The sequence below is a fragment of the Humulus lupulus genome, chromosome 5 (genome assembly GCF_963169125.1).
Source record: "Humulus lupulus chromosome 5, drHumLupu1.1, whole genome shotgun sequence".
Lineage (NCBI taxonomy): Eukaryota > Viridiplantae > Streptophyta > Magnoliopsida > Rosales > Cannabaceae > Humulus > Humulus lupulus.
The window spans coordinates 12,382,666-12,454,754 of record NC_084797.1 but is presented as its reverse complement, the minus strand read 5'-3'; the positions used below and the strand labels follow the sequence as shown (position 1 = coordinate 12,454,754).

Genomic DNA, 72,089 nt, shown 5'->3' with positions numbered 1-72,089 from the left:
AATAAGAAAAACCAGTGAAAAGTAAAAACTTAAAAAACTAAACAAGAAAAGATAAGAGGGAAGGAATAAATTAATGTAAAGTTTACTTAGATTTATATTTGTATATTTAATATTGATATAAACTGTTCAAGGATAGAAAATTTAAGGAAAAGACAAAATAAAATAAGACAACTGAAGGATGAGCGATTATATTGGGATTAAACTTAGCTATGTTATATATATTTACATAGCACTACTTTATTATTTTATCTAATGAAGTCAAATATATTAATACTACTTTATTAGAACGAGCTTTTATAATAAAATTAATCCTATAAGTCAAAAACATGATCAAATTATGGACTTCGGCTACGTACTTTATTTTTATGTTTTTAAGATGAATGAATTCTTTTAATGATAATTCAAATAAAGGCCTTAGATTTAATAAATGAATTTATTATAAATTAAACCAATTTTTGTTTATGCTTAGTTTGCCACATGGCATAAGAACGCTGCCACATAGACCCACTTTAATGGAGGATGCTACCCCTTAATGGCAAGTAGTTAAATAAAGTGGCTCCTAATAATAATAATAAGTAATGAATGAAATATATATATATAGATATATATACGAAAAAAAAAATTAGCATCAGCTTATCCATTGATATATATAGTAGATATAGTAGAGATATATCTCTTCTATACAATAAGTGCGTAGATAAAGATTTTTTTTAGTTTTAATAATTATTTATTTTTTAATGTTAATTTTAACGAAATATTCTTATATATATCATAATATTTTTATATTTAACAATAGTTTGTAAATACTTAAACTTAAATAAAATAAAAAAATTAAAATAGAATATTTTAAAGATATTTTACAATGATAATTATTTAAAAATAATAAATAATTAAACAAATTAAAATATAATATTTTGAGATATTTTAAAATAATAATTATTTAAAAATAATAAATAATTAAACAAATTAAAATAGGACATTTTTGAGGTATTTTAAAATGATAATTATTTAAAAATAATAAAATCATACGTTTTATAACTTAAATAAAATTTAATTAAATTAAAAATCACTTATTATAATAATATCATATTAAACATATAATATAATCTACTGTCAATTAGTAACAAATTATTTATACAAAAAATAGCAAGAAACTTAAATTTAAAATCCATGTATAATATTTAATATTACATTAAACATATAATATATAATCTATTGTTGTCACTCTCAAATTTAAAAACTAGAACAAACATAAACTTAAACAAAAATAAATAAATTATTTAATTAAAATAGGATAATTATTTTAAATTTATATGACATTAATATAAATTTAATAAAAGTAATTAATAAATTTTATAAATAAAACTAAGAAAACGTGCATATTGCATGTTGCTTGTATCTAGTATATATATCTGTGTGCACGCGTATCATTTACTCTTTGTTATTTCTTTCTATTGTCATATATATATATATATATTAGGTAGAAGCAACGTACAATGCACGTTTGCTTAGTTTTAAAGTTATAAACATGTATTTATTTTTATTATTTTTTTAAATATAATATAAATTTTAAATAAATAAACAATATCATAAAAATAAATAAAATATGTTTAATATAATGTATGACATAAATGTATTAAAAAATTAGGGCAAAACATTGTCTATAATTTTAATAAAAACCGATTCACTTTTTTTTCTTCAATATATAATAGAATGAATTAGAGTTCTATAGTTTATATAAATATTCATGTCAATAATCTACACATACATGACATTTAAACACAACATTGACATAGATATATATTTACATGACATATATATAAATTACAATAATATTTTAAAAAAAAATAATAGAATAAAATAAGAATTAAAAAAAGTCATAGTGTAAAGTAATATACATGCATCAACTATTTTTGGTTTCTAATGTAATTCGCAATGTCCTTTGGTGAATTTGATGAAGAAAAAGAGCTTCAATCACTTGATAAAAAATAAACTATCAGACAAATTTATAAGATAAAAAAATATTATGTATGACTTTATTATTTTTACATAAATATGATTTAATTATTTAAATTATTATAAAATATATTATTCTAATTAATTAATTAATTCATTTTTGTTTAAGTTTATGTTTGTTCTAACTTTTGAATTTGACAGTGATAACAAAAGATTATATATTATATGTTTAATATAATATTAATATTATACATAGATTTTAAATATAAGTTTGTTGCTAGAAGTTTGTTTCTAGTTGATAATAGATTATATTATGTTATTAATATGATATCATTTTATTACGTGAAGATTAAGTTTAACTAAAGTTTATTTAAATTATAAAATGTATGATTTTATTATTTTTAAATAATTATTATTGTAAAATATCTCAAAAATATCATATTTTAATTTGTTTATTTATTTAATTAGATTTAAATTTAAATTATGTTTACAATCTACTATTAAAAATAAAAATATTCTGTTATATAAAAGAATATTCCGTTAAAATTATCAAAAAGCGATCAACACACTTATTATACAGAAGAGATATATATTAATGATGTTATTTCTCATGAAAGTAGGCTCCATTTCTCTTTTTTATTTATTTATCTTTTAAGCTTTCTTTTATTTTGTTTGTATATACTATTAAGTTGACATTGATAGTCTATACCCCATTTCCTTTTTTTTTTTTTATCTTTTTAATTTTCTTTTTTGCAGGACAAACCAAAATTAATAATAACAAATTCATCAAGTATAATTGTTTACAATTACAAGTTATGCCATTTTATTTTATTTCTTGTTCTTATTACATTGATTATTTTACTGCTGTTATATAGCCATATATACACATATTTCTAAATTCAACTATATTTTTATTGTTTCATAATTATATATATTTTGGATTCCCTTTTTAGGTTGCAATGATTTTAGACAAGAATGTAGATATAAATTTGAGTGGAGACCTGCTCATATACTCTTCTTTAGTGTATAATCCGCTAGCTTTGAGCAAATTCATCTATATATTGACTTCTTATTTGGCAGATATAATACAGTATATATATAAATTGCAATGAATGTTTATTCTATTGAATACTATACTCACTAGTGTGGTGTGAGATGTTTTTTTGGTGACTCCAATAATTCTGCTCTGGAAGAGGAGTTATGAAAATGCACGAGACATGCTTTATTATGTGTATTATCTTATTAACATGTGTGTATTATATGTATTCTGTTTTGAAGCATCGAACAATGAACATCATTAGACATCTTTAGTATGCCTAACACAGAACAAACATGAGACAATCATTACCCAATAACTAGCAGCACCTATATTCACTTTATTATAGTTGATTTTGGTTGATTTTGATATTAGAATTGTGGATTATTTCATGCATTGATTTTTAAAATTGAGTCTCTATATTATGCCCATAAGACAAATAAATTTTCTTCTGTATGTAACTGTAATGCCCCAAAATCCCTAATGAGGTTTAATGGATGAATTAGGAGGCCGGGAGGGCCATAATTGATTTATTATGCAATTAAATGATTATATGCATGATTATGTGAATTATATTATTATATGATTGTTGACGCGGGTGGACACACAGCATAAACGTGCGTGTTCAGGCACCCACAACTGGGTTGGGTCATGCGGCCAATTATCCCCCTTACCTATTGATTAGACCACACTTCATTTGTCAGGTTTTAGGAATTAATCATGAACGTCACAGAAGTGACATGATGGGTAAGAAGGTCACGGGATGACCCCCCTTACCAACCCCCAGGTGCCCTCTCCTATAAATATGGAGACCCTGAGAGTTGCAAAGGGTTGAATTCTATTGTGTAAAGAAATACCCTGTAAAGAATACCAGAAATGTAGCAATAATATTGGCTGGTGGAGTAGAAGGATTTTAACCTTTGAACCACCTAAAAAAGTATTCGTATCATCAGTTCATCTTAAGATCATTCATCTGTTTCGATTCATTACATAGCACTAATCCCATTCTCTTATTTTCTTAATTACCTGTTGGCGAAGAACCGCGTCAACAGTAATGGGCGGAATATGAAGAGTCCATGAGGAAGCCTAAACGCCCCCACTGTGGCCCCAGATGACGTCATGTGCCACGAGCAGAGGCTTGGCGGGCAAATGTACGCCCTAATTCTCCACGAGCTATTAGCGAGCTGAGATGTGGCATAATTATATCAGCCACGTGGATGCCAAGCGCTCGGAGATGCTGTTATCAGGTCCTACCTCTTTAGCTCGAGGTAACCAAAAGTTTATTAAGATTATTAAGGAGCCGAGTTAGAGGTATGAAGACCGCGGGTTAAGAAGGCATGCGAGCTTGAGTTGGAAGCTGTGACCCTTTATAAAGTCAACCACACAATGTAAACGTGCATATATCAGACATCACGTGTCTGATATATCCTTGAATTCTCGGACACGCAGCATAAACATGCGTGTTCAGGCACCCACGACTGGGTTGGGCCGTGCGGCCCATTATCCCCCTTACCTATTGATTAGACCACACTTTATTTGTCAGGTTTTAGGAATTAATCATGAATGTCACAGAAGTGACATGATAGGTAAGAAGGTCACGGGATGACCCCCCTTACCAACCCCCAGGTGCCCTCTCCTATAAATATGGAGACCCTGGGAGTTGCAAAGGGTTGGATTCTATTGTGTAAAGAAATACCCTGTAAAGAATACCAGAAATATAGCAATAATATTGGCTGGTGGAGTAGAAGGATTTTAACCTTTGAACCACTTAAAAAAGTATTCGTATCATCAGTTCATCTTAAGATCATTCATCTGTTTCGGTTCATTACTTAGCACTACTCCCATTCTCTTATTTTCTTAATTACCTGTTGGCGAAGAACCGCGTCAACAATCCAGAAATATAGCAATAATATAGCAATGGTTATGCAAATGAACGGGTGGCCCATGCGTAAGGTGGCCACCCCTTTTATATACGTAAGATGCCAAGTGAGGAGGGCCGTTGGATTGCCATGATGTGGGATACGAGGCTCTCTACTCGAAAGGCGAAACGACGGCCGAGTATAGGCTAGGCCATTTAATGCGGTTCTCGGAAGACGTACCGTCACCAACCACGATGCTCCACGTAGTCGACGCCTGCGTAATGGGAAGAATATGAAGAGTCCATGAGGAAGCCTAAAAGCCCCCATTGTGGCCCCAGATGACGTCATGTGCCACGAGCAGAGGCTTGGGGGGAAAATGTACGCCCTAATTCTCCACAGGCTATTAGCGAGCTGAGATATGACATAATTATATCAGCCACGTGGATGCCACGTGCCCGGAGCTGCTGTTATCAGGTCCTACCTCTTTAGCTCGAGGTAACCAAAAGTTTATTAAGATTACTAAGGAGCCGAGTCAGAGGTATGAAGACCACGGGTTAAGAAGGCATCCAGCTCGAGGCACGAGCTTGAGTTGGAAGCTGTGACCCTTTATAAAGTCAACCACGCAATGTAAACGTGCATATGTCAGACATCACGTGTCTGATATATCCTTGAATTCTCAGACACGCAGCATAGACGTGTGTGTTCAGGCACCCACGACTGGGTTGGGCCGTGCGGCCCATTATCCCCTTACCTATTGATTAGACCACACTTCATTTGTCACGTTTTAGGAATTAATCATGAATGTCACAAAAGTGACATGATGGGTAAGAAGGTCACGGGATGACGCCCCTTACCAACCCCCAGGTGCCATCTCCTATAAATATGGAGACCCTGGGAGTTGCAAAGGGTTGGATTCTATTGTGTAAAGAAATACCCTGTAAAGAATACCAGAAATATAGCAATAATATTGGCTGGTGGAGTAGAAGGATTTTAACCTTTGAACCACCTAAAAAAGTATTCGTATCATCAGTTCATCTTAAGATCATTCATCTGTTTCGGTTCATTACTTAGCACTAATCCCATTCTCTTATTTTCTTAATTACCTGTTGGCGAAGAACCGCGTCAACAGTCCAGAAATATAGCAATAATATAGCAATGGTTATGTCAAATGAACGGGTGGCCCATGCGTAAGGTGGCCACCCCTTTTATATGCGTAAGAGGCCAAGTGAGGAGGGCCGTTGGATTACCCTGATGTGGGATACGAGGCTCTCTACTCAAAAGGTGAAACGACGGCTGAGTATAGGCTAGGCCATTTAATGCGGTTCTCGGAAGACGTACTGTCACCAACCACGATGCTCCACGTAGTCGACGCCTGCGTAATGGGCGGAATATGAAGAGTCCATGAGGAAGCCTAAAAGCCCCCACTGCGGCCCCAGATGACGTCATGTGCCACGAGCAGAGGCTTGGGGGGCAAATGTACGCCCTCATTCTCCACAGGCTATTAGCGAGCTGAGATATGGCATAATTATATCAGCCACGTGGATGCCACGTGCCCGGAGCTGCTGTTATTAGATCCTACCTCTTTTGCTCGAGGTAACCAAAAGTTTATTAAGATTACTAGGAGCCGAGTCAGAGGTATGAAGACCGCGGGTTAAGAAGGCATCCAACTCGAGGCACGAGCTTGAGTTGGAAGCTGTGACCCTTTATAAAGTCAACCACGCAATGTAAACGTGCATATATCATACATCACGTGTCTGATATATCCCTGAATTCTCGGACACACAGCATAAACGTGCGTGTTCAGGGACCCACGACTGGGTTGGGCCGTGCGGCCCATTATCCCCCTTACCTATTGATTAGACCACACTTCATTTGTCAGGTTTTAGGAATTAATCATGAATGTCACAGAAGTGACATGATGGGTAAGAAGGTCACGGGATGACCCCCCTTACCAACCCCCAGGTGCCCTCTCCTATAAATATGGAGACCCTAGAAGTTGCAAAGGGTTGGATTCTATTGTGTAAAGAAATACCCTGTAAAAAATACCAGAAATATAGCAATAATATTGGCTGGTGGAGTAGAAGGATTTTAACCTTTAAACCACCTAAAAAAGTATTCGTATCATCAGTTCATCTTAAGATCATTCATCTGTTTCAGTTCATTACTTAGCACTAATCCCATTCTCTTATTTTCTTAATTACCTGTTGGCGAAGAACCGCGTCAACAATGATGATAAATGGATACATGTGAGTCCACTTTTCATTATAAGGGCATTTTGGTAAGTTGGCCCGTTGATGGCATATTTGTATATTTTCATGCATGTTGGTGAATTATTGATGAGGCCACATTATAATGTGTATTTTTTTCGAGTTATTCGGCATGAGACGATCTTTGAATGCAAGTTAGCGGTTTGGTCATAAGGGGGTTAATTTCGGGGCTCGGGGTGTATATCGGGGTAATTTGAGGATTAGTACATTACCGGGTATAAAAGGGTAATGGGATATTATTTATTACCATTTGAGAATATTAGGAATAACGGAAATTGGAGGACGCTAATTATGATTAACGGGATTAGATGAGAAATGACGATTTTTCCCTTGGTGGCTGTTAAGGAAATTATTAGGCTTGGGGGTATTTTGGTCATTTGACCTTAGGGATATATGTTAGGTTGGCTGGTTGTAGAAGCTTTAGAAAGCCAAAAACAGAGCCTTCCTTCCTTTCTCCCACGATCAACCATTTCCTTCTCCTTCCCTTTGAAATTTTGAAGCTCAATTTGAGGATTCAAGTAGGAGATCAAAGCTTGAGGTTCTAGGTTTATGTTCAGTCATTGAAGAGGATTCAAACCTGAGTTTCAGCTAAGAATTTAGCCATGTTTTTCTGGTTTTTGCTATGTTTTAAAGTCAGCTTTTGAGCTTAAGATTTTGATTATAGAAGTGGGAATTTGATGAGGTTTCAAATGGTTTCAAGCTTTGGTTTTGTGGTTAAACTAGTGGACATGATGTGTGGATGCTTGGTTTTGATTTTGGGTTGGTTTAATGGAGGTTTGGTGAAGGTTTTTGGCTGGTTTTAATGGAGAAAATGGCAGGGGATGCTGGTTCGTGGGGTCAAGTCGCGACTCGCTAGGCCAAGTTGCGACTTGGACCCAGATCATAGGCTCCCTGGGCTTAGTAGGGGAGGCGCGCCGCGATCCAGCATGGGCCAAGTCGCGGTCCGCCCCTAGCTCTTCTTGGTGGTGCTCTCTGTTTGAGGGCAAGTCGCGACCCACTAAGCCAAGTTGCGACCCGCCCTTTCTATTTAAACTAAGAAAGGTTTTTCTAGGGTTTTAGGCTCGGGGTTTCAATTCCTAAGGCTTGGGATCGAATTTACTAACCGTGTTAGTAGGATTCGAGGTCCCGGGAGCGAGGTTTTAGATTTTAAATATTTTATTATTGATTTTTATTGATGGAATCCCATATTTGGTTATGACTAGGTAGCTGCTAAGGAACTCAAAGGCTGATCGTTCTCAAAAGTCATTCCTTTAGTATTTCTCGCTCGAACCAGAGGTAAGAAAACTGCACCTAGTATGTGACATACATAGTTATTGATGAGGCATGTTGAGTGCTCTATATATGGACATTGATTGCATATCAAATGCTTAGCAATCTTGCTTACTTGTGAGTGATACTGACTTATTAGTCAGAATCACTCACAAGTAAGCAAGCTTATTAGTCAGAATCGGCAATGGTGTCAGTATTGACTGTGAAGCTATGAGTCATTAGTCAGGTTCAGCAGTAGTAGTGAGCACTAGTCGTATGGTATTGGCTTATGAGTTAAGAACAGTATTAGCGCGTTTAAAGCAAGCCAAAAAAGATTAGATCTAATCGACATAAGCATTATCAACATAAGCATGAAATGCTTGACCGACCTTAAGTTCGATGAAAACTAAAAGCGCTTGTCTAGTATAAAGGCTAGTTACATAGAGCTTGGGCTATCAGCTCAGATAACTGAAACGTCACATGGATAGAAGGGCTAAGGACATTAGAGATAGACTTATCTGTTATCTACATAGAGATAAACTTATTAGTCATCTATCTAGAGATAGACTTATTAGTCATCTATCCATGGTGTGACTTATTAGTCACCTATACAGAGTGTGACTCATTAGTCACCTGTCTAGGAAGTGACTCATTAGTCACCTATCTGATTAGGGCTACAAGCCCCAACATGGTTACTAGAATCTTGAAGTGATATTCACTTATCTGATTAGGGCTACAAGCTCAGTATGATTATCATAATCATCAATTGATATTGTATACATGCAATAATAAGTTTTCTTGCTGAGTCTTGGCTCATAGGTGCTATGTGGTGCAGATAAAGGGAAAGAAAAGCTCACCCAGCCTTGAGTTGAGAGATTAGGTGGTGATGTGTACATATGCGGCCGCTTGACCACCACGGCCAAGGTGTTTCTCAGAGGAACTAGGGGTTAACCCTATTTTCGTCGCTTAGGTCGGCAGGTTTTAACTTTTACACTATAATGACCATTTTGGATTGTAAATATCTTTGTAAACGCTTTTAAGGGCCCATGTACAGTTTTATGTTTTAAACAAAATATATCCATTCCTTTTAATAAAAAAATTTCACCTTAACCTATTAATGACACCTAGATGCACGTTTATAACCAAATGACTCATTTAGCGAGTTAAGCACTGTTTAAAGTCAATAGTAATGGTCTTGGTGTAACCAGGGCATTATAGCTTGGTATCAGAGCGTGCCAAGGTTTAGGGTTCTTGTAGGCTGGCTGGGTGTGTACACTCACCACTGAAGACAAGCTCGACTCATGGTTTGGTAACTATTTATGTGGTTATATGTTTAACTGCTTAAATAGAATATAAATGCACTACATGTCTACATGTGATATATTAATAAGGTTGGGCCTTGACTACTACATCATAAGCAAGAACGTGCTTATTAGTACTGATATTGCTAGAACATGCTTATTAGTATTGTTCATTGTTGAATTATTAAATGATAAATGTTAAATGCTAAATGCTATGATCATGTATCCATTTTCATATTTGTATAATTGTGGAATATTGGTGATTATCTGCTTGTTCTTGGACCGTGAGGCGACAAGAAGTTTAGTTATCAATGCCTAATTGGTCGCATTGACTAGTGCAGCAAGGTTTAAGTTATAAGATTGATTCCAAGACAGACAAATTCATCAGCTGGCCAGGAAGATCAAGGCTAGAATAACAGATAGGGTCAAGAGAATGACCAGAATCAGATTTCATAGTCAGTTCCTGATAACTGGCAGCAGTTGTTTAATGACTTACAGGCTAGGGTATTGAGGCAGGAAGAAGAAATCTGCCTCTTGAGACAACAACAAGCACCTGCAGGGAACAATTTACCTGAGGCACCACCTGTATCAGTGCCAACAATTGAGCAGCTGCCTGAGGCTGGAAGCAAATGGGAACCTCTTTATGAAAGGTTCAGGAAACAACAACCTCTAGTTTTTTAGGGTAGTGCAGATCCAGCTAAGGCAGAGCAATGGATGAGCATGATTACCACCATCCTTAACTTCATGAGGGTATCTGGTAATGAGAGGGTGGTCTGTGCCACATATATGTTTTGGGAAGATGCCTTAATTTGGTGGGAAGTGATATCCCAGACCAAAAATGTCAATGCCTTGAGTTGGGAAGAGTTTTAGACTCTGTTCAATGAAAAGTATTACAATGATGCCATCATGGCTGCTTAGGATGAAGAGTTTATCAGATTACTTCAGGGAAGTTTGTCAGTGAGTGAATATGCTCTGAAGTTTGATAGATTGGCAAAGTTTTCCATGAAGTTAGTGCCCACTGATGGGACCAGAAGAGAGAAGTTTCTCCATGGGTTACAGCCTAGACTAGCCTGGGATGTTCGTATCACCACTGTGGCCGGAGTTACTACATATGCACAGGTGGTGGAGAAGGCGCTCATAGCTAAGAGTGCAGAGAACAAGATCTGGCGAGACACTGCAGCCAGAAGAGAGTTGGGGAGGACATGTCCTCTATTTGTGGGTTCAGGTAGGGGTGGAGGCCCTAGTGATCAGAAAAGGAAGGTTCCTAATACCTTCCCAGCTCTAGGTCCTGATAGGCGACCACGTGGTATTACAATGAGTCGCCAGGGTGGCAGTGAGGCCTGGAGGACTTATCCAGAGTGCCCTAGGTGCAAGGGGAGCCATTTGGGAGAGTGTAGGGCAAAGGCTTGCTTTTTATGTGGGGCAGTGGGACATTTCAAGCAAGATTGTCCTAAATCAAGAAAGGAAGAACCCAGAAAGGCGGACAGCTCGACCCCAACTCGAGTGTTCGCATTGACTCAAGCAGAAGCAAAGGCTTTACCCTCAGTAGTTACAAGTCATCTTTTTAGTGCTGGAACCCCTTATACTGTTTTGATTGATTCTGGTGCTACACATTCTTTTGTTGCTAGTATAATTATTGATAGACTGTGTAGACCATGTGATTATTATGCTATGGGGTTCGGGACCTTATTACCCACTGAGGAGTTAGTAGTATTCAGGAGATGGGTTAGATCATTGTCAGTGACAGTGGAGGGCAAAGAGTTTTTAGTTGATATGATAGAGTTAGTTATGACTGACCTTGACATGATTCTGGGTATGGATTGGTTAGTGAAGTATGGGGAAACCATAGATTGTAGAAGGAAGATGGTCACCTTTGAGCCTGAAGGAGAGGATCCTTTTGTATGTGTTGGTACTGTGCATGGACCTCGTATACCTATGATTTCTGCTTTGAGGGCTAGAGACCTATTGCAAGGAGGTTGCATTTCTTAGCCAGTGTCGTTGACACCACTCAGGTCATGCCAGTGAGACCAGACTAGTTTGTGAGTTTCTGGATGTGTTTCCAGAAAATTTACCAGGGTTGCCACCACACAGAGAAATTGAATTTGTGATAGAACTGGCACCAGGCATGGAGCCAGTGTCTAGAGCACCTTATAGAATGGCTCCAATGAAGTTAAAAGAATTGAAAGTACAATTGCAAGAGCTGTTAGTTTTGGGTTTTATTAGACCTAGTTTCTCACCATGGGGCGCACCAGTTCTGTTTGTGAAAAAGAAAGATGGTTCTCTGAGGATGTGTATTGATTAAAGAGAACTGAATAAGTTAACAATTAAGAAAATGTATCCTCTGCCAAGGATGGATGATATGTTTGACTAGTTGCAAGGTAAAAGAGTATTATCAAAGATAGACCTTCGATCTGGTTATCATTAGCTGAGGGTCAAGGAGGGAGATATACCGAAGACTGCTTTTTGTTGGGAAACTTATACAAGATCTTTATTTATTTTCATGTAGATCCAATATTAAACAAATTAATATGAGATCACCTAGAATATGTTTCTAAAATTGAATTCAAAGAGAAATAATGATAAGAATAGTTACATTATACACAGCGGAATGAACGAGTCATTCCTTCAGTTTCTCTAACCCTTGAATCCTTTCTGTCGCAGAGTATTACCAAGAAATTGAACCGATCTTTAATTTTCTTCACAGCCTTACAAAGTATCCTTGGAATCACCTAAACTAGAGTGGGCAATTCTCAACACATGAGATAGATACAGAGAGAAGAAGAGAAAAGAACAATAAGGCTTAGAAAATGACTTATGTTTAGAGAGAATCTAAAACTTATCAGAAAACGAGTGTTTCTTACTTCTGAACTCATGACTTGTCTTATGTTTTCAACTCTCTCTAAGTACTCCTTTTATAAACTCAATTAGGCCATTTAATTTAATTAAGAAATCAATAAAATAATAGCCAATAATCAGCCCTAGTTCAGAATTATCATGGGTTTTAGGCCCGTGAAATTTTCCATTTGATTATAAGCCCATTGGACTTAAAATCAAGGCCTGTGTTATTTTCTATTGATTTAATTAATTAAATCATTATTCAAATCCTTTATCAAATTAATTATTTATAATTTGAACATTGATTTAAATTTATTTATTAATTTAGATACCAATTTATCTTAATTAATAAATCGGCCCTAATTTCTCTTTTTTTTCTCAAAATTACATAACTCTGTAAAACTATCCAAAATTGACCTGGTCAACTTTGATAATTCTAATTGATAATTAAATCAATTAATTGAGACTGTCTAGATGATTTTATCCAAGGTACAGTGGGGACCATGGGCCTATGAAATCAAGCCCAATAAGTTATCATAAATCTAACAAATAAATTTACTAACTTATTAATTCCTCGTGACTCCACTAAAGACTTGGAATTGCACTCTTGAATTCATAGAATGCTCTATAAAAAATATAGATACACTATTAATTATCCATTGTTACAACCATAATTGTCACTCAACCCTCTATAGACGGTCTACAATGAGATGGGACTAAAATACCGTTTTACCCTTCATTGCATTTTATCCTTAAAACACTTAGTTCCTTGTAAATGATATTTCAGTAAACTAATATTAATTACTGAAATGAGATCTCTATCATTTAACACCTTGAACCAAACTAAAAGGAAACCATCATTTCACTTCCTCATCAAAAGTTATAGATGTTCATATCTATGATTAATACTCCTACTCAATTATACTACCGAGTTCCCAAGATGTAAGTATGGGCTAGTCCGTAGGGTAAGTTGGTAACGAACAAGTCAAAGAACTCAAATAATACAATCAGTTAGCATACTAACCACTCATAATTGAGATTGAATTGACATATGATCAACTATATAATATGACTATAATAGATAATAACGGTATGTTTACTTATCCTTTCAATTGTCAATATCGGTCCAGTCCGATGTAACAAATACATCCGATCTTATCTACTTTGCTACTGTTTTGGAAAGAACATAACACTACAATGTGTAAGTAGATCATATCGTAGATTGGCAAGTCAGTGTAAACCCTATGCACTGAATAATCTTAGGACTAACTTATTTTGAACATATTATCATATTTATATTCTACTGTGATTACGTCACTATAAATATGATTAGCTATATACTCGGGATTTAATAGAAGTTTATATTAAACAAATAATCATGAAAATAAAACATGTGAGCAAAGTGATTTACCAAGTCAAAAAATGATTTCTATTCTTTTATTGATAATAAATGAGATTACAAAGAAATTGAGTTTTAATTAGGGCATAATACCCTAACAAACTCCCACTTGCACTAATTGAAACTAATGCCTTAATTCTACTAATCTCATTTCCTTGATATGCTTATCAAAAGTAGCTTCTGGTAGTGTCTTTGTAACGAATCCACAAGATTGTCTTCAGATGCAATCTCCATAACCTTCACATCTCCTCTGGCCACATTTTCTCGAATAATGTGATACTTCATTTCTATATGCTTACTCCTCTTGTGACTACGAGGTTCTTTCGAGTTGGCTATCGCTCATGTATTGTCACAAAACAACACAAGCGGTTTATCCATTTATGGAATAACACCAAGATCTGAATAAAACTTCTTTTGCCAGACTATTTCCTTAGCTGCTTCTGACGCAACTATGTACTCAGCCTCCATGGTGGAATCTGAGATTGCAGATTGATTTACGCTTCTCCATAACACAGCTCCACCCTCTAGAGTAAACAACATTCCAGAAGTAGACTTCCTGTCATCGACATCAGTCTGAAAATCTGAATCGATGTAGCCTACAAGGTTCAGAACACCACCCTTGTAGACTAAAATATAATCCCTAGTCCATCTCAAATACTTCAGGATATGCTTAACTGCTATCCAATGTTCCGGTCCTGAGTTTGACTGATACCTGCTCACTACTCCCACTGCATAGCAGATATCTGGTCTAGTACACAACATGGCATACATTAGACTTCCAACTGCAGATGCGTAAGGAACTTTTCTCATTACATCTTCCTCTTCAGGAGTATGGGGAGACTGCTTCTTTGAAAGATGAATTTCGTGGCGGGACGGTAAACGTCCTTTCTTGGAATTTGTCATTGAGAATCGTTCAAGCACTTTATCAATGTAAGATGCTTGAGATTGAGCTAAAAGTCTGTTCTTTCTATCCCTGATGATCTGGATACCTAGAACATAATTTGCTTCACCCAAATCCTTCATCTGGAATTGAGTGCTTAGCCAATTCTTCACATCTGATAATTTCTTAACATTGTTTCCAATGAGTAAGATATTATCTACATAAAGAATCAGGAATACCACTATTTGATTTGCCTTCAGTTGGTAAACACAAGGCTTATCAATAATTTGTTCAAAGCCATAGGTTTTGATTATTTCATCAAACCTAAGATTTCAAGAACGAGAAGCTTGCTTAAGTCCATAAATGGACCTATTCAACTTGCAAACTTTTCCTTCTTGTCCAGCTACTTTTAATCCTTCTGGCTGATCCATATAAATGACTTCGTCAAGCTTCCCATTAAGAAAAGCTGTCTTCACGTCCATTTTCCAGATCTCATAGTTGAGAGCAATTGCTATGGATAGGAGGATGTGAATGGACTTGAGCATGGCTACCGGACTAAAAGTTTCCTCATAGTCCACGCCTTCTCTTTTGGTATAACCCTTTTCCACTAATCGAGCTTTATAAGTCTCAATATTTCCATCAACACCTCGTTTCTTCTTGTAGATCCACTTGCACCCAATGGCCCTAAAGTCACTAGGTGCTTCCACAAGATCCCAGATGGAATTAGAGTACATGGACTCCATTTCTTGTTTCATGGCTTTGAGCCATAGTTCCTTTTCAGGGCTTGCCATTGCCTGTATGAAAGACAACAGATCATCATCACTAGTGTCACCAAAAACCATATTGGTTTCACCATCCAAACCATAGCGAACTGGGTTCCTAGAAACCATCCCACTACGACGAGGCTATGTGACTGTTTGCTCAGGAACAGTGGTACTTTCTTCATTTAAATCGACATGCGTCGGCTGGACATGAAGAGTGGGAATTTCATCATCAACTCGCGTTGATGACGATGGAACATTGGTTGGAGTCAATTCTTTAACCATCTTCTCTCAAACTACTTTGTTGCATGGTTTGAAGTTTTGGACATAATCATTTTCCAGAAAAGTACCATTTGTAGAAGTAAACACTTTCTTTTCTGAATGACTATAGAAAAGTCCACCCCGAGTAACTTTAGGATAGCCAACAAACATGAAAACTTCAGTTCGTGGTTTTAGCTTTCCTTCCTTTTTTCTCATGACATGAGCGGGACACCCCCAAATTCTATAATGGTGTAAATTAGGTTCACGACCATTCCAACGTTCTAAAGGTGTTTTAGGGATTGATTTAGATGGCACGACATTAAGAATGTCGTTCGCGGTTTCAATTGCATGTCCCCAAAATGAAGTTGGTAGAGTTGAGTAACTAAGCATGCATCAAACCATTTCCAATAAAGTTTTGTTCCGGCGTTCCGCTACACCATTTTGTTGCGGAGTACCTGGGGCAGTAAGTTGTGATAAAATCCTAAGTTCAATTAAATGATCTTGGAACTGCAGATCCAAATGTTCTCCACCCCTATTAGATCGCAAGATCTTTAACGTTTTACCTAATTGGTTCTGAGCCATCGCTAAGAATTCTTGAAACTTTGAAAATGTTTATGATTTCCTATGCATTAGGTAAAGACATGAGTATCTAGAGTAATCGTCAAAGGAAGTGACGAAATACTCAAAAACCACCCTTGCTTGTACATTTGAGGTCCACAAACATCTGAATGTACAAGTCCAAGTGGTTCTTTGGCCCTATCACCCTTTGTAGAGAATGGACGCTTGGTCAGTTTTCCTTCTAGACAAGATTCACAGATAGGTAATTCACCTAAGGTGAGTTCCCTCAAAGGCCCATCCTTTGTAAGTCTTTGAATCCTATCATAGCCAATGTGACCGAGTCTCAAGTGCCATAAATACGTCATATTATCGTTATCGGTCTTTTGACGTTTATTGGTCCTAGGTTTAGCTACTTTGAATAAATCATTATTAACAGCGAGGGGTTCGTTAGGTCGCAGAATATAAAGCTCATTTTCCAAACATGCAATACACAATTGTGATCCATTGAAAGAAATGGATATATTAGAACTTGTGAAAGTCATAACAAATCATTCTAATTGCAACATGAAAACTGAAATTAAATTTCTACTAAAATCTGGAATAAAAAATACATCTTTTAAAATTAAGTATTTATTTTCGAACTTCAGACGAGCTCTTCCTCTACCTTGGACCACAACGAACGCTCTGTTCCCAACTCTAAGCTTTAAGCCACCTTCGTCCACTTCCTCCCACGATTCAAGAAGCAGTAAAGAGTTGCAAACATGGTTGGTAGATCCATAATCAATAATCCAAACGGAGTTTCATTCTCTAAAACACATATTTCCAAGATAAATGAACTATAATCATTACATTTGTTTTTCGTTGCTAGAAACTTGGGGCAATCTCATTTCCAATGCCTTTTCTCTATGCAGTGAAAACACTTATCATTACCTTTCTTGTTTTTCTTGTTCACCCCCTTAGGCGTCTGTGCACTAGGTTATGCACTCGTCTTTGCAGCCTTTGTAGGCTTGGGGTTGTTGTTTTGTCCACCTTTCTTCTTGTTTTCAACTTTCGAAGACGAAGCTTGGTTAGATTCAGCCTTAGCTAGATCAGCAACAACAGTAGTCTTATTTTCTCCTCCTTTACTAAGTCCACCCATGATAGGCTCAAAAATTTGAAGCTCGTTCATGAGCTGCGTCAGACCATAGTTGAGTTGATTACGAACATGCAAACACGGTGCCTTTCAAGCATTCACGGTGTCATCACGTATGTGCGGAGACGGTGCTTTCCTAGCATTTACGGTGCCATCACGAGCATTGACGGTTCCATCATGAACGTGCGGACACGGTGCTCATTCTAGGGATTCCTCAATCATGATGAACTCAGAGTTGTCACCAATCAACTCTATGTTGATATTTTGCTTCCAATTAAGGAATTTTTCTTCAGTGAGTTTCTCCATTGAAAGTTGAGAAAGGATGGGAGTAGACACAGACACTACTTAACAAATTATCAATGAAATAGAAATCAATCCCATTTGCTCAATAAACTCCTATTCACACAAATTTCAAGAAATAACACAACATATATCAAAATATGTAAGATATGAGAAAAAAATACCAAAATAGTCATATCTCTATTTCTTTAGGTTTTTAACTAATCTTATGATATCCTTGTCCCGGATGGCGAGTGTTAAAAATACCACTAGTTAAATAGAGTTGTAAGCTCATTTAATAATGGACACCATTATTAACAACCTACTATTCGATCAAAATAAGAAAACAAAATCTCATATTTTGATAATCATAGATTTAGTCCTAGTAGTCACTGTAGGGGTGAGTCTAGTATAATTTGATTTTAGATTATAAACCTTTTATTATTGATTTTTATTGATGGAATCTCATATTTGGTTATGACTAGGTAACTGCTAAGGAACTCAAAGACTGATCGTTCTCAAATGTCGTTCTTTTAGTATTTCTTGCTCGAACTAGAGGTAAGAAAAGTGCACCTAGTATGTGACATGCATGGTTATTGATGAGGCATGTTGAGTGATCTATATGTGAAAATTGATTGCATAACAAATGCTTAGCAATCTTGCTTACTTGTGAGTGGTACTGACTTATTAGTCAGAATCGAGAATGGTGTCAGCATTGACTGTGAAGCTGTGACTCATTAGTCAGATTCGGCAGTAGTACTGAGCACTGGTTGTAACTTTTACACTGTAATGACCATTTTGGATTGTAAATATCTTTGTAAACGCTTTTATGGGTCCATGTACAGTTTTATGTTTTAAATAAAATATATTCATTCCTTTTGATCGAAATTTTTCACCTTAGCCTATTAATGACACCTAGATGCACGTTTATAACAAAATGACTCGTTTAGCGAGTTAAGCACTCTTTAAAGTCAACAGTAACGGTCTTGGAGTAACCAGGGTATTACAGTAACTTTAGTGATGTGTTTTTCTATGTTCTTTAATTTATTTTCCAACAATAGAAATATAGATTTTACTTTTAGGTGGAAATTTAAGTATTTGTTTTGTTGTGTAATTTAAGTAATTGCTTTGCTATATAATGAAAAAAACTTCTAAATATTTATTATGCTGACTAATTTTTTTTCTTATTTTTGCTCTCACTAAATTAAAAAATTAGTAAGGTGATTTAGTTAGAGTGGCATAAGTGTAATAAAAGTATAAGATAATGACTAATTATTAAGTAAAAATAAGTATTGTTTAAAAAATGACATTTGTCACAAAATTAAATAGAGAGTGCAAAAGAGAGTAGAGAAGAGTCTTCTTAGCACTCATATTTTGTTAATACCAAACATTAACCTTTCATTTTCTTCTTTCATTTCTATTTATTTTCTACTAAAAAACAGTCTGGGCGTGCTTTGTCCTCACTTGCACGCTTTCTGAGAAAACTTCCCAGGAGGTCAACCATCATGAGACTACTCCAGGTCAAGCACGCTTAATTTTGGAGTTCTCAAATGATGGGCTATCGAAAAGAAGATGCATCTTGTTGGCATAAGTAGTACCCATTAATCTATTTAAGTCATCTTCAACTATGTAGTCCCATACCTACACAGTCTTATAATCATCACACCTGACCTTTCCCAGGTGATGTGGGATTGTACAACTTTTACCCGAACTTTCCCCCTACGGATCACAGGATTCTGACTTTCACAATCACCCCCTTAGGGGACTAATGTCCCCGTCGGCTACACTTCCAGCTGGGTCAAGGCTTTGATATCATTTGTAACGCCCCACGTCACTATGGTTGCTTCCTAGAAAAGACTTGTGTTAGTTTGCAGGGCCAGTCGTCATTCTAGGAAGCATCCATAGTAACATGGGGCGTTATAGGATGAGTACAACTCCTTAATACATGATTAAAACTACAACCCCAGAAGATGTTTAGCTGCCGTTTAAAGAGTAATAGAACAACTATCTATGGTGATAGTTAAATATTATTTTGCTGACTGCCATTGTCCATTTTGTTATTTTCCTTGTGCAATTTATCCATTTGTTTTTTTATACAATTTTTGCACTTTTTTTTCCTTTTGCAATTAATTTTTTTCCAGTTTTATATATAATAAGAAAAAGAAAGAGGATAAATAAATTTCTTATTGACATGAAAATAAGGTTTTGGACATTGAGATTATTTTTCCATTAAAAAAATAAAAATAAACAAAGGAAGAAGAAGATGAAAAGACAATTGGTTGGTATAGAACAGAAAAATAAAGAAAGTTTTTCTCTTTAATATTTATTCTCAAAAGAGCAGTCTTTGTTATTTCATTAAAAAATAAGAGAAAAATAATGGAAGAAGAAGAAGAAGCTGAAAGAATATTTTCTGCTGCAATATATTAATTGCAAGACCTTATTTTATATTTTTTTATTAAAAAATAAATAAAAATGAAAGGATAAATAATTGGCATTAACATAAAAGTAAACGAACGATTTTACTCTTTGACCTCTGTTAGTAGTTGTGTCAAATTAAATGATATGTCAATATTTGATTGGTTAGGACAAAAAATGAGACACCAGATTTTTTTTCTTTTTTTCTTGTCCTTTTCAAACTTGAATTTTTTTCCTCATCTCTTTGCGTTTTTTTTTTTGTTCCTTTCAATATTGATATACTCTTTTCAATTTTGAACTACTTATAAGTGAACCTTACTAATTACCAACGAGTGCTTGGTCTAGTGGCAAATGTGGGCTCCTAAGGACTTGGAGGTCATGAGTTCAAATATGGGTGACTCTCATGTGGGAGTCTTAAATGTGAAGGCTTTGGCTCTTGCCCATCCATCAACCATGCCTTCTGCCAAAGAACTGCAGTATTGCTAGTGCTTCGATGGGGCTCAAGTGACCTACCCCATTGTGGGAGGGGTCGACCTCATAATTGGGGGACTTGGCAGACACTCTGGGGCAGAATTGGAGCTCTCATGGTGACCTACTCCATTGTAGGTGGGGGCGATGATAACTCTATAGAGTTATTTGACCACTTTTTATGTGCTAATTGTTGCTTAAGTCTTAAGTTTTTAATTGATTTATTAAGTTTTAAAGTAATTTTGAATTTATTGGGTTTATTTTGATTTTATATATATATTTTATAGTTATTTTGTTGTAAAATATTGTAGTTAATTATTTAAGTTATTGTGTTTAGGGAAGTAAAAAAATGTGTGTTTTATTGAAACTAAATGTTAAATTAAATTAAGTTGTAATTAATAATTTCAAAGAATTAATATGGTTTATTTTATAATTGAAAATATTTTATCATGACTTAATTTATATTATTTTGTGTAGGTAATATGTTGCATTTTTGTGCTTGAAGAAGAAGAAAAGAAAGAAAAATGAAGGAAAATGTGGCATTTTCAAGGAAAAGAAATGAGAAAAAAAATAGTAATACTGAAAACTAAACCCCTTCAGCAGCCCAGGCCTGCGTCTCCACTAAGGCCCACGGATTTTCAGCAGTCCAGACCTAGTCGTGCCCAGACATGTCCAGCTGCCTCTCGGGCCAACATGCCTCCAGGCCCGCGCCTGCCTCTGCCCAGCTGCCAGCACCAGGCCCGCCAGCCACTCCCCAGCCGTACACCCGCCTGCCTCCAGAGGCCCAATCCGAAAACACCTCCCCAGCCGCCTGGGCCTTCAGCCTTCTCCCTGCCCCACTCGCCCAAATGCCCAACAGCTTCCTCCAACCGAGCACAGCCACAGCCCATTCGGTCCAACATGCATCCAGCCATCCCAACAGCACCAGCCACCAAGCCACCCTCTCTTGAGCCCAACAAATGCCTATTTGTCCTAATGTCCCCTTTGTCTAAAAATGCCACATTTTTACCCCACTTTCTACACATTTTACCCAAAAATTATCATTACACCCTACAAATTACCCCTATTTGCCATATTATAATTAATTCAATTTAATTAATTTAAATTGATTATTTTAATACCCTTTTTTCTATAAATAAGAGAGTTTGGTGCTTATTTTGGAGGAGGTTACACCGCAAAGTTTCTACACATTCAAACCTCTCTATTCTCTTCATCTTCTTCTTATTTTTTGGTTAATTTTCTATGTATTTTTAGAGGAACAATTTGGGGGTTCATCCTCCAAATTTTCCTATTTATGTTTGTAATTTTTAGTTTATATTTGTTATTCTAGTTATGAGTTTATAATCTTTTTAAGATTATTAAGGTGATGATGAAACAATATGTAACTAGATAGTATTTATTTTGTATGTTGATTTCCCATTTTGTGCAACAAAGTTTATGGATTTTTCTTTTTTAAATATCTTCTTTCATCTTAAATAGCATGTATTTTTTATTGTTAGCACATATTTACACTTTGTTCTTCATTAGTGCAAAAACATAATATTCTTTGTGTAAGATGTGTCATTAAATTGTACACATCCAATGCTTACAACAAAAATATTATGTTTTGCCTTATAAATAATGTTCATTGATTTATTTATTATTTCATTAGATTGATTTACACTAAATGCTTTGAAATTATAATTTTAAAAGTGAAGATAAATCCTACAATTATATAGTAATTTGTACTTAAATAGAATATCTAATTTGAATAAGTGATAGTTGATTAATTTCTACTATTAAAAAATTTGGGAATCAATGTACTTATAAATATTATTGAACTTATATTTTGTGGGTTCTAATACCTTAATAATCTTCTTTTAATATCTTGATTTCTACTTTTAATTTATTTTTATTTATTGTCTTAAATTTCTTTATTATTGTCTCTTATTTGGTTTTCTTGTCTCAAATTCTCATCAATCTTTGGAACTAGGTTAGAATTTATTAATTTTAATTTAAAATAGTTTTCTTTTCGATTTTAGACAACTCATTTGGGTTCGACATCCTTGTTTACACAATCACTATTCCATATACAATCCGTGCGCTTGCAAGTATAAATTTTTAAAACATACCCGTTTTGGGTCTATCAGGCGGCCTGCTAATTGAGGGTCTTGGTAGACACTCTGGGGCGGAATTGGAGCTCTCATGGTAACACATAAAGAGATGAGCCATACTTGGTAGCCCCCTTCCCCTTTTCCATTAGCAAAAAAAAAAAAAAAACCTTACTGATCTTAAGCCCTCCCACACTCTCTCAAGTTTAAAGCCCAAAATACAATATTTCATGATCTGTTGGATCTCTCAAGTAGAATCCACAGTTGCTCGAGGCCAAGAAAACACAAAATCAACCTATGTGTTACCCTAATCGTTCAAAATCCAATACCAAAAGGCACGTGAGAAACTCCCGAACTTTGAACCTCTAGTCTCAACCCCCTTTAGAGAGAGTAGAAGTGAAGTTAGGTTTTCCTCATGAAACTCCGTCAAAAGAGCAAAAACAGATCTAGTACAAGGCAAAGCTTAAGAAGAAACACATTCTCAGTCCAAACAAAAGAGAAAAGTTTGCATGGAGGATGTAATAAGCATGTCTATTATGGAATTGGTCACTGCATATTTTCCTTAATTTTATTAGATTTAAAAAGAGGAAACTGAAATATTCTTTGTGCCAAAGTAAGTTAATTTCGTAATGAACCTGGTTTGAGTTTAAATCCATGTTTGTCCATTTTCCTAATGCTATAGGATGATTCTCTATTACATCTGGAATATTCTGCAATAAAGATAATTGAGAGTTATTTTTAGAAACTCCCTGATTTGGTCAGATTGAGATCATGAACGAGATTGGCTGGCTTAGGATTTCCTAAACTCTATATATCAGACCTAAGCACCAGCTAATCTCACCTCCTCACCATTCTAACGTTCCATGTTTTTTGAAGAACTCTTTTATATGTAAAGAGTACGTAGTCTTTGTTCAACTATCTCTTTGTTGTTTTGTTTTCTGATGTTTATGCTTAAACAGGTCATAAAGCTATTGAACGTAACACACAGTCTTCGGAAGAAGATTTTCATAAGACTCACTTCAGGAGGAAGTGAGCACTCATCAAGATAAGAAGGGATTTCGTACTCTTGGTGTTTATCAAAATCAGATTATTAAAGTGGAGTACTTCAATGTTGTGACAAAGATTTAGAGGGAGTTTAAACTTGTATAAGTCAATTGTTTATTATATTCTTGAGACTTTACTAATTTATTTTATTTCTGGGCGTGGCCCCGTGGACTAGGTTTTCCGAACCACGTAAAAACTTCTTGTGTCATGTTACTTTTAGTTTATTTACTTTCTGTTCGTATATTATGATGAATCAGTATTCTGTCCTGATACATCAGAATATCTATTTGATCAAACAACTGTTTAACTCTTCCGTATTAATTAAATTAGTAATGTATAATAATAATTTAGTCCTTTGCTATTAAGATTGAGACAGTTATGGTATTATACAGCTGCGCGCGGTGAAAGAGAAGACCATTTTATTCCTTCATTACAATTCAACTCATGAGTACAATATTTGTTCATGGCATGATATTGATATCTTATTTAAATCTTTTAGAGTCTCTAAACCGTCATTTGATAGGCATATATAAGATGTACAACACATCACAGAACTGAAATCATTAGAAATTAGCACAAGTCCTGAGTTAACTCTCCTCTTCTTGTCTTTCAGTCACTATTCATCCCAAACCCAATAATCACATAAAAGAAACCAACATGCACATGATTTTCCAAGAGCTCAATTTGGAATGACAATGCCCAAAGAGCACCATAACAACACTTGAAAACAACAACTTACAAAACTAGAACATCATAAACACTTCAGTATTTGGTACAAAAATTTTCCCTATAAGTTATAACATCAAATCGCTCTCTGCAAAAGAAAACCTAGCTTCCAATATTGAGGAATATATTTATATATCTTTTTTAAAAAAAAAATAGATTATGTTTTTGCATTCTTAAGGAGACATTACTATGTATGTATGTCCTTTTATTTGTTCGTAGTGAAATGGAGAGAGAGAGAGAGAAATGAGGAGGGAGAGAGAGGTGAGGGTGGACTTGTTTGCTAATACATAAGCAAGACAGACAAACGGTGGTGTGGTGATGGTGACCCGCAGGGGAGAATCAACTTCACTAAAAGAAAACAATTATAATATATTAAAGGAAATTATTTGAGGGCACATGGCACGTATGAAAAATTTAATAGGCATTTTTAAGTATGAAAAATTTAATAGGCATTACAAATATGGGCACTTATTTAGTCCTTCACTTCCTTTTGTAGGACTTAGTCCTTCATAAATTTTGAGTGGTTGGATCTATTTTATTATGTGTTAGATGGTTGAATTTCAATGTTTGCATGAGTAGGTGTTGAAATACTTATATACCCATTGGTAGTCATTTACAACCGACTACATTTTTTTGCTTTCATATGTTTTTCTCATATTTCTAAGTTTTCTTTCATTTTAGTCCCCAATTTTGTCCAAACAAACACACTTAAGAATAAAGAAATAAATTAGAAAGTTAAACACAAATTTGTCAATAAATAAAATGTAACATATTTAAACAAAATAGCTATATAAACACACAAAATTCTATAAAATAAAATAATGCTAATAAATTTTTTTTTACTTAAAACTGCTATCAATTATATGAGTTCCAAATGTCAATTTTAATTACTTAACTAAATAAAACTAATAGTAGTTTTGTCGTATTGATAAAATTTATTTATCAAATACGAGTCTAGGGTACCAACTATGTATGATTTTAAAATACAGGGTATCAAAATTATACTTTGCAAAAACACAAGGTACCCTATATCAAAATGATTTTAAAATACAGGGTATCAAATGAGTAAATTCACTTCAAATGTGGAAAAATAACTTTCTTTTGTAGCGTTATTAGGGCAATGTAAGAGTTTGATGTAAAATAGAAAAAAGTGAGATTTTAGTAACAAAAAAGATGAAAGTGCCCTAAATGCGACCATTGTCGCAGCAGCAGTCTCCACAAGCTTATTACCCTTCACCGTCAGTACCACAATTTGCTTCACCACCATTGTCGCACCCTAACATTGGTGATCAAGATATTGACCAGAATGTTAATGAATATTTTTCGTCTGGTTGGCCCGATCCAAACAATAATAATCAGTTGACGCTTTTTAATTAAATTAAGACAATTGATATTTTATTATGTTAATTTTATGATTAATAATAATATTAATTTTGTTTGATGCATATTAATTGTGTTATTAATAATTAATTTTAATTTATGTTAAATTTTATTATCTTTAAATAAGTATTATATGTATATTTATTATTAAATAAAATCAAACGAATTATTATATTTTAATATTATTAATTTATTACCAGCAGATTAATAGACGCGAGACCCGCTGGTATTAAATGAGTCAAACAATGTTGACTATTCTTTTACACCGGCGGAGTCCCGCCCATATTAATTCGCCGATATTAATAGAATACTGGCGGGGTGTCAGTTCGCCGGTAATACCACTAATTATCGACCGAGTATTACTGGCAGAGCATTACCGGCGGAATGCCCTATTATTACCGGTGGAAGCCTCCGCCGGTAATATTGCCTTTTGTTGTAGTGTTGTAAGAATCATTTTATTTGCTAGTGACATGATAGTTTTATGATTCATATCTATTTATATAAGTGACATGAATTTACGTTGTTGTGAGAATATACCAACGTAATTGCAAGAGAATTAGGTAAATTTTTAAATAAGACAAAAAAGATGAAAGCTATTAAAGTTACCACGCATCATGCCCTAGTCTTAGTTACATTACATTTAGTAGTATTAATATTCTGGTACTCTTACTGTTATCCCCGTTTCCTGCCGTGGGCCCGAGACCGTGATCCAGGCCCACTAGTTGGCCAATTGAGGTTGGGCCCAGTCCGGGCCCGTGGCAAGGAGTATGATGGATATCGACAGCCCATTTCTGGGCGAGGCCCGGAAGGCGTCCGTGGAGTATTGTCCGGGACGGTCATCCGGGAGACGGTACAACTGGCTGGGGGTAACAGTTGGGATCGATACGAACGGTCCCAAAGCCTGGTAAACGATCTGGGCTCCTGGTGGATGATCCGGGCTTGCGGTAAACGGAGAGGGACATAGGTAAACGAACCCGGGTCGGGTCCCCAAGGTTGGCAGGATAAAGCATCCGTGACCCTGACTTCGCCCCATGAAGCGTGGGAATTGTCCCCACGTTTCACCTGCGAAAAAGGCCACCTCGGGATTGTACGCCGCTGGTTTAGACCTGTGCCGCCACTGCTCTGACCGATCTTATCCCCTGAATCTGCCTCGTAACTCAAGATGCCCAGACCAAAAGCTCCAATTTGTCGGATGATAGATACGGTTTGGGCTGGCCCAATGGGCTCAAGTTAATGTTTTTCTTTTATGTTTTAGTTCTTTTGTATTGGGCTTCCGGTAGAGAAGCCAGTAGTATTTATACCTTTATTGGGCCCGGGTCAGCCCGGCCCACGCCTAGTGCACCTGTGAACCTATAAATACATGTAACAGAGCACTGGAGAAGGGACCTTCGGTAGCGTGTATACAGTTACTCTACTAAAACTAAGAGAAAACTCCATTGTTATAGATTCTCTAAGCTCTAATATAATTGTCTCGTGGACTAAGGCTCATTAACGCCCCAACCACGTAAAAATATTGCTTACAACTTCTAAACCCTTTCTCTTTAATCTCTCTTATCTTTTAGTATTATAGTTTCCGAAAAACTCGGTAAACAGTTTGGTGCTTTCATTGAGAGCCTGAGAAAGCTAGTGTTGACATCCAACCTCTACAACAATGGTGAATACAAGACACACCACTTTCGACCCTACTAACCCAGAACAGGGAAATGGAGAGCCACTGCCCACCCAACCTCTTCCTCAAAGTCCACCTGAGGGCACTCCTCATCAGACGTCCCACCCTGACGAGTCACAGGACTATGAAGGTGAAACGGAATACGAGGAGGACTATTACGAGGAAGAGGAGGGGAATGAGGGGGAGTACCACGACGAAGCTGAGGATCCCGAGATCCCAGGAGAAGTGTACCCCAACCAGGAGGATCTGGAGGTGACTAGACTGAGGCAGCAAATCCTGGACCAAGAAGCCAGGATTGCTAAGCAGGCGGAGGCATCTCGGCGGATGCAAGAGTCCCTCCAAGCCTTGCAGGCTTTCATAGCCGCGTAGGGTCAGGCGATCAATCCTCCAGCTGGCCCACCTCCGGGAGCGCAACAGCCCGCTCTGCAGGCTAGAACCGGAGCCCCAGAAGATGTGAGGCCGACCCCTCCTCCAAGGCAAGCTCCTGAGCCAGGCCCAGGAAACCCGGACCGAGAGAAAAAGAAGGTCGGGGCAAACACCCAAGGGAGCCGCTCCCTAGGAAAGAGAAGGTGCACCCCGTCCCAGGACAGGGCCACCCGACCAACCCGCAAGGGACGCAGCCACATGGTACTTGGCCCCGGTATGCCCCAGGGCAAGCCGGACGGGAAAGGTCTTTGCACCCCAGCGATTCGATGAACAAAAATCATCGGGGACGCCCGCATAACGAGGAACACCATGCCCTTAGTTCTGGGGACGACACGTCCCGGGTGGACCTGCACGATGGGTTGAATGCTCGGAAAGAGCGGGTCCGTAAGGAAAAGATTTTCCCCGAGGTGGCGACCTTAGGAACAACATCATCAACAGGAGGAACGAGAGAGTTCCCCTAGAGGATGGCATGGCCAGGCAGCTCATGGAGCAGCTGGTCGCCTTGAAAAAAGTCATGGACTGCTTGGTCCGAAAATAGGAAGGAGCGGACACCGACTCCGATGAGGAGGACAAAGAGCCCTGTGCGAGGCACGTTCTAGACGCTGTACTCCCCAAGGGGTTCAAGATGCCAAGTCTCACTGCCTATACCGGGAACACCGACCCCAGGGATCATCTTTCCCGGTACAACTGACTTATGACCGTGGCCCACGTTAGTGATGACGACAAGTGCCTCTATTTTTCGATCACTCTAGGCGGTCCCGCCGAGGAGTGGTGGAAGAGACTCAAGCCAGGATCCATCCAATCCTGGTCAGGGCTACAGTCGGCATTTTGCAAATAGTTCGTGGTCGTCATGAGAATGTACATGCAAATCAGTGCCCTCGCCAACCTTAAACAGCTCCCCGCGGAGACACTGAGGGCCTACATCCAACGTTTCACTGAAGAGGCCTCCAAGACCAAGGTGGATGATGGGCAACGCCTGGTGGCATTGCAAGCCAGGATCCGAGCCGGGTCCCCCTTCTAGGATGACATGCAGCGTAGCAAGGCGGCTACCTTAGAGGAATTCATAAGGAGGGCTTAGGGGTTCATCAACTGGGAGGAGGCTCAGATCCAGGTGTTCGGGTGGCCGCCGGCGCCTCAACCCAATGCCCAGACATTCCCGGGGTAAATTTCCCGGCACAGCCCTACGTCACTCCCCCGATTGCCCCAGGTTCGATAGCTATGCTCGGGGTTACCTACACCACGCCTACAGTGTACGGTCCTGCCTTTTCAGGATACGCCCCGGTCCAGTCTGCCTCTTTTTCCAGATATGGAGTCGCACCAGTCGGGTACAGCGCCGCCCCCGTCGGGGCCCAGCAGTCCCAGGCAGGGGTACTGAGGCAAGTACAACCCCCTCCCGGGGGAAGAGGTCCGACAAGGGCCAAAATTGGTCTAAGCCGGCTAAGAAAGGCAAGAGGGGCTACGAGCCCCAGTATTCGGAATACACCAATTTGGTGGACACCGGAGAGAACATCTTCCTGGCCACAGAAAGGGCGGTTCATTACCGAAAGCCTACCCCCATGTTCAAAGGAGGGAGGAATCCGAGAGATACCAACAAACGGTGCGCTTACCATAAGGATGTGGGCCACACGACTGAAGAGTGCCGGCAGCTCAAGGATGAGATCGAGAATCTGATCAAGTTGGGGCATCTCCACCAGTGGGTCAGGATGCCCGTAGGAGTCCCGGGCCTGTCATCAGTTCCCAGACAACCCGCGGTCCCGAGTGCGCCCGGAGCATATCCGCCTCAGGGAGGATATGCACAGGGCCCAGCAGCACGGACCCCTCAAGGGGTCCCCGTTGTGCAAACACCCGGACCTGGAATGCCTTATCCATCCGGGACTGCACCCCCCCCCCCCCGCATGGACGGACATGTGGCCACCATTTCGGGCGGGCCTCACCTGGGAGGGTCGTCTAGGAATGATCAAAAACGCTACCTTAGTGAGCTCGACCACGATCAGGAGGTGTGCGCTCTGGTCCAGGCCCTGGCTCAGCGCCCGAAGCTGATGAACCTCCCTATCACCTTCACGGAGGACGACGCCCGTAACTCCCATTTCCCGCACCATGACCCTCTGGTCATAGATGCCCAGATCGCCAATAAGCTGGTGTCTCGGGTGCTGGTGGATGACGGAAGCTCCGTCAACATCTTGTTCAAGCCCGCCTTTGCCGTGATTGGCTTGACTGAAGCGGATCTAGCATCGTGCCCAACCCAGATCTACAGCTTCAACGGGGATGCGATACTCCCCATGGGAAAAATCCAGTTGCCCGTAACATTGGGGAGCGAGTTGCAGCACTCGTTCAATTTTTGCACGTTCGTAGTAGTGGATTGCCTCACTGCTTACAATGTCATTTTCGGCCGGCCCGCACTAGTCGATTTCGGGGCAATCACCTCCATCCGTCATCTTTGCATGAAATTCCCTTGCGACAACGAAGGGGTGTGAACATCCGGGGAGATCAGAAGAGTGCCCAAAAATGTTACCACGTGTCCGCCCGACCAATCTACATGGTCCAGGAGGAACCCTTCGAGGAAGTCATCGGCCCGGTTCCTCCTCCCCCGACTGGAAGAGTGGTTCGGGAGGAGGACGAGCTGGATCCGAGGATAGGAGACGACCGCGTCCTAGAGCCCATGGACGAGATTGAGGAGGTGTGCATTAGTGACACCGACCCGACCAGGATAATCCAAGTCGAGAAAAATCTGCCGGCAGATGTCCAAGCCGCCATAATCACCCAAGTAAAGGAGAACCAGGATATTCTAGCCTGGTCTCATTCAGATATGACGGGGATCGACCGTAATGACATCTGCCATGCATTGAATATCGACCCAGACGCGACCCCAGTCCAGTAGAAACAAAGGCCCTTGGGAATGGAGAGGGCCGAGGCCCTCAAGCTGGAAGTAGAAAAGTTGTCGTCGATCAACTTCTTCTGCGAAGCTATATACCCCGTATGGCTGGCCAACCCCGTTCTGGTATCGAAGCCAAATGAGACATGGAGGACATGCATCGATTTCACGGATCTCAACAAGGCTTGCCCTAAGGATTGCTTCCTGCTTCCTCAGATCGATCAAATGGTGGATGCGACATCCGGGTACGAGATCTTAAGCTTCATGGATGCTTACTCCGGCTACAATCAGATTTCTATGCATATAGCAGATCAGGAGTATACCAGTTTCCAAACTGACAATGGGATATACTACTACATTGTCATGCCCTTCGAGCTCAAAAATGTCAGGGCCACCTATCAGAGGCTCGTCAACCAAATGTTCCAGGCCCAGCTGTGGCGAAACATGGAAGTCTACATTGACGATATGCTGGTCGAATCCAAGACCTCCGGGAAACATTCGGACGACCTGGCCGAGGCCTTCGCAGTCATTCGAAAGTATGGGATGAAGCTGAATCCTAAGAAATGCACTTTCGGTGTGGCCTCCGGGAAGTTCTTGGGGTTCATAGTGAGCTTCCGGGGAAAAGAAGCCAATCCGGACAAGATCAAGGCACTGATTAATATTCCCTCTCCCCGGAAGCATAAAGACGTGCAAAGTCTGACAGGGCGGGTAGCCGCCCTAAGCCGTTTCGTCTCTAAGGCCACGAACAAGTGCGTCCCGTTCTTCAATGTTCTTCGGGGAAGCCAACGTTTCGAATGGTCAGTCGAGTGCGAAGAGGCTTTTCAAAAGCTGAAAGAGCACCTGGCCCGTGCGCCGATATTGGAAAAACCGGTGGACGGAGAGCCTCTATATCTCTATTTGGCAGTGACCGAGCACACGATCAGCGCCGCACTAGTACGGGAGGAGGAAAAATCCCAGATCCCGGTATACTACGTGAGTAAAAGGTTGTTGGGGGCTGATTCATGGTATCCGCTAATTGAAAAGTTGACATTTTGTCTGCTGATGGCATCCCAAAAACTCCGGCCTTACTTCCAGGCCCACACCATAAAAGTTCTGACCAACCACTCCTACGGCAAGTGTTGCAGAAGCCCGAGTCATCAGGGAGACTCTTAAAGTGGGCCATGGAACTAAGTCAGTTCGATATAGCCTACGTTCCTAGAGTCTCATTCAAGGGGCAAGCCCTAGCCGACTTCATCGTGGAATGTTCCGGGATCACCCAGGGGGACGATCCCACGGACCCCTCGGCACCCGTATGGAAGATGTTTGTGGACGGGGCCTCGAATGAGAATGGAGGAGGGGTCGGAATCATCCTAGTGTCGCTGCAAGGACACCAGTTGCAAAACGCCCTGCGTTTCCATTTCAAGGCATCGAACAACGAGGTCGAGCACGAAGCCATGCTAGCCGGGTTGCGCCTAGCCCGGGAAGTAGGGGCCACAAACCTGGAGATCTACAGCGATTCCCAGCTGGTTGTCAGGCAAGTCTCAGGAGAATATCAAACCAAAGGGGAGAGAATGGCGGCTTATGTCACTCAGAAGAGAGAAATGCTGCAAGCGTTTAAGAGGCACTCCATCCGCCAGATCCCCAGAGAGCAAAATGTGTTCACAGACACACTAGCAAAATTAGCCACCGATGCCGAAGCAGAGCTGTCCGGACTGGTCCCCATTAACCATCTCCCCATGCCAAGCATTCGAGTCTCCGCGATCAAGGCCATTGACCACTCCACGTCCTAGATGGGACCCCTTGTCCACTATCTAACAACCGGTGGGGTGCCAGCAGACAGGGCCACAACCAGGAAGCTTCAGTACTAGGTCCACAAATATGTCATGATGGACGGAAAACTCTACCGCAGGAGATTGTCCATGCCATACCTCAGGTGTGTGTCCAGGACCGAACTGAGCGCAATCATGCATAAAGTGTACGAAGGCTTCTGCGGAGACCATACAGCCGAACTCAGTCTATCCAAAAAAATCCTGCGCCAAGGATATTTCTGGCCAACCATGAAGAAATACTGTATTGACTCGTCCCCAAGTGTGAGCAGTACCAAAGATACGCGAAGGTCCCGCGAGCCCCTCCAACAGAAATAACCCTGATGACCAGCCCCTGGCCTTTCGCGGTGTGGGGAATCAATCTAGTAGGATCGCTCCCGACTGGGTAGGGAGGGGTGAAATACGCCATCGTGGCCGTTGACTACTATACCAAGTGGGTTAAGGTGGAGCCCATGAATACAATCACCTCGAAGAAGGCCCTGGATTTCGTCATCAACAATATTGTGTATCGATACGGGCTCCCCTACAAGATTATATCTAATAACGGGAAGCAGTTCGACAGCATCCACTTCACAGATTTCTGTGAAGGACATGGTATCGTCAAAAGCTTCTCCGCGGTCGCCAGGCCCCAAGAAAACGGGCAGGCAGAGGCCGTCAACAAAATCTTGAAAGGGACGTTAAGGAAAAAATTCCAAGCCTGCAAAAGGAAGTGGCCCGAAGAGTTGCCCCGCGTGTTGTGGGCTTACCAGACCACCAAAAGGACATCTACTGGGCACACTCCTTACTCCATAGTCTACGGATGCGAAGCCGTCATCCCTGTCGAGACGACTGTCCCATCTCACCGAAGAGACATGTACGATCCCGCCCAGAACCACGCCTTACTCTAGGAGTCCTTAGATCTCATCGAGGAGATTCAGGAAGAATCACAAGTGCAGCTGAAGATGTACCAAGGCAAGATCGCCAGGCATTTCAACTCTAAAGTAAAAAGCTGAAGGTTCGAAACTGGCGATCTGGTCCTGAGAAAATTCTTCCCCGCTACCCAAGATCCGGGAGTAGGGGTTCTGGGCCCAAATTGGGAAGGCCCGTACGAAGTCCAACACAAAGTGTGCCCCGGACATACCGTTTAGAGCGGCTCGATGGCACGGAAGTCCCAAGAGCCTGGAACGCGGAACATCTCCGTAAATACTATCAGTAGTTAGGAGAACATGTTCCATTTTTATATGTTCATTGTAAATAATGTACGCCTCAGGGAGATTCCTTAAATAATAAAAATGGCGGGTACAAAACGTCATAAAGAAATGTTATCAGACAATGAAAATTCTACTCAAGTGACCCCAGACCAGTCTCCTCTCACTTGGGAGGTGTCCCCGATATGAACATATACCAGGCGGGGCACAAGGCTCAAGCCTAGTCCCGACCCAGACTGGCAAGGTCTGGGGGGTACAAACCCCGTTGGACCAAGCCTCGGGCTGGTCTCGCCCCGAACAAACGATGTCCGGGGGTATAATAAAAAGGACCAAGCCTCAGGCTAGTCCCGCCCCAGACGAACAATGTCCGGGGGTATAATGAAAAGGACCAAGCCTCAGGCTGGTCCCGCCCCGGACGAACACTGTCCGGGGGTATAATAAATAAAGACTACCTCAAGCTCGTCCCGCCTCGGACAAACGCTGTCCAGAAGATAGAAATATCTGGTATGTCCCAGGGCAAGAACATAGCTCGCGACTTTTAGAGTGCGGGTCTCAGGTGTGTGTGGCCCAGGCTGTGGGAACCTAGCCTAGGTTTCAAAATAAGCTAATCGAATAACTCCGATGGCCCAGGCCGTCAAATTTTCGAAGTTGAGGACTGAACGAGTAGATTCAGTAATGACTATCAACTCCCTAATGGCCCGGGTCATTGGGTCCTAGATAACAGGATTAAAGTGAATTGATAAGTTAGAGTCAGGAATAGTCTAGTCCAGGCCGTTGGAACCGAGACCAAACACTCCCAGGCCATTGGAACCGGGACCAAACACTCAGATCATTCATGCATGGTGGTAAAAAAGAGAGCAACCAAAAAAAAAAAAGAAAAAAAATAAATTGGATAAAACACCAAAAACTATTTTGGACGCGTACGCATCCATAAAAATATTACAAAATAAAAGGAAAAAGACGATGTGAAGATCCGGGTCGAGGCTTCGCCAGGTCCTGGTTCCCCCGGGACATCTCCGTCTGCCTCTTCGTCATCCAGGAGCTCCGCGTCAGCATTCTCCTTGGCCTCAAATTCGACTCTCTTTGAATCAGGATCAGGAAAAAGCAGGAGGTTCATGTTCTTGTCCTTGCGCCAGGCCATGTAGATGGCCTCCTCGAAGGTGACGCGCAGCAGTTCATCCGCCTGCTCTTTTGTGCAACGGGTCTCCTCATGCGCCGTAACCTCCTTGCGAAGCGAGCCGTCCAGCTCATGGATCCGGGCCTCCAAGCCTTCGACCCTCTCCCAGTCCTGGATGGACTGAGTCGTGACTGCCTCCTGTGCGGCCCTTACTCGGAGAAGCTCCGCCTCCAGAAGGGCTATCTTCTCATCGACCTCGGCTTCTTTCCAAGACATGGCCTCTTCAAGCGGGAAAGTGACCCGATTGAACTCCACGCGGTCCACTTCGGCCTGAGCAACCGCTTTTTCTAGGGACTCCTTTGCCTGGACTGTCTCCCTGGCCAAGGCCTCCTTGGCAGCTTCTCTTTGGTTCACGGCCGCCTCCAGCTCCAGCTGGAGCGACTCCATCTTCATGGCCGCCTCGGCCACCAGGTCAACATTTCGGTGGGATAATAAAGCACCCTCGAACAAAGCAAAGAGTGAAGTCCTTACTAAACAGGGAAACGGAGAGAGACGATGCAAAGTGAACTTACAGCGGTGGCTTAGTGGCAGAGAGCTTGGGAAATGAACAGCATGTCCAAGTTGGCGATGGTGGCATATCGCTTCAGCTAGAGATTGGACATGGTGTTCCCCACCTGATCTAGCAGGTCCACCGCAAATGGGGCCATGTCCTGCCCCAGCTTGGGGCGAAAACCCGTCTCGGCAACTGGCCGATCCACGATCAGCTGAGGGGCACTGAAAGCCGCCGGGAGATTAGCGAATTCAACCTGACGACGAACCGTCAGGGCCTCGTAGACCTCGTCCCTTCCCGGCCACTCTCCCAGGTCCGAGAAATAAGTTTTGACCGCTTGTCCCGCAAGACGGCTTCCCCCTCCTCAGGTAAGGTCGGATGGACGGGAAGGGCTAGTGTTGCCGGAAGGTCCTTTGCAGCAAGGCGGCTTTCCCCAAAAGACTCTCCAGCTGAACCAGCCCGCCTCGTCCGGGCCCTCTTGTTCCAGGTTTCTGTCTCCACGGCCCTTTTCCCGGAACTCTGGCTTACCGCTGGTTCCAGCTCCAGATCGATCACCGGGGGGTGAACGGGAAGGTTGGGGACGGTGGCCGGGTCCACGCCGTAATCGAAACTACGGCAAGTGCAACCTGGCCGGGTCGAGGATCCGCCCCTAGCGTCTCCTTGCTATGGTGGAGCTCCGGGCTTGGCGCCTCGGATGTTTTCTTCGCAGCTTTCCTTGTCGCGGCCTTGGCAGCCCGGATCTCGAAGAGCTGCCTCATCTCGTCCACGGGGTCGGACATGTCAGAATCTTCTGAAACAAACACAAATAAAAAGGAGTCAGTACAATTAACAAGCAAACAGAGAAGTCAAGACTAAGAGTGACCCGGGACGAACACTTATCTAAGCCCCGAACATGACTCAATTCATCTAACGTGAAAGAGTAGACTCGGTCCCCCATGTCGTCCGGGTGTAGAAAATTCCTGTATTGGAGGAACCCGGACAGGTACATGAGAATTTCCGAGCCTACGGGAATGGGAGACGAAGGTCTCGTTTCCCCGTCAACCCCGAATGTGGGGTCTCGATGTGCTAGCCTAGCCCTAGCTAAGTCCCCAACTTGGGGAGCATAAGTCAAAATCATAGGTGAGTTACCTAGCCCTGATACGCTAGCCCCAAGAGCCCCCGTGTTCGGCAGTGCCTCATCGAAGAGGGCTTCCAACTCCTCGGAGGTGGCCGCCTCCTTCGACCGAGCTAAGTCCCCCTTCTGCTTGGTCGCGTCCGCAAGTGTCGCGAACTCTACGTCCCTGATGTGCTCTAGGGCCAGCTGCTCCCTCAAAGCGGGATCTTTCTCACACTGTATTCCCCGGAGGCTCAGGGCGTTGATCGTTTGGTGGGCCGCAAGCAGTCCGATCAATCGGAGGTTGTCGGTGTTGACGTAACCCCCTACATCCAGATCCTCCGCGGTTAGCTCGGAGTAGATTTTCTTCCGAGGTGATACAGTGAGAATAAAAGAAAAAGAAGACAGACAATGTAAAGGATCAGGAAACCACTTACCCACTCGCTGGAAGTCCAACATCAGTGTGGGGTTCTTCTCTACGAGAAACCCGGACGTCATGAACCAGTAGTGTCGGACGTCCGGGGGATGCTTCCAAGCACTAGTAGAAGCAGGGTAGTTGCCCTGCGGTTTGAGCTTGTAGAAGCCGTCCAGGGTCTTGTCCTTGGCGTTGACCTGCGGCTCCATCTTGTAGAAGTACAAGATCTCTGCGGGGGTCGGCTCTGTGATCTCCTTCGCAGCGCAGAAGATGCGCCATCCCGCAAGCAATCGGTAAGCTTGGGGAAAAAGCTAGAAAGGCACGATCCCCACGAATGTTAGGAACCGCACGAAATAATCATGAAGCGGGAGTGTAGCTCCCGCACTGATGTGGCCTACGCTCCAGGCCCCAAACCCGTTCACGGAGGTATGGGCCCGCTCCTCTTTCCTGGCCAAGCGGTTATGGAAGAGTTCGGGAGTTGACTCTATGCCCAAGCGCTTCTCCAGGGTGTACAACATCCGGTAGTTCCTGAACAAGTTCGGTACCGCATCCATCTCCCATATGTTGCCTTTAGGGGTCCTGGACCAGGGAAGAAGGACAGGGCCTTGTTAACTTCCTCCTTTGAGTGAAGGGTGACGCCCGATGTTATGGCTTGTGAACTGGGAGCAAAGCAAAAACAAACCAAGCAGTCAATACCAAAACCCAAGAAAATTGGTTAAGGTACGGGGGGTCTCCTACGAACTACTTGGAGTCCCCTCCGGATCAGGCCCGGGTTCACCAGGGAACCACAAGACCCTGATTGGGAACGAAATGTAGGCTATTCCTAAATCGGTCCATCACCCTCTTTCTGGGAAGCTTCTAGACCCGGAAGGGCCCAGAGTGGCCCGGACCAGGCAATCTCCCTAGCACTAATTCTAAGCACATCCAAGTTCTTGCAGCCTAAGCAGATAAGCAAAATGACATGAAACCTACGTTTGTATATCTATATAGGCAAAGGACAGAGGAACTTACTATGAGTTGCTGGTCGTGAAAAATGGTGGTTGTCCGGTGATAAGGACCGCAGAATCTCAGTCTTGAACTAACGAAGATGGTTCAGCAACTCGTCGAGAGGACAGGCTAACGACGTTAGCTCGGGCAAGGGTGCAGATGCCGGAACTGTTGGAAAAAGGCGACGGTGCAGAATGAGCAGACGGTGGAGGATTTCGTCGGCAAGCTCGGACATAAACAAATCCTTCGGGTTCTTAGACTTGGCTCGAGAGTGTAAAGGTTTCAAATGAATGCCTGAGGGGTATTTATAAAGATCCAAATGTTGATCTCTGATCCAGCGGATAGGATCGATCCCCCATCGGACGGTCCAGGATCGTGCAGAGGCATTAATGAATCCAATCGAGTGCTGGATCTGCTCCATTTCGATCCAACGTCCCAGAAAAGGAGGCACTTCAAAGTCACCCCATCCTACGGTCCACCTCAGCGCAGATGCATTAATGGAAATCCCCCATGCAGATGGGACGCTTCGAAATTCGAGCTGACGCAATAGCCTAGGCCTAGCGACCCTTGAGGTGGTTGGTGACCTTTCAGGGTCAAGTGCCATCGGTGCAGCGGTTGCTAGGCGACACGTGTACCCCTCGTCGCGAACCGGGACATCGGTAAACGAACCCGGACCTTGGTAAACGGTCCGGGCTCCGCAGTCGCCTGACACGTGAGGCCCCTTGCCACGGACCAACAATTCTAAGAAAGAACTGGGGAGATAGCTGGGAGTATCCAGGACCAGGGCAAGCCTCCACCGCACAGGCCTAGATGGAGGCTTGGGGGGTAAATGTTATCCCCATTTCTTGTCGTGGGCTCGGGACCGCGATCCAGACCCACTAGTTGGCCAATTGAGGTTGGGCCCAGTCTAGGCCCGTGGCAAGGAGTATGATAGATATCGACAGCCCATTTCTGGGTGAGGCCCGTAAGGCGTCCGGGGAGTATTGTCCGAGTCGGTCATCCGGGAGACGGTACAACTGGCTGGGGGTAACAGTTGGGATCGATACGAATGGTCCCGAAGCCTGGTAAACGATCCGGACTCCTGGTGGATGATCCGGGCTTGCGGTAAACGGAGAGGGACATAGGTAAACAAACCCGGGTCGGGTCCCCAAGGTAAGCAGGATAAAGCATCCGTGACCCTGACTGCACCCCATGAAGCGTGGGAATTGTCCCCACGTTTCACCTGCGGAAAAGGCCACCTGGGGATTGTACGCCGCTGGTTCAGAACTGTGCCGCCACTGCTCTGACCGATCTTGTCCACTGAATCTGCCTCGTAACTCGAGATGCCCAGAACAAAAGCTCCAATTTTTCGGATGATAGATACGGTTTGGGCTGGCCCAATGGGCTCAAGTTAATGTTTTTCTTTTATGTTTTAGTTCTTCTGTATTGGGCTTCCAGTAGAGAAGCCAGCAGTATTTATACCTTTATTGGGCTCGGGTCAGCCCGGCCCACGCCCAGTGCACCTGTGAACCTATAAATACATGTAACAGAGCACTGGAGAAGGGACCTTCGGTAGCGTGTATACAGTTACTCTGCTAAAACTAAGAGAAAACTCCATTGTTATAGATTCTCTAAGCTCTAATACAACTGCCTCGTAGACTAAGGCTCATTAACGCCCCAACCACGTAAAAATCTTGCTTACAACTTCTAAACCCTTTCTCTTTATCTCTCTTATCTTTTATTATTATAGTTTCCGAAAAACTCGGTAAACACTTACAATCTACTCTAATTTTGTAACAAAAAATTCATTAAAAAAATACTTATGGAAAGTGAAACTCTTAGGTACCTAATACCATATAATGGCCAAAATTCATACAAAATTAACTATACAACACTAAGGTACCTAATTAGTGCTAATTCATTCATCCAACCATTAAAACATATTTTAAGTTTTTACTAACACAATTCACACACACACACAAAAAAAAAACTAAACTAAACTGATTAGTTCAGTTTTTTTTACTTTCTGCTATAACATTATTACTTACCACTTATTTCAAAATTACTTACCCATGGCAAAAGGATAATTTACCAATATCGTAAATAAGTTACAAATCAATACCAAGATGACCATATTCTCCTTAACTGTACATTTTTTTTGACGTAAAATTACCCCATTGCCTTTACCTAAACCAGCCACATCAATAAAACTATTCACAATCGATTTATATAACCAATTCTATAGGTAAAATACTATAAAAAATAAATACACCAAACTAGCTCACATCATGACACTTAAAATTTAATGGGTCCCACTTGTGGGACTAAATCCTGAGAGGGACTAAAGAATTTGCCCACAAATATATGTCATTTTGTAAAGTTTTGACAATAATGGTTCTTTCATTAAACTCCCCTCTCTCTCTCTCTCTGCCAAAGCAACCCCTACCCACAACCACCAGCACCACCACCTACCCACGACCAGAAGCTCATTTTTCTCTCTCAAATCATCTATATTTCTCTCTATTCATGGCCATTCGAAAACAAAGATGAAAAGAATCTCACAACTATTGAAGCATCCATTAAAGTACCCATAATTAATTTTTGTATTCTACATAAAAAAATTAAAGTTTTAAATCTTCTAAACGTATAGAACTAAAAAAAATACTAAGATTAAAAAAAATTTAACTAAAACTGACATTTGTGCATCACCAAAATTTTCGTCAAATTTCAGTGCAGAGCACAAACAAGCATCGCATTTGCATCGTTTTGGCCAAAAAAAATCAAATTTTTATGATTGCATGACAAAAGCATCAAAAAAGCATAGCATTTGCATCGATTTAGCCAAAAAAATCAAATTGTCAGAATATGCATTAAAAAAACATTGCAGACATAAGTTTTTGTCACAATTAATGCATGCTACTTAGAATAATTTGTGCCAAATTGGGTGGACCTTCACAAACCCAAAATTCTTCCAAAAGAAAAGAATTGCTTGTCAGTATTAACTAAGTAGGCGAGAAGATCTCAAACTTCAGACTTTATAAGTGTTTGAGCTTCACCATTGGATATCAGAGTATGTTATAACATCCTCTTCAAGATTAATCTGCTAAAAAAGACTGAGCAAGCAATCTCCTATACATATTGACCAGTTTCAAATGATCCCAAGTAAAGAAAATAATCGTTTACTATTTACAAACATATAATTCACATCGGTTTCATATTTTCTTTTTATACAAAAAATCTGTTCTTATATCTACATAATCAACAGATATATAGTTAACTAAACCCTTACTTAAACAAGATGTGAACACTGTAATCCAACACATGCTTTGCAGCCAACGCGGCCATGTCCATTGAGAAAGAATTATGGCTGTAGAGGACAGCACCAAACAACAATGACGGATCTAAATGGCCGGAAACAACCACCCCATTGTCCATCCAAGGAGCAAACCGGCACTGGCAAGGCCTAACCCCAATGCAAATGCAACAACAGACTTGTTGATCTCATGCTGTGGTTTGCCTTGCCTTTTCTTTCCAGCCCTGTGCTGATGACCCTTCTGTGCTTGCCTACTACTACCTTTGCAGGGTGCCTTAACAGATGGGAAGAGATTGCCAATTGGTTGGTTTTTGCTCTTAAGCTGGAGGCAGATGTTCTCTATCTGCAGCAGTTGAAGCCATTGCTTGTAAGCAAACAGTTGGGACGCCTGTCTGAAAAGTAGCGTGATGATGTGTTCCTTCTCGCTATAAGCTTGCTTTGCAGCCTTCTCAGCTTCCCTTGCTCGTTTCTGAGAGAGGCATAGTGCTTTTAGTAGCTGAGCTTTGCTTTGGTCATTGTCGGTACTATCTTGAGCATCATGCCTGTTGATGTTGGTAGTGCTAAGATCATATGTACAAGGACAATTTGTAAAAGAAATTGAGCTTCGTAGGGGGGGGTGTAAAAACAAATGTTCAACACAAGACCATTCAATTTAGTAATGAGCATCACCACAATTCACATGTGTCATAAGGAAGCTAATAAACATGACCAACTAACTGTAATTTCTATGAAATCTTCATGCACGAAAGGCAATCTTGGGTCCGAAACAGTGATTGGATTAATGATAAAGAAAGTTCTCGGTTCAGTTCTCTGTCCTAACGAAAGAAAAAGGACCAATTAAATTCTATTGAGTTTGATTCAGTGATTATTTATCAAAGAATGACTGGTGTGAGATGATGGAACAAATGGGGGCAATGTTGTTATGATAATTGATACTTAGTTGACATTCAAAAAATATCTCTAATGAATTATGAGTTCAATACATTCTTTTTACAAAGATGTATCTTCCTTATTCATTATCAGACAATCACTTAATTGACAAACCTCAAGTGGGGTTATTTTTCATTTCCCATCTCATGAAAAAAAAAAACATTTTCCGCTTCGATTAAACCCATCCCTCTCTAGGGGCATTTTAGCGATAGGTTTATAGGAACCGGACAAGGGCAACAAAACATTATAAACGTGAAGATAACTAAGATGGAAGGAGCAATACAATGATGATCATGGTCACTAAGTGAAGAAAAAATAAAAAGCAGTAACAAGTACCAATTTACAGCATTACCTGAAAGTTTCATGAGGTGAACAGCCTGAATTTGGGCTTCCTGAAGAATAGTCCATATTGGAGAACCTTGACTCGGACATCTGATCTAAAGGTGAAGAAAGAACATCATCATGGTCAAAATTCTGTGAGCAAGCAGATGGTTGCTGTTGCTTCCTATAATTCTTAGCACGGGGGCGTGGAAGATCACAATTCTCGATGTGCTCAAGTGACTTCTGAGCAACCAAGGAAGCCAAATCATCTTTACAAGCACTGCGCCACCATGGCTCAGTCTTGTCAGCCCCAACCCAGTGAGATTCATAATCAGAAGACAGTTTCTTGGGATCTTGAGAAACCAAGCAGTTTAAAGAATCCAAATTTAAATAATGTTCATCCAAGTACCATAAATCTCTCACATCCTTTCCTGCAGCAGTTTTTCGGGGACTAACAGCCTTGAGTTCATGGATTCTTGTATCCTGACCATTTTCATTACAAGTGACAGATACCTTCCTCAGCTGCTCCATAGAACAACTAGTCTTAGCAATAAATCCTTTCTTGGTTTGACTCTCTTCACAAACATCATTACTCAAAATTTCAAGCTGAGCCTCCAAGGAAATTCCCTCCTCACTAATAAAATTCTTGTGATAAACAAAGTTGGGTTCCTGATTCAACCACCACCTTCTTCTACCAGTTAGCACATCATAATTTGCAAAAGGGTGCAGATGATCTTTTGCTGCATTATCAGGTGAGTAATCGAACTCTGACTTCGAGGAACATGATGACGACGGGCAGGAAGAATACTTTTCCCTCACACCGTCATGGAAGTAGCAACGACTAGCAGTACGCTGCCATGTAGTTCTTGCTTCTGCTGCTGCCATTAATTACTTCAACAGGCCTGTGATAAATTCTGCAGTTACAGTTATCTTGATGCACAGAAGAAATAAGGTACGAATCCTTACCCTATTTTGAACAGACTCAGACCAGTATCTCAACCCATACCTTTTTTGGTAAAGAATCAAATCTATAAAAATAAGCAATTTAAAACAACCGTGAAGAATCTTATTAACATACCTATAATAACGTCAGAATTTTGGGATAAGCATCTGGGGAGCCTGCGACTATTATCATCCAAAAGAGGAAGAAGAATGACCTGATTCCAGAATCAAGTAAAAGTAAGGCAATAAAAAACCAAAATTGCAGAAATCAACTCATATGGGTCCTTAATTAGTACCACATTCTTAACATCACAAACAGCTTTCTCTAAAGAAGTGTTTGTCTTGTTGTTATAAAGTACAAGAGAACAACAGAACAATCCAAAGAAAATCATGAAGCAGATTTCTCAATGACCCACAATTATAATTGATAACCAATAATCTAAAAGCCCAATTAACACCAAATCCTACATGCCCATGAGAAAACATTTGCTGATCCAGAGTCAAACCCTCAACTCAATAAAATATAAATAATACACACCACTGTATAGGGAGAAATAGGGTCAAATTTACATACCCAATACGGTTCTGAAAGTGAAGGTTTCCAAAACACAGAGAGAATTTGATCCTAAATTGAGACTTTATAAAGAAAATAAACAAAACCCACTTCAACTAATTTCCCAAAAACAGAAAACAGCCAGCTTTGTCTATAATAAATCATCCAGTCAGTTAAGATCAATGGCATGAAACCATCTCAAAACAAACAAAGAGTTCATCAATTAAACAAGAAAGCACAGTCCATAAAGATATGTAATCAAAAATAGGATTCCAAAACGAAAGAAAAACCATTGTACATACGTGATATATTTGGAATAAACATAAGAAGAAAAAGAATAAAATTTGACCTTTGGTGATATGGGTGTTCTGGATTTTTAGTGTATGGCTTTCAAATTCCAAAGATGGAGAAACTGAGATCAAAGTTTCTCCTTTTCGTCTGGGGCAAACTCCATTTTCTTCTTTCTTGGCTCTTACACCACTGCATAACATCACGCTACTACTGACATCTGTTGAATATTATAACATTTCTTTACTAAATTCATTCATTCAGATAAACTTGTCAGAGAAAATATAAAGGCTTGAACTTAAAATTGTACTACAAAGTTTTCATGGCCAATTTTATTTAATTATTTATTTTGCTTTTTTGGTACGTTTTATCGAGTTACTTGTAATATTAGAATAGAAAAGCTAGGGACCATCAATGAAAAGAGAAGGCTTGGGAATGAGTTTTACTAGATGGACCATTATAATCCTCCTATAAGGAAGGGAACAGAAACTGAAAAATATCTTCAATCATTTTCCAACTACCACTCTTAATGCAAATACTACATGTCGTTTTATCAAAACTAAAATTTTGATGGATAAGCCCAAAAAAAAAAGCAAATATGCTTTATATTTCTTTTACATGAGTAGTGATATGTCCACATAAATTATACAATAAATTTTTACACACCACTATATACATTTTACATGCATATTATTAATGTGTTGTTGTATATGGACCAAGTACCCCTAATAATTTGGATAATTTTCAACTTTTCAATGGTTTTTAATATATATATATATATATATAAATATTAAGCAAATTGACTTTTTAATAAAATATCATCTCTAATCAAATATAGTTAAGTAATTGTCAAAATCTAATTGATTAAACACCAATTAAAACACATTTTTAGATAGCAAATTTTAATTATATATATTGGATATCTAATTCAAAATTTTCTCTAATTTATGTTGATTTTTTTTGTTTAATTTACTACTGTTTATGTATTGATTGTACATAATTTTCGTTTGACAAACAGAAGAAAGTTTCTTCCTTCCACTACATGTATCACTATTATGATTTTTTATCAATAAAATTATTTATTATAAAAAAAAAGTAATAATATTATTATTTATAACTATTTACTTCAAACAGTTTCTGCTACTCAATGTTAAAAGCAAGAGGTGGTTTGGATAATGGTGTCTGTTTGCTAACTCCAAATGTTGAATAAACTTCTCTGCCATATCAATTCCATTTATTTTCACTTGCAGTCAAAACAAAGTGACTTCTTTTTTTTTTTTAATTTACTTATTTGATATTTTGTATTATTTTAGCACATTTTTTTTCAATAATGCTAATATAATAATTTGTATTTTAAAAATATACTTTAGACTCAAATTTAATAAATAAAATTTTATTAATATAACTAAACTGTCAACAGTTATATATAATTAAATTTTAATTTAAAATTTATATAATTAAGAGTAGTTGATTAAATTAGTAAAATTTTATTAATTTAATTTGAATATACGATTTAAAAAATATAAGGTAACAAATATCAACGAAATAACTTACTTTTTTTTTAATCAAAAAACATTAATGGCACCGAACACTAATTTTTGTTTCCTTTTGACTTTCAAGTTTAAAGATGCTCTTGCCCTGAGACAAATCTTGGGATTTACATATATGGTTGTCATGGTTTGAAACAACAATGATGGCAGAAGACTTCAAGAAGAAGAAAACACCGACTCATAATCCTTGTTATCCAAAAATGGAACTAAGAAGAAGAAGAAGAAAATGAAAAGCTTTGATTGGATATATATTAATATGGAATTCTTTGCTTGAATTTCTTTCTAAGCATTGACAATCTTTTTTGTAGAGATAACTTCTCATCTTTCCTTCCTAGTTTGTCCAAATAATACACAATCTTTTTCAAAGTTTCCAAAACCTCCTCACTCTCAAAACCCAACTCTTTCTCTTGGATTCTCAGCACTCTCTTCAGCTTCTCCAATAACACTCCATCATCCTTTATCAACCTATTTTGGATTGAAACCAAACAGTCTAGAGCCTCAGCTGCCATACACACAAGACATGTCATAGTAAGAAACCATACATAGTGAACAAAAATAATAGAGGAACTTAAAATTGGGAAGAGTATTATGCTATTTACTCAAACACATCAGAACAAAATCTGATCTTTAGTGCCTAGTGTCTAATACCCCACTTGGGTAAATGTGGAACCTTTCTAAATGGTCAATACAGAAGTTAAATGAACATGAAGATGAACATAACTTACCAACTGGTAGAGAGTCTTTTCCAAATGCTTTTTCACGGATGTCTAAAGCCTCCAATGCGAGCTGTTCGGCTTCTTCATCTCGTTGCAAATGGTAGAGAGCCACTGCGAGATGCAGCATTGGGAATGTAATGGATTGGTCATCAGAACCGACTGTTTTAGACATGATTTGTAGACTAGTCCGGAGCAAACGCTCAGCCTCCACGAAATTCTTCGAGCGTAAATGGGAAGTAGCAAGATTGATCAAGTGTGTTACTGAGCTTGGGTGTTCTTTCCCTTTGTTCTTCTCAGTGATTACCAAGCATTCTTCTAGAAGTTCTCGGCCTTCTTTTCCTCTGCAAACAATCAGAACTACAATGTGAACAGGGAAAAAAAATTGAGACAGAGAGAGAGAAGAGAAGAAGCAATATATTCTTCCCTGAAATATAATTTTAACTTTAATTTTGAAGCTAGCACTACCTTCCAACAACATGAAGTAATTCAGCCAAATCTATCCTGATCTTCTCCACTGTACTGTCATCCATTGCTAAATAATTTGAATCCTTGACGAGCTGAAGTGCATTTCTATACAAGTGAATTGCTTCATCAGCTTTTCCTATAAAAGAATTAACGTGTGTAAACACACTTGAAGTTAAGGTTTGAAGCTTTTTAAGACAAGAGCTTATAGGAAACATATATCCTAACTCAGTGTCCCAAGACTAATGATGGAAGGCTCCATGTGTGGCTTATAAACTTAAGAGAGACAGAGATTTTGTATATTACCCATAGCACACTTAGCATGAGCCAGTGAACACATAGCCATTCCAACTCTTCCATCATATTCTCCATGCAACTTTGTATATATATCCAAGATTCTGTGATAGAAAATAAATATAAGTCATTTTTAAAATATGATAAAAAAGTGAAACTGGAAGTCATGAACTCCAATCAAATAGAAAGAAGGCAATGTACCCCATCAATGAAGGAAGAAGAAAAGCTTCACCTTAAAAAAGGAGTTTCTGCATCTTTAGCTTTCCCTTCTTGGAGTAACAGATTGCCAAGACCAAATAAAGGTATAACTAGGTCCTCACTTTGAAGGCCTCTGTTTGATTCCAAAACGGTAATTGAGCGATGGTAGAATTCTATTGCTTTTGTAGCTTTTCCTATAGAAGCAAGAGCTTTTGCCATGCCAAGAAATGGTGTCACAAGAAAAACACTATTTGTGCCTGAAGAAAAAAACAGAAAAAGACTAAGTAATTATTGACATTACAACATAGCAGTGGTAGAAAACACAATAATTTACGAGCAGCACCAGAAACATGTTATTCAATGACTCCTTTAACTAGAATGGTTAAAGAAAAAAACTACAGATCCCCATGAAAAAGAAAGTGGAATTCATTAACAAGAGCAAAAGGAAGGTCTGATGATGGTCTATCACATTTTTACTCCTTTTAGTTTCAGATTACGTAATACAAAACAAATAATGCAATACCACTTGAAGTATAATTGTATCTTCCTCTTCTAATTCAATACACATTTTTCCAGCATAAGTCTAATGATATATACTTAACACAAATAGCAGAACTGAGGGTAATTGCACCCAATATAGAATTTTATAAGCATAATCTCCACTTTGCTGGCTTAATGAGCAGAACACGGATGAGATATTAGTAATAATTTTGGAATCTGACAAAACAAACAGCATACAAGAAACAGCCAGAGTTTATGATTTAGATTCCCACATTAAACAACCAAATATGTACAGCAAATCTAAATCTAAGGCAACCACACAACCGCTACCAAAAGGAAATAAAAAACATAAAAAAGTAGAGAGAGAAATAAGATACCATATTTTTTCTCCATAATATCAATGGCCCTTTGATATATGGATACTGATTTCTCAAACTTCCCCAAAGTTGAGTACATACTTCCCATATGCACAAGTACAGGATCCAGAAGCTGTTCCTCTTCCTTTAGACTGTCCACCACCTCAATCAACTGACCTTCCAACACACTTGACCAGTATTAACAAGAATTTTATCGAGAAAAGAGCATAAACATGTGCCCTTAGAGTTTCATTACATGACTTCCTATAGAAACAAAAATCTAGGGAATATAAATATGTACATAAAAACATTTTCTGAATCCAATGGTCAGAGAGAATAATAGGGATTTCCAATGACTAAAAAATAGTCATGTCATTTCATAAGTACTACAATTCCACATGGACAACACATTCAGGGGAAATTCTTTCCTGAATACTATATCTTCATGAAGGTGTATATGTTAATTCCATAAACAGGGTAGTGACTTTCAACTCACAATAAGATATATCCACACATTATATGCCTACTAGGTTATGAACACCGGATGCAACAAAAAAGGAAATAACTTACCATACGCAAAAGGGTGCCAACGAATTTCAAGTCTCCCAAGGCCATATATCCCAGAGCTATGATGTCAATCAAAGCAGCTTCTTCCATGCCCCTGGCACCTGCATTCATCCTTTCCTTTACGGCTTCATAGTTAGCTCGAAGCAGGTCCGCGGCATCATTTTTGTTTCCCATTGTAATCATCATCTTGACTTCATCAAAAAACTCCTGTAACTCTCTCTCAAAACCCAATTCTCCATCCGCAGGATTACCCCTGTGAGAAGAAGTATTCGACCTATTGATAAAAATATGCAGTAGTTACTACTCAATAGAATCACACATAGTTACTACTCAATAGAATCACACACGTCTAAATGCCATCTACCAAGCTCAATAAACGTAAAAAAATATATAGTTAAAAATCACCAGATTTATTCCCACCTTTGACTGTTGTTTGGAGCTGAATCCGTTTCTAAAGGACCCACTGAAGCAAAAGCTCGGAGAGGCTTCATGTAAGAGAGCTTCAAATCAAAGCTATGCTTTTGGACAGAAACAAAGAAGGAATTCGTGTCTTTCAGCATAAGGAGTGACTCCAAGTGTTGACGAACTTTGTTCCTCCTAAATGGTTCAGTAACAACATTAAAGAAAGAACCAATAAAAGGGGTCTTATACAAATAATCAAAATTCTCAAAAGACCAAAAAAGTAAAAACTTCTTTTCTATCTCAATTCTCAAGTATTGTATTTCTTCATTCTTCTTCTTCATTAACAACATATAAAATTAAGGGTGGTTGTAAAAAAAGATAACAGTGAATTATACACGGCCAGAAGGCAAAAAACTTTATCAGAGAAACTATTCAGAAAACCAGACATAAAGGAAAGTATGAAGAAGAAGAAGGAGAGAGAGAACACACCTGAAGCAGTGGAAAGAGAGAGGAGGTAGAACACGGGAAGCTGCCGCCATTGCAGGAAGCGGAGAGTAGTTAAGGCGGTTGGTTTTTCATGGAAGATTAGTTCAGTAGCAACGCAAGACCAAGAGGGCTGAGCAAGAGATAATCAGAAAACGCTTTCACTGTTGAGTCAACTGGCGAGTCGTGGGGTTTGACGGGTGGGCTTATAATACAGTAGAAATTATGACCCAAGTATCCCAAAACCAAGTTTCAGCCCATTCATAATATGATTTTATTTTTCCAACATCCAGTCATAAAATATTGTAAAATGAAAAAAAAATTCATAATAAAATGTTGAGTAACCATATGTACACCAAAATTAAGCACCAAATTTATTTCAGGTAGACTCAATATTTTAAAAAACATCACTATTCAATACTACATTTCTGAAAATAATTCACATCATTTATCAACGAATTTTACTAAAGAAAAGAAGCTTTGATTTTATAGTTGATGATTATGAGTATCCAACCTAATACAAATTATTATAATTTTTTTTTCTGCTCGAAATATGCCTTTCTTTTCTGAGACCAATGCTTTGTAAATATCCATGTTTAATTTTGTATCTTAAGCTAAAAAGCCAAGGAACTCCACAAAAGAAGCTTTTGGCTAGTTTTAACTTCCACTTATTCACTAGTCACAAAATACCCCTTTACTAGTATATTGTATAATGGCAAATAATCTTTATTAAATTTACATTTGTCACTAAGAGCCAGATCGAACAATATTGCAATTTCTTCTACAAATGCCTTGAGAAAGAAAGATTGGCAGATTTACCAAAATCAGAAAAGACCAAAACAGAATATCCAATTCGATGAGAAAATCATAACCCAAAAGGGATTGCTTGAATCTCACTTTCTTGCAACAATAAATTCGAAAAAATATAAAAGCCAAAGCTGCCATCCAGCACAAAGTAGACATCGTCAACCTGCAAACACTGCCTATTTGGTCCTGACTTTAACATTAAGCGTCCAGTTAATCTTGCCAGCAGGCAAAGGAATTGACTTTGGCAAGCGCAGTGGCACTTCATACTCTCCCACGGTTGACAAAGATGATGGTAGCTGCAAGTTTTCAGGAGATATCTGCACACAAAGTTGCCTTGCCACCTAAACCAACACAAAAACACATCTTTCAATATGTTCTACAAAAAATTGAATGAACGGTATTATCATTGAAAATCCATATCCATACACACCAAACACAGCGGGGATAAGCTTCAAAATCACACTTGAGTCAATTCTCTGTGATAAGGGTGTTAATTTGCCAAAATGTAACAGAGTAACAGACAGGGTGGTGAAGTGGTATGTTATGACTAATAAGTAGGTAGATATCAAGAGCAAAACCATACCTCAGCCACAATCTCATCCGCGGTGACCGGTGTACGCAATTCTATAGGCTCATCTTTTGTCGAGCGAGTCCGAAACTTCTCAACATTGATTAATCTCCGCAGCACCTACAAGCAGATATAAAGATTAGATTTACCCATGATCAGAATGTAAAGCCACAGTTTATAATCTCTCTTATCATTATAACAGTTATTAGACCAGATTCCTAAAAGAGACTTAAATACAGTATACATAGCAATTAATTTTACTAAAAACAGCACTATGATCTGATCCGATCCATTAGCAAAATTTTAAAATGATGGCAACACTTTTAAATTCCAAACAATTATATGTTTCCTTTAGTTTTGCAATCTTTGTTTATCTCATACTTCACTGTACAAAGATCATATTTGAACAGAGTTATACTTGTGGGTATGGCAATGAAAACAACTAAGGCTATAACTTGTAAGAGAAGAACACATAATCAAATTATAACAACAAATGGGATATGGGACCAAGGGATACTAACCAATCGAGCATTATCAAGACGTTTCGCTGCCCTTTCATACTCTTTCATCTTATCTTCTTTAGACACTTTAACCACTTTCACCTCCTCTTTCTCTTCTTCAGGCGGGAAAATCTATATCATACAGCATAAAATTAAACAAATAAAATCAAGGGCAAATAAAAAATCACACACTAAAGAAAAGAGAAAACGAATGAATTTCTGATCAAAATAGAGAATAAGCAAGAACCTTGTGCTGCTCCCTGATAAGATAAGCATATTTTTCAATATTAGGAACAGCAAGCAACTTGGGCATGAGGTGATTGCGAAAATGCCCAGGAGCAACCTTCACTGTCTCACCAGATTTACCAAGCTTTTCAATGTTCTGATAATCAAAACCCCATCAAAAACTCTCCAAAAAAAATAATCAACTAGAATGAAGTTCAACCAAAATGGAGATTTGAATTAGAAAAAACAGACATAGCTACACACTAAACTATATCTTACATCCAGTTACTCACTGTGGTTAGTATAACTTCCAACTTTCTGTGTCGAACTCCTTGAGAAAGATAGAGAAGAGGGTTCATCATGCGGTCAGAGCTATGGAGGTTGGCCTCCTTGATAATCTGGCGGAGAGCGTTTCTACCATTTTGTATATAAGCCATTCAAACCTATTAAGAGTATAATAATGGATCAGAGGGAGGAGGAGAAGAAGAATGTCCTGGCTATGGAAGCAAAGGAGTTTCAGGAAATAAAGGAGGAAGAAGAAAAGGGGTTTAGGGTTTTGCGAGCAGAAATTACAGTAGTGGAGCCTATTGGGGAGCGAAAGAGACTGTGAACGAAGATTTTGAGTTTAAATTACCCAAATACCCCCACTGAGGAAATTTTTTGTATTTTCGGTAAATTTGAATATAATTTTATTTTCATGAAAAATAATTACTGTAACCTTTGTCCTAAATCTACAGAGCAAGTTTATTTATCTCTCAAATCTACCATTTTAAATTTTAGAAAATTATATATAATTTCCATGTATATATAAAAAAAAAACATTATATTTGCCCCCAAAATTTAATTGGGCCATCCAATTCTTATTAAAAATTAATATAGAGGAATTTACATGAAATATGGGAAAATTTAATAAAATTTGATATATATGGCTTTTTTTGTGTGTGCATTTTTTATGGCTTTTTTTGTTGTTTTCTTTTTTTATGGGTTTTGTTTTCCCATATTTATCAAAATATTTGTTTTGTATCCCATATTTTTTTGTATAAGTTTATTTATTCTATATGGGCATTTTTGTGAGGGAATTTCTGTCTTTTTTATTATTATTATTATTATTTTGGTAAACATTTTTGTAAGAAAATTTTAATTCAGTAGTTTTTTATTATGCATTTATGTGAATTTTTGTAAGGGCTTTTCAGTCATTTTACGTATTATTATTTTATTTTATTTTTTAATTTTTTTTGTAAGAAAATCAATTCCCAGTATGCATGCAGGTACTTGAGTACATATACTCTCTATCACATTTTTATCTCAATCACGTTTTAATTCAACTTAAAGCCTAAAATGAAAATCAATTTGTGATTCATTTTCCACGTTTCTTTCTTGTACGCCTTTTCCTCCTCTTCTTCTTCTTCTTTTTCTTCTTCTTGCATCGTCAATATTGCAGCAAGCTCCAAGGCAGATGTCGATCTCCATCACTCAGGCATGGTCATGGTATCGTGATGCTCGCGATGCAAAAATCTGGGGAGGTTGGCGAAGGGCAAGGCTAGATCTGGGGCTCGAGCTTATCATATACCCAGAAAGAAGAACTTCACTGAGTACTAGAGACATCTTCAGCTACTGGTTTTGGTTGTTAGTAACATCTAGTTAAGATTAGATTAAATCTATTTGTGGAAAAAATATATGTATATATTGAACTGAGTAAAAAGAAAGGAATTTTAATGGAGGTTTTGTGAAGAGGATGGGGGATCAATTAAACTACTGAAGAATGAGGAGAAGAAAAAATGGCTGAGAGGCTCAAAGCTTAGTAGGAAGATATGGTAACTGGTTACAGCGAGGTTTGAAAAAAAAAAATCAAATCTAAAAAAAAAAACCAATTGCTATGGTACTTGGTTACTTAGTAAAGTGTAAAAACAAAATCAAATCTAAACAAAAAAATCTAAAGTAATCGTTATCATAACTGGTTACTCATAGGTCTAAAAAAAATCAGATATGAATAAAATGAATCAGACGTCATGGTACCTGGTTACTTAAACAGATTTGGAAAAAGAAAAAATAAACTGATATGAAAAAAAATAAACTAAATTGATCTTGAAGGTAACTGGTTACAACTAGGCCTGAAAAAAAAAACAGAGACAGTTGCAATGGTAAACGATTACTTAGCCAGTCTTGGAAAAAATATAAGATTCAAACAAAAAATCTAAACTAATCATAATCGTAACTGGTTACAGCGAGGTTTGAAAAAAAAAATCAAATCTAAAAAAAATAACCAATTGCTATGGTACCTGGTTACTTAGTCAGGTGTGAAAACAAAATCAAATCTAAACAAAAAAATCTAAATTAATCGCTACTGTAACTGGTTACACCTAGGTCTAAAAAAAATCTGATATGAATAAAATGATTCAGGCGTCATGGTACTTGGTTACTTAAACAGATTTGGAAAAAAAAACCCAGAAAAATCAAAAGTTTTGTTTGCTTGTTTTTTTATGTCTTGTACTTGTGTTCTGAATAAATTTTGTAAACCTATCGATACATTTTTTGAGAAAACGTTCTAGTTCTATTTCTTTAAATAATTAATAAACACATAAATATTTATGTTATAACCTTATTTGATGAATGTTTGGCTACTAAACCTATTGATCTAAACATCACAGAGAATAACCTTTTGACAACTTTTGCCCTTTTCAACCAAAAAAACTAATGAGCTAACCTAAGCTTTCATATGTTAAAAGTACTCTAAAATATTCAACTTCCTAGCTTTTTATACTACCCTAGTCTACACTAAATAATAGCAGTCAACTTTTCTTAAGTACATTTCTTAAATCAAATCAAATATGAAGTCAAGTACCTGGTTACTTAAAAAGATTTAGAAAAAAAAAAACCCAGAAAAATCAAATATGAAGTCAAGTACCTGGTTACTTAAACAAGTTTAGAAGAAAAAAAACCCAGAAAAATCAAATATGAAGTTTAAAATCAGATGTGAAAAAGAAGAAAACTAGATTTGAAGAAAGAAAAAAAAGAATAAGAAAGATCAAATAAGAAGAAGAAGAAGAAAGAAAGAAGATGAAGAAAAAGAAGAAAGAAATAAAGAAAGAAGAAGAAGAAGAAGAAAATCAGTTCTTCGTCGTCGTTGTCGGAGGAGGCGGCAATGGAGGTAGCAACGCCAGAAGAAATCTGAGATGGCCATTGAATTGAGGAAGAGAAAGAAAGAAATGAGAAGAGAGAGAGAGATCGTGAGGAGAGAAGAGAAGAAAAAATAAGAAAATTAAGTTTATGGTAATTTATTTACCATATTTTAAACTTTTTTTCCAAAACTTACCATATTTTGAACTATATATATTTTTCCCATATTTATGTAAACTTCTTATTAATATATGATATATATTTTTTGATTCTTTCATAAATACCTATTTTTTATGATTTTTTTTATATTTTGATGGCCCTTCATTTCTTTTTTACATTTTTGCTAATTCAAATTTTTAAAAATATGATTTTAATGTTTCAAAATTACAAAAATACGATTTAAACTAAACACCAACCCACAAAACATAACGTTAAAAAAAATAAGAAAGCAACACGACAACAACCAAAAAATAACACAAAAAACTCATTCTTACTTTTTTAAAAGGGAATTTTTAAAAAATATGGCTTTTATACTATTAATGCGTAAAAATATGGGAATTATATTTTTCTTAATTTGTATGAGAAATTTATTAAAGAAAAAGTTAAAGTATGGGAAATACAATTAGTAGGTAATTAAAATATGAAAATGTTACATTTTTTTTATCATAGTTATGTTTTCTTTAATTTTAAAGATAATTTTTTTTTATTTTTTTCCATCATTTTTTTTATTATTTTTTCTTTTTTTTTTCCTAATTTGTTTTTTCTTCCTTTTTTTTTTACTAATTTTTTCCATACATCTTTTTTTCTTTCCATTTTTTCTTTCTTCTTCTTTTTTTTTTCATTTTTATTCATTTATCTATTTATTTTTTCTTTCATTTGTATTGTATTATTTTTTTTTCATACTTTTTCAGTTTTTTTTCATTCTATTTTTTCTTTATTTTTGTATTTATTATTTTCTCCTTCCATTTTTTTCTTTTTTCACACATATGAGCTTTTTTTTTCTTCTTCCATTTTTTTTTCATTTTTTTCTACCAATTTTTTCATTCATATGTTTTTTTCTTTTCATTTTTCCATTATTTTTCTTTTTCTTCTTCTTTTCATTCTTATTTGTTCATCTATTTTTTTTCATTTATCATTTCTTTTGTTTTTTTTTTCATTTTTGTACTTATTCTTTTCTCATTCTATTTCTTTTTTTTTTCACACATATATTTTAACATTACATAACTATTCTACTATTTTTTTATTTTTTATCTTTTGTTATTGTAATTTTTTAATAGCTTTTTCCACTATATATAAAAAAAATTCAAATCAATTTTTTTAGCATTTTCTTTTTACTGTAACACTTATAGGAATGTCAAAATTTGGAAAGAAAACTAATAAAAATATGAAAACATGAATGGGTAACTGGTTACCTTCACATTCTTTGTGTGTATATTTCTGAGGGTAACTGGTTACTTTCACGTTCTAGTGTGTGGATATTTATGGTTTCTTTATGGTAACTAGTTACTTATGTTACTAAAATAATAGCTACTTTTTCTTCCTTTTTTATTGAAGTGTTCTTCCATTTTTTTCCTTCAAATCTGATGTTTCTTTTCATTTTTAATATGATTAACTCGTCAACCCTCTTAGGTAACTGGTTACTAATCTTATGGCAGAAAGTTACAACAACAAAAAAACAACCTTAAAATAATTTTTCCCTGTATTTTTAACTATGTTAAAAATAAACTCAAAATATATCTCAAAACAACTAATCATATATCCAAATTAAACTAAAAAATAAAAAAATAATAACATTGAAAAACTTAGTGCTGCATTTTAAATTGTGTCAATAAAAACTAAACAACTCAACATATATTAAATATAAACTAAAACTATAAGTATAAGTATACTTAAAATACTTAAATTCCCTAAATTAATAACAAATATACTAAAACCTAAAAAAAAATGCTTGATAATATGTAAGGAAATTTGCAGCAATAATACTTATGTAGTTAGATTTGTTGCACTTAAATGGCTATGTAAAATTTTTGGCGGCAATAATGTTTACCGTTACTCATTTGGTGTAGACGTTGGTCATTAAGCCGTTAATTATGTTCAAGACCAACTTGGCAGCCACTTGTCCACATCTAATTGGTTCAATTATTTTTTATTTTAAAAATATTAAAATTAATAAAAAATAACTGTGGTAAAATAAAAAAATAGAAAATAAAAATAATTTTCTAAACTTTTTTAAATTTATTTTTTTCTCTTTTTCTTAGTTTCCCTACTTCCAGTCGACTTCCACTCTTCTTCTTCTTCTTCTTCCAAATACCTTATCGAATTACTCCCCTTCAGAGCTACCCTTAAGGAAGAAAAGCCATTGGAGCTGTCGTCGGGGAGCTGCAAAGAATGTCGGATATGGGATTTGGGCGAGGCTGGCGTCGTCATCGCCTTGTGCTTGTGACAGGCTTACGAAGGTCTGGGTTTTGAGATTAGGGGAAGCAAGAATATGTATGTCTGGGTTTTGAGATTAGGAGAAGAAGAATATGAACTTGAGGTTTGGGAAAATGAAGAACATGGACAAAGAAAAGTATATATTTAAAAAAAAATTAAAGTCTCAAGACGTTTATTTTAATTTTTAGTTTTAGGTTTAATTTAATATCAGTTTTTTAAATTATTTTTAATCAAGTTTTAAGATAATTAAAGAATTAAAATTAGTTTAAAGTTATTTTTTAAATACATAAAATAAAATTTAATGATTTTTTTTGGATTTTTAATTTTTTTTAAATTTTATATTATTTTTAAATAATTTTACAATATTTAAAAAAATAGACCAATTAGGTATAGTTACGTAGGTCTCTAGTCAAACTTAACAGTCCAGGCACCAACGGTTACACCAAAATGGGTAATGGTAGGCATTATTGTCGCCAAATTTTTTACATAAGCATTTAAATGCAACAAATCTAACTACAAAAGTATTATTGCCATAAATTTCCCTAATATGTATATATAAACGGAGACTGCTATAAATATACTAAAAACTAACATATCAGCACGTGACCAAAAATAATAATCAACTAAAAAATCACTAAAAATTCATCAATACAAAAAAAATAATTAATATGTATATATATACCCAAAGTATACTTACAATAGACTAAGAGAATAAAGATGATAATTCTTAACTAAAATTGTGGACATCTAATAATGTGTATCACTTGTGGATATCATTAGACTCACATTATTACCACCCACATATATATCTTTTGATAAATTAAACTATATATACATATATGGAAAACTTCTCAATGGTTACTACCCATAGATGCGTAATAATAATTGTTTACCCAAAAATGGCTATTGATGGCGTGGCAAAGATTTCTCACACGTGGATTGACACGTGGCAGAATTGAAAGGCAAATGTGCTGTTCGACTATCGACCAGAAGCATACCTCATCGTCAGTGTTAATTTTTTATACGACCAGGCTGATTGTGAAGCCTGATTTATTTCCTTCTTAAGTTGTAATATAATATTAACTGCATTTGAATATTTCTTCATAATTATCCTTGATACGCGATTATTAAGGAAAGATAGGACACATTAGCATGTGTAACCCTCCTTGAGCCTATAAATATGCATGAAATAGCTCAAGGAAGGGACTTTTGGATTCATCAGCTTTTTTGCTTAATATTGAGAGAGAAAGAGCTATCCATGGCCTCAGCTTGTCAGGTTCTTTAAAGTGTCGAGCTCCGACCGATCACGAACGAAGCTGCTTCGCCCCTGGGGGCCGCGACGCCAAGGTGAAATACGCGGCATGGAGCCAGGAACACATGAGGGCGGGAGCACTGTTGCCCTTGAAGTATTTTTTCAAGGACTTCATAGATTTCGTTGGGTTGGCTCCGTTCCAACTTAACACCAATTCTTATAGGGTGTTGTCCGCCCTGAGGTTGCTATACCACGAGCTGACGTGGGAAGGACCTTCACCCCAAGAGATTTTATATCTCTTCTGTCTGAAGAGAAACCCCTCCCGAGCTCGGGGAGGGGATGGCTTTTATTATCTTTCGAGCTATCCCAAAGAGAAGAAGGTCTTTGAAGATCTTCCCAATCATCCGCCTGATTTCAAAAGGGCCTTCTTCTGGACAGACGGTCTGTCCCCGTCTCGGCACTACTCATTCAGGCAGATTCGTAATTATTCTCGTTATTTTTGTTTCTGTGCTCAGGAATTTAGCTTATAGATTCGTACTTAGTTGAAATATGTTCTGTCTTTCAGCCAATTTTCAGCGTCCCACCCCTGACGAGACAATGAAGGGGCACAGAGAGACCCTGCTCCAACTCCCCCATGGCAGGAGGTCTCTCCTATACCTTTTACACGAGGACAGGCTCCGAAAATGCGGACTTTTGGGGGAGGGCCAGTCCACCTCTGACTAGTCCAATAAAAAGTATGAACACTGGGGGCAGGTGCCTTTGCCTACAGGCGCCCTCCCTCCGAGGAGAGAAGCAAGGCCGCCACTTCCAGTTCGCATAAGGAGTCCGTTGTCGAGGAATGAGGCTAATGACGAAGCCTCGAGCTCAGATTCGGATGAAGGTAAAGCCCTTCCTACCTCGAGAATGTGGTCCCCCACCTTACTAAAACATAAACCCAATAGGTTAGTCTCATGCCCACAGGATAGATACCACTTCTACATATGGAGTTGGGTAGACGACTGTGTCCATAGGTTTGATAGTGGGCTCGGGAAGTATGACACCATGTATACTTCGGATGAAGTGTGGAACGGGATAGCTGTCTAGTATGGGACCAACGATTATAGGGACCTTTCGAGGTTATCACCCACCTATAGGGAAGGTACTCCCCCTGCTTCTTCTGAAGATGGGGGAATCTCATGGTCCCCGAGCTCTAGTTCGGGGGAGAGTTCCAGTTAGGTTTTTTCTTCACTTGGTTTCTCTTTTTTTTTATTCCAAGCTTATTATCATTATGTCTAACCTAGATTTGAACTGCGCAGGTGCCATGGATCCCGATCTCGACGATGTGCTTTTCAGCGATGAGGGATCCGGAGCTCAGAAAAGTAAACGTCCGAGAATCCCGCGGAGGTCTGACCGACCAACCAAGATCTCCAGGCGCCACGAGAAGACTCCGACAGCCCAGATTACTGCGAGCACAACCGGGGAACCGATTGTCCAGGTTGACGCGTCTGGCTCAACCGTGCCCATCTCGCTTCCTCCAACCGATACTCAAATAACAGTCGGTCGGCCCCCGAAGAAACCTTCTGTCTCCAAGGTTCAGCTGTCGACGGCCCGTCCTCATATTGAGGAGTTCGTGCTTGATGGCACCGCTGGGACCCAAGGGGCTGTGCTCAGCTCGGATGTCCTCTCTCGAGTGGGTCAGAGCTTTTCAGGCTTCGGCGCCGACCATTGGGACCTTGTGCACAAGGCCCCGGACTGCAATACTCTTTATGATAAGAGTATCGAACTCACTGCCGCGGTAACCTTTGCAACTCTCCTTTAAATTTTTGTATCTCAGCTCGCGATCTAATTCGTTCTTTGTATTTCAGGCCCTTGTCGTCTCAGCACAACTTAACTATAAGCTGACCAACGAGGTGCACACGAGCATGTCTCTGGCCCAAAAGTCGAAGGATCTCGAGCTTAAGATGGCTGACGAACTCAAGGACTCGAAGTCTGAACTTGAAAAAATGAAGACCCGTCTCGAGGAGCTGGAGAAGACGAATGCCGAGCTTGAACAGGCGAAGACTCGTCTTGAGAAGGCCAATGCCAAGCTCGAAGAGGAGAAATCTGCTACCTTCGACATCATGGAGAGCGAGAAGGCCCGCCTCCTGGACGAGTTTAAGGAGCAGAAGGAGAAAGCGGTCGACCAAGCCATGTACAAACTTTGGGCTGATAATGCCGACCTCGATACCAGCTTCCTGGGTCCTCTCGAGGCCAAATATGTTGAGCGGTGGAATGCCCGTCTTGAGGCAAGTGAAGCTGCTCGAGAGGCTGCTCAGAAGGATAGTCATGCTATTCGTCCTTGAGGGGTCCGGTGCTACTGATGCTGAGAAGGCCAAGGAGACTCCTCTTCCTTAAATCTGATCTCGGGGAAATCACTTATTGGGGCTGCGTCCCCTTATTTTTGTAACTATTTTAATTTATGCCTATGGGGCTGATACAATTTCTTTTAACATTGACTTTCATATGCTTTACATTTCTTGGCTCGAAATATTTTGCACATTTTATATGGATGAATCATTTATGTTTATTTATTCATACAAACATATTGTGGATTTAGGCTCGAAACTCGATGCATTCATGCATAGTTTGTTCAAATTATCCGCTCCCGACCTCATTATTCATCAAAGTCGGTTGTTACTTTAACCATGAACTCGAAAGTACTTATATGATATGTAACGTAAACGATTTGGTTATATCTTTTTTGCTTAGTCACTTTTCCTCGTCCTCGGTCTTTGCTCCAAGGTTAAGAGTTCGAAACTATTTTTTTTTTAAGATATTCCAGCCTCGATCTCGACTTATCTCGATGTAGGTTTAGGTTCCTACTTATCGTCGGTTAGTTTTTTTGGCTGGTTTGTTCCAAACCTGTTAAGTTTGCACATTTGGTTAACTCCAAACGTTTTCTGTTTTTGATAATTCGGTTATGTCCGAACTATCTAAGCTCGCGTATTTGGTTACATCCAAATACTTCATATTTTTGATAATTCGGTTATGTCCGAACTATCTAAGCTCGCGCATCTGGTTATATCCAAATACTTTGTATTTTTGATAATTCGGTTATGTCCGAACTATCTAAGCTCGCGCATCTGGTTATATCCAAATACTTTGTATTTTTGATAGTTCGGTTATGTCCGAACTATCTAAGCTCGCGTATCTGGTTATATCCAAATACTTTGTATTTTTGATAACTCGGTTATGTCCGAACTATCTAAGCTTGCGTATCTAGTTACATCCAAATACTTCATATTTTTGATAACTTGGTTATGTCCGAACTATCTAAGCTCGCGTATCTGGTTATATCCAAATACTTTGTATATTTTTTATTTTTTTAGGCTGATGGTATATATACTAATGATGCCCCCTTAATATCCTATGAGTATGACCATAGGTTATTAAATTAAGAGAGATTTCCAAAAATAAAAAGAGAACATATTGAACGAAATAGATCTTTTATTTGATGGAATTCAAATGCAAACAAACTAATACAGATAGAAAATCATGGTTACAGGCAACACTTTTCCTACACTACTGATAGTAAGGTCTAAGGTGTTCGCCATTCCATGCTCGCGGTACCAGGCTCCCATCCAATCTCGCAAGTTTGTACACACCAGGACGGATGATTGACTCTATCTGGTACGGTCCTTCCCAGTTCGGCCCGAGCACTCCAGCTGCTGGATCTCGAGTTACCAAGAATACGCGTCTCAACACCAGATCTCCCATTCCGAACTTTCGATCTCGAACCCTCTTGTTGAAATATCTGGTAGTTCGTTGCTGGTAGGCATCATTTCTCAGCTGAGCCTCTTCTCTTTTTTCTTCAATCAAGTCTAGGGTTTCTTCGAGCTGAGTGTGGTTTGAACTTTGATAGTAAATCTGAGTTCGGATCGTTGGGATTTCCACCTCAATGGGCAACATTGCCTCGCAGCCGTATGCTAGAGAGAATGGGGTATGTCCTGTTGAGGTTCAAGCTGTGGTCCTGTATCCCCAAAGGACTTGGGGCAATTCTTCGGGCCACCGTCCCTTTGCTTCCTCCAACTTTTTCTTTAAAGAACTTTTGAGAGTTTTGTTCACAGCTTCGACCTGGCCATTCGCTTGAGGGTGAGCCACTGATGAAAAACTCTTTATTATGCCGTTCTTTTCACAAAAGTCGGTGAACAAGTCGCAATCAAACTGGGTTCCATTGTCGGATACGATCTTCCTCGGCACTCCATAGCAGCACACGATGCTTTTTACCACGAAATCAAGGATCTTTTTTGAAGTTATAGTCGCCAACGGTTCAGCCTTCGTCCACTTTGTGAAGTAATCCACGGCGACCACAGCATATTTTACTCCACCCTTACCAGTCGGGAGAGAGCCTATGAGGTCGATGCCCTATACCGCGAAAGGCCATGGGGAAGTCAACATGGTCAGTTCGGATGGTGGAGCTCGGGGTATCGTGGCGAATCTCTGGCATTTGTCGCATTTTTTCACGTATTCGAAAGAATCCGTTTTGATGGTTGGCCAGAAGTATCCTTGGCGTATGATCTTTTTGGACAGGCTATGCCCCCTGGTGTGATCTCCGCAGAACCCTTCATGAATTTCTTCAATGATTTTCTTAGCTTTGGGAGGGGTTACGCACCTAAGTAATGGCATGGAATATCCCCTTCGGTATAGTTTTCCGTCCAAAATGGTGTAACGGGGAAGTTGATACATCAACTTTCGAGCCTGGTTCCGATCTCTTGGAAGAGTTCCATTTTTGAGATAATTAACTATCGGGGTCATCCAGGTCGGATCTGTTTCGATCATACCCACATCTTCCTCTTCTGGCTCATTAATGCTAGGTGTTGATAGGTGTTCTATGGGTACAACATTCAACTCTTCATTTTCGGCGGATGTGGCGAGTCGAGCTAAGGAATCGGCATTTGAGTTCCGTTCTCGGGGAACCTGTTCGATTGCATAAAACTCGAAATACTCCAATGCGGATTTTGCCTTCTCCAGATAAGCTGCCATTCTAGTGCCACGAGCTTGGTATTCTCCTAGGATTTGATTAACCACAAGCTAGGAGTCACTGTAGCAATGTATAGCTTTAGCTTTGAGCTCCTTTGCTATACGAAGTCCCGCGAGTAAAGCCCGTATTCGTCCTCATTATTCGATGCTTTAAAGCCAAATCTTAAAGCGGAGTGAAATCTACTCCCTGCGGGGGTGATCAGAATAACCCCTGCCCCCGCTCCATTTTCATTTGACGAGCCGTCGACGTAAATTTTCCACAGCTCGTGGGCCGTGGTTATTACCTCGTCGTCGGCTATACCAGTACATTCCACTATAAAGTCCGCCAATGCCTGTGCCTTTATGGTCGTTCTCGGGTGGTAGGTGATCTCGAACTGTCCGAGCTCAACAGCCCATTTAAGAAGTCGACCTGAAGCTTCAGGTTTAGACAAGACTTGCCTAAGTGGTTGATCAGTCAGCACATGGATGGGATGTGCCTGAAAGTAGGGGCGGAGCTTACGAGATGAATGAATTAGACTGAGCATGAGTTTCTCCATCAATGGATGTCTTGACTCTGCCCCCAGTAATCTTTTACTAATGTAGTAAACGGGTCTCTGCACCCTCTCTTCTTCTCGAACGAGCACTGCGCTTATCGCGTGTTCGGTGGTTGAAAGGTATAGGTACAGTATTTCTCCCGTTTCAGGTTTTGATAGGATGGGTGGTTCCGCAAGGTGCTTTTTGAGCTCCTGAAAGGCCAGCTCACATTCCTCCATCCATTCAAACTTCTTACCTCCTCTCAATAAGTTGAAAAATGGAAGACCACGATCTGTAGATTTCGAGATGAATCTGCTTAGGGCTGCCATCCTGCCAGTCAGACTTTGGACGTCTTTATGCCTTCGAGGTGAGGGCATGTCAATCAGGGCCTTGATCTTGTCGGGGTTAGCCTCGATTCCACGAGAGTTCACAATAAAGCCCAGAAATTTTCCTGAAGATACCCCGAAAGTGCACTTCTGAGGATTTAGCTTCATGTTATACTTTCTGAGCACGCCAAAGCACTATTCGAGGTCATCAACATGGTTCTTGTTGAGTTGAGACTTTACAAGCATGTCATCAACATAAACCTCCATGTTGTTCCCTATTTTCTCTGAAAACATCATGTTTACGAGCCGCTGGTATGTGGCTCCAGCATTCTTGAGCCTGAATGGCATGACATTATAGCAGTATAGCCCTTTATCCGTGATGAAGCTCGTATGTTCTTGGTCGGGGGCATGCATGGGAATTTGGTTATATCCAGAATAGGCATCCATGAACGACATCAGGCCGTGCCCCGCCGCGGCATCCACGAGCTGGTCAATCCTTGGTAACGGAAAACAGTCTTTTGGGCAAGCTTTGTTGAGATCTGAGTAGTCAATACAGGTTCTCCACGTCCCATTGGGCTTTGGGACCAACACCGGATTGGCTACCTAGTCAGGGTAAAAGGCATCCCTAATGAATCGGTTTGCCTTTAACCTGTCAACCTCCTCCTTTAGCGCCTTCTTTCTGTCTTCGTCCAGCTGTCTTCGCTTTTGTTGCTTTGGGGGAAAGCTTTTGTCTATGTTTAGAGCGTGGCTTGCTACATTCGGGCTTATCCCTACCATGTCTGAGTGTGACCACGCGAAGACATCCTGGTTTTTCTTCAGAAAGCAAATTAATTGCTATTTGGCCTCGTCTTGGAGGTGTTTTCCGACCTTCACCTTCTTCGAGGGATCAGCTTCCTCGAGCTGAACCTCTTCGAGCTCCTCTAAAGGTTCGAGGTCAACCTTCTCCTCAATCCTCGGATCGATCTCTTCGTCAACCTCTAAGACCGTTCCGTCTTTGTTTTGTATGATGACGAGTGCTTGAGCGTTCGTTTGTTTCTTTCCTCTCATGGAGATGCTATGGCATTCCCTCCCTGCCAATTGGTCTCCTTTCAACGTCCTGACTCCGCTAGGGGTCGGGAACTTAAGGGCCAGATGCCTTACTGATGAAACTGCCCCCAGCCTGACCAGGGCGGGTCTCCCGAGCAGTACATTGTAGGCAGATGGTAAGTCTACTACCACGAACTCCATTATCTTGGTCACCGAGACTGGATATAGTCTCCCAAGGTCACGGGGAGCTCAATGGATCCCATACAGGCAGTTCCTTCTCCAGAAAAGCCGTACAAAGTAGTTGCACATGCTTTCAGGTCGCGAAGGGAGAGTCCCATCTTCTTGAGGGTTATTTTATAAAGGATGTTGACTGAGCTCCCATTATCTATGAGAACTAGGTGGACCCTTTTATTGGCCAACTGAAGAGTAATGACCAGCGGATCATGATGAGGGAACTGAACATGGGAGGCGTCTTCCTCGGTGAAGGTTATTGGTTGTGTTTCAATCCTCTGGCTTTTTGGTGCCCTAGGTTCGGGTTCATAAGGAGACCCGTCCCCTGTCTTCAACTCGTTAACATATCTCTTTTGGGCATTCCTGCCCCCTCCTGCGAGATGAGGTCCTCCCGAGATGGTTATTACATCCTCTCCATTTATCGGCGGGGGCCTGTCCTCTTCCCGAGCTCGGGAGTTATTGTTTTGTGTCGTCGGAGGCGCAGCTACTCTCTGGCTCGCGGCCGTCTGACCAGTACTCTGGTTTTTGACATATTGCCGGAAGTAACCTCTCGAGATCAACCCTTCGATCTCGTCCTTCAGTTGTCGACATTCATCGGTTGTATGCCCGGTGTCTCTGTGGAACCGGCAATATTTACTGGAATCCATCTTGGATTTTTGATTTCTCATCGGGTCCGGACGCCTAAAGGGGACCTGGTTTTCATTAGCCAGGTATATGTTCTCCCGAGACTCATTGAGCTCGGTGTATACTTTATACACGGAGAAATACCTCTCCCCTTTCTTCTTCTTTCCTCCCTCGGCTTCGGGGTTACTTCCTTCGTTCTTTTTCCTCTTGGAGGGGTTCTCCGTGGCAGGCTTTGGAGCTGCTGGGTCTGCCGAGGTTGAGGCAGAGTTGATGTTTATCATTGTAGTTTCGGACTGGGAAGTCGCTTTGAGCGTCGACCTCGCTTCCTCTACATTGACAAACCTCTGCGCTCGTCTTTTAAACTTGGTTATTGACCTTACCGGTTTCCCTTGCATGTCGTCCCAAAGGGCATTTCCCGGTAATACACCAGCTCGGATAGCCATTAGGTGCCCACTGTCATCCACATCCCGAGCTCGGGCGACTTCCAGATTAAATCTTGTTAGGTAACTTTTTAGTGTTTCGCCCGGCTGTTGTCGGACGTTAGTTAAGGTGGATGCCTCTGGTCTGACCCCCATCATTGCTCTGAACTGCTTCTTAAAGTCTTTAGACAACTGCTCCCAAGAAGTTATTGAGTGTCTCTTATATTTTTCGAACCAACTTTTGGCAGGTCCTGCCAATGATGTTGGAAACAACATGAACCTGAGCTCGTAACCCACGTTACTGGCTCTCATGATAGTGTTGAACGTGCTCAGGTGACTACACAGGTCGGTCTTTCCTTCAAATGTTGGGACGTGAGGAATCCGAAACCCTTGAGGAAATTGAGTGTTGGAAATATGGGGAGCAAACGGCTCGAGCTCCTCGTCAGAGTCCTCATATCGACCATTTCCTCATTCATTCTTCAAAAGCCTAAAGGCTTTTTCAAGCTGATCGATTCTTTCTTGGACTGGGTCCGAAAAAGGTACTGTCTGGAATCGATTGTCATTGATCGTGATTCCAGGCTCGCGTCTCCGCAGGGGATCTCTACGCCTATTCAAGCAATCCCTCAGGTCCGGATTTGTTTGATCTCCATTACCCCGACTCTGATTCAGGTGATTTCGCAGGTCGGGATGATTCTTGTGACTTCCAGTATTCTTACGACCTCGGTCATGCTTACTGACCGACCTAGTATCTCCGGAATCCTCACTGGTAAAACTCGTTGCTTGGTTATTTCGTGATGGATTCTTCCCACGTCGCCTCGTCTCCGTAGTGCGAGACCGAGACGTCTGACTTTTCTCAGATGGGGCGCCTCTCCGCTCCTGAAAAGTCTCCCTGTTTCCTTGTCTTTCCCCCGCACGCCCTTCATTCTGATCTCGAACGAGTTGAGCGTTCCTGCGGGGGGGTGAAGGATATCTTATGGGTGACGGAGGAAACCGTATAGGCGACGGTGGCTGCCACCCTTGTCGCGGCCTAGAGGGTCCAGAATTCGCCTGAGATGGGTCGGTCGCATTTGGTGCGCTCCCAGGTACCTGAGTCCGAGCCTCTGCAGGGGTTCGGTTATTCTCAGTTCCTGCAGGCACTTCCACAGGCGGGTTAGCCGGGGCCCGAGCCCAAGTACTCCTCTGGGGCCTAGGTGGAGCGGATGGCTCTGCTGGTGCCGGAGGTTGAGTCGGCCTCCTTGTGGCAGCATCTTTTCGTGGACGCCCACGGGGTCTCCGGGGAGGAACATGCACGTCCCTTGGAGGAGGGACTTGGTTTTCGCGCAGAGGCGGGGGCTGAGCCACCTGCGCCTCTGCGGCTATCCTTGTCAACTCCTCATTCCGTTTGTTGGCCTCTGCCAACAGCTGCTTCAATTGCCGGTTTTCAAGTTCCACAATAGGAACGTATTGCTCCAGATTGTAGTACATATCCTCATCCCTTGGTGGAGGAGGTGGTCCCCGAGAATCAGAAGACCCACTTCTCTCTTCAACATCCGGGTTCTCCATTGGCTGTTTTCCAGGACGTCTTGGGTAATTTTCTTCAGGTGTGTTCTGATTGTTAGTGGCCATGATTTTTTCAGGGATGAATGCTTAAGGCTCTCAATGAAAGCACCAAACTGTTGACGCCGTTTTTCGTCAACAGTGAAAGGAGAGCACGTAAACAGTAACTGATAATGGCCAATTAAAATATGACAATACAAACACACGATTTTTACGTGGTTCAGCAGTTAAATCTGCCTAGTCCACGAGTCTCTGTTATTAAACTCAAGATTATCTCTGAAAATTCTTAAGCATGAATTCTTCAGAGTTTTCTCTCAAGGTTCAGCATTTCGGTCCTTTACAATGATGCATGACCTCTCTATTTATAGAGAAGGTTTACAGAATACTATCCCACATATTTTGGGTAGTTACTCTTTTTGTGTAAATAAAATAAATGGCTTTAAATGCCTATAATCAGATATAAAAGGAAACGTCCCCTGAAGACCAGGGGGCGTATAACTAATCGATATGAAATCTCCAACAAATATTAAGGATGTTCAAAGCTTAACCGGAAGAATTGCTGCTCTTAGTAGATTCATTTCAAAGTCAACAGATAAGTGCGTCCCATTCTTTAATCTACTTAGGGGCAACAAAAAGTTTGAATGGACAGAGGAGTGCGAACAGGCTTTTCAAGCACTAAAAAATCATATGGCGCAACCACCGATCCTGTAAAATCCGGTCGATAAAGAAACTTTGTCCATCTACCTGGAGATCACAGAATACGCTGCTAGTTCCGTTTTAGTAAGGGAAGAAGAAGGCGTGCAAAAGGTTGTTTACTATGTAAGCAAAAGGCTGATTGGAGCAGAACAGTTGTAATGCCCCGGATTCCCTATTATGGTTAGTGGCTGGATTAGTAGGCCGGGAGGGCCATAACTGTTTAATTATGCCATTGAATGTGTTTATGCATGTTTATGAGAATTATATTATCCTATGATGTTAAACGCATGCAAGTGAGTCCACATTTGTTTACAGGGGTATTATGGTAATTTGGCCCGTTGAGGGTATAATTGAATATTTGTTTGTATGATAATGATATACTGTGAGACCACATTATAATGTGGATTGGTTCGAGAATTTCGACATGAGACGATCGTTAAACATGATTTATCGGTTTGGTCATAACAGGTTGGAGCTCGGGGCTCGGGGTGAGTCTCGGGGTGATATTAAAGGTTATAGCGTTACCAGGGATTTTAGGGTAACGGGTTATGAAATATTGGTGTTTGAGGATTTTGAGGTTAGCGGGAATTGGGAAGCGTTAATTATGATTAACGGGTTAAGCTAGAAGTACCAATTTTGCCCTTGGGTTGGTTTAAGAGGCTTGAAATGGCATAAGGGCATTTTGGTCATTTTAGTGAGGATTTATATAAGGTTTAGTGGCTGAAGGCTGTAGAACAAATAGAGTAAAAAACAGAGTTTGCCTCTTCCATTCCCGTACATCCTCCTTGCTCCATCTCCTTCATTGCTTCTTTGGGAGTTTTGTGTTCTTGGTGATACTTCAAGCTAGAGGAACTCAAGGCTGGGTTGGAGCACTTGTGTTAGCCTGTGTGGGAGGTTTAAGCTAGTCTCAAGGTGAGTTTTGGCCATTAATTTCAGTTAGTACTCTGTTTTTGTTTTGGTTTTTAACTCATGGATTTTGATGTAGGGAGTGAGGATTAAAGGGAGTTTTTGGTGTTAGTTGATTGGGTTTTGGTGAGGAGGTGTTATAGGTAAGGTTTGGGGGTTTAATTACAAGTTTGTAGGAGGTTTTGTGATGGTTTGAAGGTCTGGTTTGAGAGGGAAAACGCAGGGTTGAAAACTGGTTCGTGTTGGGCATTCTTGCTTTTCTGGGCTGGGTGCCGCGGCACGGCTTTTGTGTGCCGCGGCCCAGGTGCGTCTGGCAGATGAGGCTTAGGGGCGTGCCGCGGCACGGCTTTTTGAGGCCAAATTTGCTAGAAAATGGGTTTTAGTTTAGGGATTCAGACCATAGGCCTCGGGGTTGGACCTAGTACCCGGTTGGGTAGTTTTTGAGGTCTCGGGGGCTGGGATTTGGTTTGGGAAACCCCGGTTATCATTTTTATTGATGAATCCTATATTTTGGTTATGACCAGGTGACCGTCGAGGAATTTAAAGGTTGATCGTTCTCAGGGGTCGTTCATATAATTATTCTCACTCGAACCAGAGGTAAGAAAACGGTGTTTTAGTACAGTTGCACCCTGTATAGATATATGACATGCGTGGTTTGATACTTGAGGCATGTTGGTTGATATATGTGGACGTGGATTGCATATTAAATGCTGTTGAACGTTAGTTACCTGTTGAGACACTGACTAGTCAGGGACCGGCTCTAAAGTCGAGAATCATGCATTGAATGGCTCTATAGCATTAATGCCAGACCGACCCTAGGGTCGAGAAACTTATAAGCGCTTGCCTGGTCTACGACCAGATGATTATAGCCAAGGTATATGACCCCGGTGACCGTTTGTCACAAGGCTAAGGGACGTTGTCCATAGTTTCGACTCTAGAGTCGTGAGGAAGGTTATGTTGGTGACTAATCACCTTGCACCTATCCTAAACAAACTTATAAATGAAACACTTATCGATTAAGCCCTGGTGACCCTATCGTCACATGGCTAGAGGGAGCGATGCTCATTATTGTGACTTTTGGCTATTGTCACCTATTTGTTGGACTGATAGTCCTGAAGGAATAACTATGATTATTGTTGATATTATATCATGCTATATTGTGTTTTCTTGCTGGGCCTTGGCTCATGGGTGCTATGTGGTGCAGGTAAAGGGAAGGAAAAACTTGGCCAACCCTGAGTGGAGAGCTTGGGCGATGTGATGTACATACAGGGCCGCTTGACCGCCACGGTCAAGGAGTTCTCAGAGGGACTAGGGGTTTACCCTATTTTTGCCGCTTAGGCCGGCGGGGATTGTACATTTGGAACTGTAGCAACTATTTTGTAACTTGAACTACTTGTAAGCATTTTAAAAAGGCTCATGAGCAGTTTATTTACTTAATAAAATGTACCCTTTCCTTTTACTGGTTTTCACCTTAACCTGGTAGTAACACTTAGATCACGTTTTTAACCAAAGGACTCGGGTAACGAGTCAAATTTCTGGTTCACCGTTCACCGTAACTGTTCTGGGGTAGCCAGGGCGTTACAACAGTGATACCCGCCCATCGAGAAGCTAGCCTATTGCCTAGTTCTGGCCTCCAGGAAGCTGCGACCTTACTTTCAAGCTCGTCCAATTATGGTCTTGACCGACCAGCCTCTTCGACAAGTCTTGCAAAAACCTGAGGCTGCAGGTAGATTATTAAAATGGGCAGTCGATGTAATGCCCCAAATTCCTAATAAGGTTTAGGACCTTGATTAGGAGGCCGGGAGGGCCATAATTTCTTTATTATGTTATTTAATGATAATATACATGTGTTAGGTGTATTAAATATGCATGTGAACCCATTTGTGATTAATTGGGTGATTTTCATATTTTGGCCATTTCGAGCATTTTTGGCATATATGTGAAATGGGCGTGGTGCTTTATTATTGTTTGGTTATGCTAGGTTTACCTAGCACAAGACGATCCTAGGAGGTAAGCTAATGAGAAAGTCACAACGGGATTT

At 39.7% G+C, this 72,089-nt stretch overlaps 3 protein-coding genes across 6 annotated transcripts; all 3 read right to left on the bottom strand.

Moving 5' to 3' along the window:
* Window positions 1-41,014: 41,014 nt before the first annotated feature.
* Window positions 41,015-44,739, bottom strand: LOC133834473 (uncharacterized). Of its 4 annotated transcripts, none has more exons than XM_062264095.1 (4): window positions 44,404-44,739; window positions 43,638-43,716; window positions 42,591-43,526; window positions 41,015-41,868 (listed from the first exon to the last, which is right to left on the bottom strand). In XM_062264095.1, exons 3-4 carry the CDS (start codon window positions 43,442-43,444, stop codon window positions 41,397-41,399), a joined length of 1,326 nt encoding a protein of 441 aa, XP_062120079.1. In that variant the 5' UTR covers window positions 43,445-43,526; window positions 43,638-43,716; window positions 44,404-44,739; the 3' UTR covers window positions 41,015-41,396. The 4 variants fall into 4 exon arrangements, with proteins under 4 accessions (XP_062120079.1, XP_062120078.1, XP_062120077.1 ...); XM_062264094.1 differs by having other exon boundaries at window positions 42,591-43,473; window positions 44,404-44,738; XM_062264093.1 differs by having other exon boundaries at window positions 42,591-43,461; window positions 44,404-44,738.
* A 1,369-nt stretch (window positions 44,740-46,108) lies between these two features.
* On the bottom strand, window positions 46,109-50,040 carry LOC133834472 (uncharacterized). The gene is made up of 9 exons (XM_062264091.1): window positions 49,878-50,040; window positions 49,407-49,583; window positions 48,990-49,260; window positions 48,441-48,591; window positions 47,597-47,819; window positions 47,377-47,468; window positions 47,074-47,209; window positions 46,618-46,949; window positions 46,109-46,394 (listed from the first exon to the last, which is right to left on the bottom strand). Exons 1-9 carry the CDS (start codon window positions 49,925-49,927, stop codon window positions 46,144-46,146), a joined length of 1,683 nt encoding a protein of 560 aa, XP_062120075.1. The 5' UTR covers window positions 49,928-50,040; the 3' UTR covers window positions 46,109-46,143.
* Window positions 50,041-50,576: 536 nt separating this feature from the next.
* Window positions 50,577-52,572, bottom strand: LOC133834471 (uncharacterized). The gene is made up of 5 exons (XM_062264090.1): window positions 52,265-52,572; window positions 51,994-52,128; window positions 51,768-51,878; window positions 51,262-51,366; window positions 50,577-51,019 (listed from the first exon to the last, which is right to left on the bottom strand). Exons 1-5 carry the CDS (start codon window positions 52,406-52,408, stop codon window positions 50,855-50,857), a joined length of 660 nt encoding a protein of 219 aa, XP_062120074.1. The 5' UTR covers window positions 52,409-52,572; the 3' UTR covers window positions 50,577-50,854.
* Window positions 52,573-72,089: the final 19,517 nt, after the last annotated feature.

Coding starts and splice junctions, on each gene's coding strand:
- LOC133834473 (XM_062264095.1), bottom strand. CDS start 43,444: ATGGCAGCAGCAGAAGCAAGAACTACATGGCAGCGTACTGCTAGTCGT. Junction 41,869..42,590: donor TCACCTCATGAAACTTTCAG/GTAATGCTGTAA, acceptor ATATGATCTTAG/CACTACCAACATCAACAGGC.
- LOC133834472 (XM_062264091.1), bottom strand. CDS start 49,927: ATGGCGGCAGCTTCCCGTGTTCTACCTCCTCTCTCTTTCCACTGCTTC. Junction 47,210..47,376: donor TCATGCTAAGTGTGCTATGG/GTAATATACAAA, acceptor ATTCTTTTATAG/GAAAAGCTGATGAAGCAATT. Junction 46,395..46,617: donor AAAAGACTCTCTACCAGTTG/GTAAGTTATGTT, acceptor TGTGTATGGCAG/CTGAGGCTCTAGACTGTTTG.
- LOC133834471 (XM_062264090.1), bottom strand. CDS start 52,408: ATGGCTTATATACAAAATGGTAGAAACGCTCTCCGCCAGATTATCAAG. Junction 51,367..51,767: donor GTCTTGATAATGCTCGATTG/GTTAGTATCCCT, acceptor ATCTGCTTGTAG/GTGCTGCGGAGATTAATCAA. Junction 51,020..51,261: donor CGGATGAGATTGTGGCTGAG/GTATGGTTTTGC, acceptor GTGTTGGTTTAG/GTGGCAAGGCAACTTTGTGT.